The 72,089-nt window shown below is 47.6% G+C and overlaps 1 pseudogene; it reads right to left on the reverse strand.

Annotated features, from left to right (window-relative positions):
* Nucleotides 1–28,238: 28,238 nt before the first annotated feature.
* LOC144177851 (uncharacterized) lies at nucleotides 28,239–58,099 on the reverse strand (annotated as a pseudogene).
* Between the last annotated feature and the right edge of the window lie 13,990 nt (nucleotides 58,100–72,089).

The following is a 72,089-nucleotide window of genomic DNA, read 5'->3' on the forward strand; positions in this document are numbered from 1 at the left end:
ACGAATTCTATTTAGTGAGAGCAAAATTCAGCACAATATGGAAAAGTGATCCTTTTATTTCCGGGTGTAAACTGTACAGCATTGGATTTATTTGCATTTATTTAAAATTGCTTTGGTACTCACAAACATTGAATAGACTGCAAGGAAGCGTTAGTTTCTTTTCCAATTTGTTCTGACGAGTCAAATGGAAGACATATGGTCATTTTATTGGCATACACTATGCACTTTGCTCTTCGAGATATTTTTAAAATATTAACAATATATTGATGCGTCCAGTTTCCTGTGGGACGACAAATATTATACCCTTGAAAGACGATTTGTTTGTGTGAATATAAACATACTGTGTATGACTAGCTAAATAAGAGGCGAAGAAGGAGTTAACAGAACCACGAAACTCGTATGAATACGTAAAGTTTAGGTGAAAGTATACTGTGATTAACGCAATCGAACGCCCGAGAAAAATTTATGAGCACACCTAAAACAACGTTTCTTCAAAAGAGCGTAACAGGTGTTCGTTTTGTTGAAGTTGCTCTAATTCCTTAGGTTTTCGCGTAATCAACCAAATTCGTCAACAGCGACTAATTTTAGAGCTTTACAAGATGATAATATAGGAATATAAATGATCATTTCCAGCCCCTCAAAGCATACTGGCAACATCAACGGGGTCCGATAGTTTGACACACACTTCCTGTGTGCCTTTTCAGGGAGGGCTGACACTCAGACCTGTCACTTTATGGTGGCAAAAACGTATGAATTAGGGCAGAAAAGAAATGTGTGTGTGTGTGTAAGCTTTCGCATCAATATAAAAAGAACGTACTTCACCGGCATTACCTGACGTCATCTTCATCTCGGCTCTAACTTAATTTCGTGGCCATAAAAGAGAATAAACTTCAGAGCATGATAAGTGGGTTCCTAAACATACAATTACTGTTATAAAAGTAGGAATGGAAAGCTGCCATTGCAGCACGCTCAGTCTTTTGTCCTACAAATGAATCATTGACGGCATTACACATGCGTTCTCCCGCCACCTAGTTCGATCAACGGTTATCTCGACGAGAGATATCAAATTATTCAAATTCAAAACTACTGTATTTTAGTCTCCATATATTTTCACTTCGTGAGAGGTTTCAAGCATTGTGTAATAGTCCGCACCTCTTGCTTCTTTTACTTTCTGTATTTATTTCGGTACAAAGTGTTTTGTAAAAATATTTCTAGATTATGGTGTTCGCAAATTTTTAAGTATTTATTTTTTTCTTATTGTTTAGGGTAAGATCAAAGAATTTACCCTTTGCTATTTTAGAGCGTGGCTCAAAAAATAAGTATAGCAAATTTCACAATTTGAAAACAATGGTTGTACGATACGTTTGCCTCTCTCATGACGACGGCATGAGAAGAAATCACGCGTGCAATGGCCTCCCTAAAGGCCTGAGGCCATTTCCGAAAATTTCTTGCAGTAGACGCCGCCTGGATAGCACCTTCTTGTATTGTTTTTTTTTTTTCTGGTGCACATAGAACCTAAAGTGGTGTTAATGTCATATCCGAAGACTGAACTTAAATAACGGTCGTTATCAAAGGTTGCAAAAAATAGTCGATCAGAGCCTGAGTGGTAGGTGTAATTTGATGTTTCGCATAAAATTAGTAAGGTCTTGTGGGGAAATAACTAAAACACACGTGTCTGGAAACTTCAATATCAGAAAGCTGATTTATGTTAAAAACACCTCCTAACAGGATGCAATTTTTTTAAAGACACATAGTTTTGAAATTCGTCTAGTTGTGACAGGAAATCTCTGGTACGACTCTCAAGGCGACGGTAACAAACTGAATTGACTGTGCTGCAAGGTAATGCAGAAAAAAATCATAGACAGGTGTAAGTTTACAAAATTCAGGTAACTGGTCAACTGCTATTGATTTATTAATCTGTACACAAATCAAAAACCGGAACCTGCTGCTCTATTTGAAAATCAGAAAGTAATAATTCGGCAGCGGAATAACATCTTCGGGACATGTATACCAAGGTTCAATTATCGCAAAAACATCACTGATGTCAATGTCCCTAAACAGTTTTGCGAAAGTTGCTTTCTTAACAGCAGACAGAATATTCAGATAGAAACAGGGGAAAATGTGCCACATAACATTGGTTGATTTTTAAAGTCATTAATTGTTTTGTACGTACCTGTGCTCATTGTGGTTGAGATCTTCCATTACCCGCACAAACGTTTATAGTAATTTGCGCGTGAATGTCGGCTCGTCGTGGTGCTTTATCATACGTACTTAGTACAGGAACCTGACGACACATCCTACAGGAATATATTAATAGATGTGCAAAAAATTGAAAAGGTATTTGTTTTCTTTATTATATTCAAAGTTCTTTTAGGTACGTCCCCGAAGCTGTATTACGCATTTTTCTCCGTTGTGACGTCATCAGAATGCACCCAAGGGGAATTTGTAGCGCACTCCACTCAGACATTCCCATTCTTAGGAAAGCAAAATCCCGTCAAAATTTCTTATCAGAAAAGTGAATCTTTGAAAAGGGTATGCGAGTTCGATGAGAACACACATTATATATTATGTGCAAGTCGATGTGCCATCCTGCGAGGCACAAAAAGCTGTACATGCGCTCGCGAAATCACGTTAGATTGGCCGTGATAATGTTATTACAACAGTTGAAGTCTGGATAGTTGATTCCGCTGCTCCAAGGACGAAATCTTATCTCCGAGCAGACGGGATGATGGTAAATTTGTTTCTATCCAGCCTATCCATAAAGCGAACTGCCTGTTTTTACCATCTGAATTCTATGCACATTTTTTTTTGTTTTCGGTAATATGCTCATTCAAATAAATGTAGCACACTTACAGTTACTCTAATGCAGTCGTCTCTCTGAAGATGGCAAGAAAAAAGGGGTGGTGGAGTCCCAGAAACCCTTCTGTTGGTCGGGGGTCTTCCAAGACAGAGGCCTGTGCCTCTAAGGGGCTGACTTCTCACTGATTCTAGTGAAGGACTAACCCATAATAGATGATCCCCATCACCTTGTTTGGCGGGAGCTGAGCAGATGGGGCAGGTGTCATCGAATGGAACCTTGTACCGTCCGTGGCCCCGCCCGGGTCACAGCATATGAAAGAGCCTCTGCAATGCTAAGTCTGCGCAGCAATTCCACTTCCGGGGGGAGCCAGTCTACTGGAGAGGTCCGCTTTATACGACAGGATGAGGGCACGTGTGGCGCGGTGCAGATATTTTATTGGAAAAAAGATGGGGCCATGTAAGGCAGCCAAGTGAAGGCGCGGCTCTGTTACCCGCCTCAAGTGCGAAAATCTAGTTTATATGATGTACCTGCGCTCGGTAAACGTCGAGTCTGAACTTACCAAAAGATGGGCTATCTTCGAGCAAGAGCCACCAGACTTCCACGAGATAAGACCGATCAGATTGAGCATTTCACCAGTGCTCATCGTTTTAATGTTTGGAATCCAGAACCATGCTCGCAGGATAAAATTTGAAAAAAACATTAACCAACTGTCTGTAAGGTTTGCAATAAATGGCGCGTTATTCGCTTTATGTCTACGGAAACCGAGTTTACAATTAGTCGGTGCCGACAGGCTTTCATTGTGCGAAGATCATGCATTTGTACATGTTTATTGCGGCTTTTATTGCGGTATTGTTACTAGTTTTATAAGTGAATATTATGAGTTGTTCTTAAAAGTAGGAGGGCACTCGGGGACATTGAACATATTGAGCACCACTCATGTATTTGTGCTAGATTAGACGTTAATAAAAGTTATTTGCTATTGCTGTCACCTTTCATGAAATGAACTACAACTCCGTAAACAGCCTTTTTCAAACATAGCGGCATAGATCTCCTGCTGTGTTATTTACACAAATTTCTAGAGTATTTGTATTCTTTGTGTAGAGAAGGGCAGTAAAAGAGTATGTGAAATATTGAATAAGATGCCTTCAGCGCTTATAACGGGCAGGCCAACAATGATACCACAAAAGACACTCTTACATCTGGACGGCGCCTTTGCGGCATTACATCTTAGCGCAGGATGCTGAATTTTTTTGTATTTAAACCTTACCCACACTCTCTTTTTTACTAAAAATTGAAGGAAGTGAAAGTGCATTCCTTTATTATGCAGCAGGTAGGCCAGCGTTCGTTGCTTGCATGATGTTGCTGTGGACACCCTGTAGGAATGCGTTTTCCTGTTTGTCAGGCGAGTCGGCTCAAAATAAGTCGCTTGTTTGGTAACAAACGTATAACAAAAGCTATTGTGCGCAGCAGAAAAATTCGCCTGCCACATAATAGAAAAAACGACTGCACAGTCGTTAATCACTGTGATTTACTTGAACCTAATTCCATTGTGTTAGCTTTATGTACCTGCAACAGGAAAATTACAAATACATCAGCAGTTGCAAGTGTATTTTTGTTTTTGTTTGGGAGGACTCCCACAAAGCCATGCATATAATTTACTGTGGGCAATCGGAAAATTTTTAACATTATTTTTGTTGGTTTTAATATATCTCTCTTAGACTGGTGGACTTCAGATTTTATTCTAGGAGGTACCACAACAATTTTTGGCATATTAGTGTCTCCACACTGCAAAGAGAAAAAACATGCCAAAATGTTAGTTACTCACTTTGCATCAAAGGAGAAGAGAAAACAGCAACGATAACTAGTCTGGAAAACACGAGAAATGACGACAAGACATGACTTATTCCGAACTACAGTCCTCATGCACGGCATGTAAAATAAACATGAAACGTAGAAGATTTAAAAGAATGACAATAAACATCTAAAGCAAACTTTCTCATTGCAAAGATTCATTCGTTATAAACGACCATGCTCCCTTGCGGAGTCAATGTTAGAAGCACTACATGGCGTTTGCATAACAACTGCCGTATTTGCAGACAAAAGTTTGTCTTCATAAGGCCTTCCACACCACAAATATAAAATTACTACGTTCTCTAATTATTGTGGGCATTTTTTTACCTCAATGCCAAGCTTCCTAAAAGGAGAAAATTTGAGCAAGGCGTATATTTTGGAGTTCTCTTGAGTCCTATATCGTTCACTGCTATGCTTATTTATCTACGTAGTGCCCTCTCTTCTTGCTTCAATGTCACACTTTGTTATCATGGAATGGCTGTTTGGGGTCTGCCGAGGTCCCATTTAATAAACAAGCTGAGGCTGCAGATAGCTTTGAAGATACATCTGGCTGCATATTTGCCAAAGAACTCTGCTTTTTCTGCGATAAGGGCAGATGATGCTGAATCAGATTACTCGGAAAGAGATGACCTTAACAGTTGCCCCTAAAAAGTCCTTGCCTGAACTCAGTCTGCATCAAAAATTGCATACATGAATCCCTCCTAGGCCACCTCATTCGATTAGATAAAGTAGCTCTTTTCATTCAGCCAACGAAAACTATTCAATACCTTACTGAAACCCTATGGAGCAGCCAATGAATATCCACGGTCCATTTCTGCAACAGCAATGTAATGGCTCGATCTGTTACATACCTCATGTTCTGCAGCGGCTGTCATCAAAACGTTAAAACGTAACCTGCGTGATACCGCTACAACTTGCAGACCCCGTAGATGCCACGTCTTGACTAACAGTTATTCGTGTTCGAGCGCAGGTACTGTTGCTCAGGGAGGTTGGGTTCTATGTGATGTTCTCTGTCTGCAGAAAAGATTTCGAGGATAGTTAGGGCATAGAATAAACAAAAATTATTTTGGGAGTATTGCAAACACACAGTAGATTCCAACCTTACCTCGCCGAAGCTAGACATCTGTTAACAAATCAGTGCCTTCCCAACCGCGGCCAACAACACCGTCTTATTGCCGCCTTTAATATACCGCAATTTCCAAACAAATCTAACATACCTGGAATCAGCTAACCAAACTACGCTTCGGATTTTCCTCATCAAGTGGACACTTTGCCACATGACCAGCCGATACTGTCACATCGCTCATATTTTACAGACGGTGAATCAGCCTGTAACAACAATGCTCTCATATGACCCCTATTTTTACTGACGGTGCCTCAGCTACTCATCACGATTCTTCTTATATCTCTATTTTAAGAACTGCGCAAGCGGTGTCGTCTAGTATTCTGCCCTAAAGTCGTATCTGCTGGGGGCATAGCATTACCAGGCGTTCCGCCGTATTCTGCCTCACATACCAGTGCAGGGGGCTGGTCTTCAAGGAATTGGAGCGAGCGCTACAAACACCACGAAAGCTCCAAATGCTTCAGTGTTGACAATACTTTTAAGTGCGAATGCACTTCTTAAGCGAGCCTGAATGCAGCGAGCTGAATTGTCCGCCGTCGTTGTCCGCATAGCAACAGCTGCGGGTGCGCGCGCTCCTCGTCTTCCCTAGCAACGGGGGGAGATGGGCGCATACCCACTTTAGAGGATTGGCCAACCACCTCGCGGGGAGATGGGCGCATACCCACTTAGGGGGACTGGCCAAGAGCTGTGGTAGAAAAGAAAATGATGGTTAGGAATATAAAGCGGGTATCGGCGCTCTCTCGTCAGCAGTGTGGTTAGGGCTTCCTAAGGCGCGCCTCACTCTCGACCGTTCGCTGGCTGGGCGCCTCTCAAGGCGATGGCAGAATTACTACGCCGTGTACTCTCGGCGCAAGAAATGCATTCGCGCTTCCTCACGATTCCCTTCGGGGAGGTGGGGGCAATTTTTTAAAGTGCGAATGCACTTCTTAAGCGAGCCTGAATCCGCCGTCGTTGTCCGCATAGCAACAGCTGCGGGTGCGCGCGCTCCTCGTCTTCCCTAGCAACGGGGGGAGATTGGCGCATACCCACTTTAGAGGATTGGCCAACCACCTCGCAGGGAGATGGGCGCATACCCACTTAGGGGGATTGGCAACCACCTAGCGGGGAGATGGGCGCATACCCACTTAGGGGGATTGGCCAAGAGCTGTGGTAGAAAAGAAAATGATGGTTAGGAATATAAAGCGGGTATCGGCGCTCTCTCGTCAGCAGTGTGATTAGGGCTTCCTAAGGCGCGCCTCACTCTCGACCGTTCGCTGGCTGGGCGCCTCTCAAGGCGATGGCAGAATTACTACGCCGTGTACTCTCGGCGCAAGAAATGCATTCGCACTTCCTCACGATTCCCTTCGGGGAGGTGGGGGCAATTTTGTTTCGTCCAGTTGTCTTCCGGAACCGCTTGGCAAACTTCCCAAGGCACTGTGTATCACTACCAGTAGAAGAGCCAGATATATTCTGCTGGGGTGTTGTATACCACTGGTACAAACATAACAAATAATGGCCGCGCCTGAACAATAGTAAGTCATTCGCAATTTCACAGTAGCCATTTATATCTTCGTTTTTTCTTCTGGAATAATCGATCAGGTGTGTAGGCAGCATGGGCGAAAAAATGCGGTAAGACGGTAGGCGTGCATGCTGCGCTGTAAACTTTTCGGGGGATGTTCTGACAGCTGAACCCCTCCCTGTTTCTAAGCCCAGAATCACTGCAGTGGATCCCTTAGACCGTGGCACTACGGAAAGCGAAATGCGCACGTGGTTGTTAGAAGATGACTATTTCTGCCGATTGAATGCAAAATTTTTTTCACACAGGACGATGCCTCAGCAGTAGTGAAAGAACGTCTTCTTGGAGAAAAAAATTGCCCCCACCTCCCGGAAGGGAATCATGAGGAAGTGCGAATGCATTTCTTGCGCCGAGAGTACACGGCGTAGTAATTCTGCCATCGCCTTGAGAGGCGCCCAGCCAGCGAACGGTCGAGAGTGAGGCGCGCCTTAGGAAGCCCTAACCACACTGCTGACGAGAGAGCGCCGATACCCGCTTTATATTCCTAACCATCATTTTCTTTTCTACCACAGCTCTTGGCCAATCCCCCTAAGTGGGTATGCGCCCATCTCTCCGCGAGGTGGTTGGCCAATCCTCCTAAGTGGGTATGCTCCCATCTCCCCGCGAGGTGGTTGGCCAATCCTCTAAAGTGGGTATGCGCCCATCTCCCCCCGTTGCTAGGGAAGACGAGGAGCGCGCGCACCCGCAGCTGTTGCTATGCGGACAACGACGGCGGATTCAGGCTCGCTTAAGAAGTGAATTCGCACCTAAAACGAACTTATCTCATGTATATCCAACCTCAGATGATGCCGGAACGAATTCCACGTCAAATAGAAACACTCCCTTCTGCCATCTTTCAGTCTCAGCGCAGCTGTTGAATCTTCCTAGCAACGTCGCCTTAGGCAAACTGCATGTTTTTTCTTGGACTACTTTGGGTCACCCGAAACACTTGATTACATCGTGCTCGAGTGTCGGGCACATATCCAGGTGAAATACCACCTCGCACCGAAGCAACGTGCGTGAAGTAACGTGTCACTTCTTTAAACGCACTACTGAAAACGCGGACATCTCACTTATTTCTGTGGCAAGTTTTGAAACCACTTTTTATGTACGTACACTATATCGGCGTTTAGTTTGAGTGGCTATTCAGGGGTAAATCATTTACATGCTTTCAGCGACAGGCTGTCTGAATATAAAACTACCCTTTCAAGGCTACGTGCTGGCTGCTTTTTGCCGCTCCTCTCTCTACATGGTCTAACTTTTTGTAGGGCCTTTACCGCCTCCTCTCAATACCGCCAGGGCAGCATGGTTGGGAATAATGCTGCCATGCTACTTTGGTGGAGACTCCCCTCCGCTTCCTTCCTCCACATTGGGTTGTATGTACGTAAACTCCCCGTCTAGCTCGAAGATATCGCCAGTGCACTCTCCTTTGCTTTCGCTTCCCAACAAACAAACAACGATAACGACAGACTCCCTGACTTTTGAGGAATAAAGATATCGCTCTCTCTAATAACAATTGTAATGCTTTGCCTGATGGCTCCATGACGTATTTGTAGCAGGCATTTTAAAGTCAAAGGCAACAATTGGCTTATTGCCCTAATCTTCATTGAAGTAGAATTACCGATCTCCTGTGGCCGGGAAAAACTAGCAGAAAGAGCTTTTGAATACTTGGCATTCCGTTCCTGTCACGCATTCCGGAGTGTTGCGGATTTAATTCTAATGAGAGTCCGGATTTTTAACTTTCTTTCACACTAATGTTGTATTCGGTTTTCGCTTCCCAGCTCTCTGAAGCGTTTTTAAAATCGGGCGCGCGTTCGGGAGGTCGAATACGAGCATTCAAAACCCGTTCCGGTTGGTGATCTAGGAGCGTCAACTTCTGACTCGGAGCGCCTCCAACCGCTATGATCCTGAAGTGGGAGCGCTGCCTGGATGTGGAGGCCTGGGAGTCACGTGACACTGGTCATCGCGTCGGTCACCCCAATATAGCCGAGCTTGACGATTCCTGCAACTTTTCACCATCGAATCGACGCCCATCAAGCTGTTTGCGGGCGGACTAATCCGTCGGACTCGATGTTTTTGTTTTTCACTGGAAAAAGCACGAAACACACGACAGACGCGGTGACGCAGCCGCGGATTCCACCCGCGTGGTATTGCCTGCGGCGGCAACATAATGTAGATTTCAAGCGTTCTAGGCAGCACTCAACGTTGTAGTTACCGCTACAACATTAACTTCAAGCCTTAAGAGGCAGGCCAAAGCGTCCCCAGGGCTCTCTCCTAAAGCACCCAGGAATATCTGGCATGGCGGTAAGCACAAACGTCGCGAGTAGACTCAGCCAACTGTTTCGAACGATTTTAGGCGCTGAGTACCTTAGAACCTCCTAATGTCCGCCTGCGTTCGTCCGTGCGCACACCACCATCAACCGAAAATAAAGCAAAATTTGATTTGAGCTGTGAGTTGAAGTTTTATTTATGGATTAATACAGCTGCTGCTCACGGCTCAAATCGAATGACGGTCGGGGCGCAAATCGGATGTCACTCACGGCGCAACTTGGAGGTCATTTCGAGACATCGTACTCCGCACCCTCGCCATCATACAGAGAATGGAGATGCTACCATTTTAAGTGCGAATGCACTTCTTAAGCGAGCCTGAATCCGCCGTCGTTGTCCGCATAGCAACAGCTGCGGGTGCGCGCGCTCTGCGGGTTCGCGCGCTCCTCGTCTTCCCTAGCAACGGGGGGAGATGGGCGCATACCCACTTTAGAGGATTGGCCAACCACCTCGCGGGGAGATGGGCGCATACCCACTTTAGGGGATTGGCCAACCACCTCGCGGGGAGGTGGGCGCATACCCACTTAGGGGGATTGGCCAAGAAAAGATCTGGTCAAAAAGAAAATGATGGTTACGAATATAAAGCGGGTATCGGCGCTCTCTCGTCAGCAGTGTGGTTAGGGCTTTTAAGGCACGCCTCACTCTCGACCGTTCGCTGGCTGGGCGCCTCTCAAGGCGATGGCAGAATTACTACGCCGTGTACTCTCGGCGCAAGAAATGCATTCGCACTTCCTCACGATTCCCTTCGGGGAGGTGGGGGCAATTTTTTAAGCTTTAGAATACCCACTGGCAAATAAATTTCGGGGGCTTCATTTTATTAATTACAAAACAAATTTGAATAAAGTTTTACAGTAATGTTGTTGCTTTTGTCTAGTCAAAAGCAACTTAGCCTGTCCATGAGCCATGCCAAGGACAAGTGTAACGTCCCAACCCGGTGCATGACGGAACGCTCGCTGAAGCGTGACTCCCCTCGACGGTGACGCCAGATTTCCGTCTAGTTTATAAGTATGAAACACTGCATCCTGGACAGCCACACCCGGGCATAATCGGAGGTCTCAGTGCCGCAGGGTTCGACGGAACGGTTCGGCCGCAGCGGCCGCTGTGCTGGAGGAGGCCACCAGGCAGGGCCGGTTACACTACACGGATTTTTCCGCAACGGCCAAGATTGAGGGCGTCAGCACGGGGCTGGAACTGCTACAGGGCCTTGAGCCTTCCCCCTGTATTTATTTATGTTCTTTATTGCCTGGCGCAAGGGCTACAAAGGCCAAAAAACGCCAACACAGTCGTCGTGTCGTGTCTGGTGAAGCTTTTTATGGAAAAACAGTTGGAGGTGTGGTGTGTTAGGGTGGTCTGTAAAGAGCGCCTAATGTAAAACACAAACATTTGGGTTAGCTAAATGATTATGATGGTAGCGTAACTAATTAGGTTCAATCAAAGGTCCCATCTTATGTGAGGGCAATGCTATTATGTGCGGTGTAAGTTGCCTTTTAAAAATCCGACCTCTCTAAGGCAAACAAAAATATTTTACTTAGAATGTATCGTTTATGGCCTAAATATAATGACGGGTGAAGTGGAATCATGCCAGTGTACCATTCCTTGAATCTATTTTTTTCTTCCGCACAGTAGAAGCACGGACATTCAATTAGAAGATGCATCGCTCAAAGCCGATTTCCACAATTCTTGCGTAGTGTCGGCAGTGCTTCATTTTGAAGATGTGTTTGATAGCATATGTACGGCCTATAGGTAAACTGCACATGTAGGCTTCTGTTGTTCGGTTAGGTGTTTTGTGCAACAGCTTCCTAGTTGGGATTTTCTAGTTTGCAGTTTGTTGTCTTTCTGTGTGTGCGAATGTTTGAGGCAGCGTTTTTATAGTTCCTTACGAATGAGCGGTTATATTTCAAGATAGGAAAGCTGTGTCACATCAACTTGAGAGTGGAGTGCTGAAGCCGGCGCTCACTTCAGCAAGTTTATTGCCAGGAATTACGCTGCGCCCACGCATACCACACACAAATATGGCCTGTTTTAGAGCATACGACGGCGTTATCTCCCGAACGATGTTGTTCAATACCGCAGTTTTACTTTTTCGGCCTAGATGTCACGCTGTTACAACGCTTAGGGTATCTGTATATATAAAATTTAATTTGTGTTCTGTCGTTTTCTGTGCAATAATGTATTTACAATACCATGGGTCTCCTCAAAATACAGTAGAACCTCGCTCCTGTGTTGCTCAGTGCAGTGTTTTCCCGGCTGCTGAGTTGCTTTTGTCTAGCACCGGCGCCGCTCCCATAGAGTAAACGTATTAAAACTCTGGCTCTTACGCCGTGGCTCAGAGTATATTCCCGGATCATTCGTCGCAATCCGACACTCCGACCGTCCCCGGGCAACCTGCGTGGATCGCCATTTTGACATTTGACCAGCCTTGGCCAGGCTTGGCTACGGAACTCGCCGCACAAAGCCGCATGGGGGTGCGATTCGTCAACCTATGTTACTCGGTTTTATCACCATCATCTCTAAGCTTAGAACGCAAGTTTCACTTCGGAAGGCCAAAAGTGCGTGTTTGCCATAAATACCCCACCGCCAGAATTGTACGCGCCATCGTCGTCAACGTGCGCTTCAAGCTTTGAGAACGCCGTTGAACTTACAATCGCGAATGTGCGTTGATGGCGTTGAGAAAACGGGAGGCGCTTTCCCATCAGGAAAAGCTTGACGTACTAAACATAGTAGACAAACAGCCAGCTACGGAAGGGAGTCGATATCACTAGTGTCCTTGCATTGCCACTCGTGGTTTCCCGCGATCGCACACTCCTACATTCTCGAGATTTTTCAGGTTCGAAAACAAAGTTGCAGGAATACAAGTTTGCACGTCAAAGCCACACTTTTTTAAATGCAGAACATTTCAGTAACTCACGATGTGACCCGCGTTGACTAGCGTCGTCCGCAGCCAGGCCACTACACTATAAAAAAATAACAGTTACCAGCGCCCGGTTTCGATCCCATGACCCTGCGGGCGGAACGCAATGTACATGGTGCTCTACCCACTGAGCCACAAACCCGACACACATTCCACTGCTACGAACGCGCCTTATATCCTTGACTCGTTCAAACTGCGTCGTCAGCGGCATGCGTTGGCGATTCAGCGGCGTGCTAGCAGCGTGATAGCTGCGTGGTGTACACGTGATAGCACACACCTCCATACACTAAACATTAACGGAATACACCAACCCCCTATGCGACGCATTTGCTCGAGTCCCCCTCGCGGGGAGATGGGCGCATACCCACTTAGGGGGATTGGCCAAGAAGACCTATGGTACAAAAGAAAATGATGGTTAGGAAAATAAAGCGGGTATCGGCGCGGGCTCACTCCAGCTCTGCATTTACACGTGTCCCTCGCCAGGGGCATGCGACGACTTTTTCGTTCATTTTAGGTTTCCTCACGGCTGCCGTTTCCTGAATGTTTACCTTTTTTTCAAATGCAGAGCATTTCTTGAACTCACGATGTCACCCGTTCTAGGCGTCCGTAGTAGTCCGCAGCCAGGCCACTACACTATAAAAAAAATAACAGTTACCAGCGCCCGGTTTCAATCCCATGACCCTGCCGGCGGAACGCAAGGTACATGGTGCTCTACCCCCTGAGCCAAAAAACCGACCCAAAATCTAATGCTACGAACGCGCCTTATATATTTGACTCATTCAAACTACGTCAAGAAGCTGCTGATACAACGCATTCACTACCTCTGGGCGGAACGCGAGGTACATGGTGCTCTTCCCACTGCGCCACAAAACGTTAACGCAATACAACCACCCCCTATGCGACGCATTTACTCAAGTCCCCCTCGCGGGGAGATGGGCGCATACCCACTTAGGGGGATTGGTCAACCCCCTCGCGTGGAGATCGGCGCACACCCACTTTGGGGGATTGGCCAAGAAGAGCTCTGGTACAAGAGAAAATGATGGTTAGGAATATATAGCTGGTATAGGCGCAGGCTCACTCCAGCTATGCATTTACACGTGTCCCTCGGAATATACTTAATGAGAGTGCTAACAAATGATACCACGTGACCTACTTAATTACGCTTTACCTCTCCTCATTAAAAGCACCACCACCACCAACAACAACCAACAGGAACAACTACAACAAAACCAACAGCAATTCAACCGACTTAACGCCGGGTAACCCCGTAAATGCTCTGCATTTGCTCGTGCCCCTCGCGCGGGGGCACGCGAACGAATTTTTCCCAGTCCACTGAGAAATTTATTAACGGGGTTCCACTGCATATACTGGTGGTCCTGTTTAGCGTTCTTGTGCGGGTAAACTGGGGACGGTGTTCATCACATGACACAGCAGCGGCAGACTTGGAGGAATTTCTTTGAAAAGCAGTGCATGGCTATTTGTATGTTAGGTTTTTGTTTTTAATTATTAGTTTATTTTTCGGAAGAAATATTACACATGTAATAAAATCTTGGAGCAGTTTGACGTGACCTGACGTGAAGCAAGCGTGGTAGAATAAGTTCCTCGGGTGCGTGTCTTTTCACCTTTTGCTTGAGAGACATGTCCGAGATGACACGGAGCATATGCCAAGGTTTATTACGCTCAGTGAGTTTAGTTTTATGGGTATCAGTTAGGGTGACACCCATGTCCCGTGGCTGTGCTCTCTTTGGGAAAGAAAAGGGCAGAGGGAGCGACCAAGAGCTTAAAAAACGTCTTTTAGATGATGTATTTTTGGTATTAGCAATGGAAGGCTGATTTCTTATCGATGTCGCCTCAAGCCATACTTAACGCCATGTACGGACGCTGGTTCTCTAAACACCACTGATCGGCTTCAACGACAAGTTTTAATAGAATTTTTCTGCGAATCCCCAGATGCGAGCCAGAGCGCTAGATGGAACACCCGGACAAGCATTTCTATAGCAGTTTATGATTCCAAACAATACACTACATTCCCGTAGTCTCTGGCCAGCGCACTAAATATCAGAAAAAAGAGCAGGCTGTCTTATCTGCACCATATGATTGGTTCTTTGAGTTTTTTTTAATTGTGTATTCTGGGGCATATGTTTGAGCAGCTCGTCCAGCCGAATTTCCAGAGAGCTATTTTATTTTGGAAGGGAATGATTACTTTAATAAATTGAACTTCAGGGTCAGGCCGGACTCCACGCTGCCTAGTAAACAAAACACATGTGCTAGTTTCAGGATTAATATTAAAACCACTTTCATCGGTCTAGTTTGCAAGGTTATTAGTACCCAGCTGTAACTGGCGAGGGCATATTGAGGGGTTACAGAATTTGAAGCTGAGTTTATATAATACAAAATACAAACTTCTAAAATTACGGGTTCCAGTGCCTTTTGAGGTGGGTGTATTTTAATGATAGATAGTGTGAATTCTTAAGTCCACTTGCGCAACTCGGTTTTTTTCAGAGTTGTGTTTTATAAAGGAATGGTTCGACCCTTACCCGTAAAGTTCGCTGAAATAAGTAGGTTTCTACAGTATTGCGCATGTTTCCAGATGCATCGTAGCTTTTAAGGTCCGGCAGGTTGCCATAGCGCCATAGACGAACATTCGCCTATTGACAGCAGAAGAAAATAGACTTACAGTGCTGCCTGTAGACAAAATCATAGTTAACATACGACTGCAATGCCACAAGCTGGTCGGATGTTGATCATCTCGGCCGGAAACCTGAGGGGCAGCTATCTAGAAAACCATTGTATTATAAAACGTCTATGAGATTCCCATGGCTGCGTTCTCGAACAGCTACGTAAAACTGGCAAGTGCTACAGGCCATTGGCCAGCAGGAGAGGAAGCATTTTTTTTTTGTTTTTGTAACGGTGCCGCGGTTGTCTTTTTACAAGCCCGTGGTAAACGTCTGGCGCCCCCGATCTGATGAAATGTAAAAGTAATATTTCAAGGGTGTACCTTCCTCTGAAGCGCTCTGAAATGGGTGTGGAAACAAACAAGGGTGTTATGTATATTGGCGAAACTATGTGTCGCGTCGTGTATGTCGTCTGAATATAGATGTGTATAGGTCTCTTGTGTTTTTTGTTTGTTACTATATTTCACTGCTGTAAGGAATCATGTATATATATGGGTGTACTTGTGTACTACACAGAGCAAGTAGTTACTGAGTGCGCATGCTTCATCCGATGCTTTCTCAATGTACTTAATCTAACTCCTTGCGGTTCCTTAGGGCAAGTATTGTACCTTTTGTATAGTCCAATGCCTGGAGTAGCCAGCTCTTGTTTGGGTTGGAGCTATACTCTCCAATAAATAATTATTTCTCTCTCTCAAGGGTGTCTGCGTAAAGGTGTTGAATTATTGTGTATGTAATGCGGTCTTCTCCTCGTGCGGATGTTTTGCAAGTAGCCAGAGCAGACTTAAGCTTGTGAATAGAAAATGGAGAGTTGTAAGAGTCTTGCGACGATTTCTTCACGTGCCTAGTGGTATTGCAGTCATCAGATGTTTTATATCTCATGAATGTGTCTGTGTAGTCAGAAGAGCTAGATACAAGTTCGAAGTGTTTACCCAGTAAATTTGCCTCGTCGTCCATTGCGGGGTAAGTGGCGCTAACAAATGGTAGGTTTGTTTTGCGTCCTTTCACCTGCTTTATTCAGTTCTATATACCTTGCTTGTGTCATTTAAACAATTAATCGATGATACGAAAGCTCTAACAGCTATTGGTTTTGCCTTGTCGGCAATTATACTTTCAAACATCCTTGGCGCGCTTGAAAGCAGTGAGATTCTGTGCTGTTGGACGACTTCGAAGGTAAGCCCAGGCTTTCTTTCGCTCCTAAGAATGCGTTTTGACAGTCCTTATTCCAACGAAGTCGTCTTAGGATTTTGCGGAGTACCGACGTTTTGAAGGATTTAGCTCTTGTCAGCATCGATAACGTTGGCGGTAACAATGGTACAACCTTAATTGATATGTACGTGTTTTATGGATGTGTATGGGAATTGTGACTTTTGCTTAAAAACCAGCCAGTCTGCGTGTGTTTTAAAACTAGTTATGATGCCTGGGACTGTCAGGGCTGTATCTAGGCACTTAGGAGTGACCGGGAGGTGGTCGCTTCCATAGACCTTGGAGTCCATGTAACCTCGAAGGAAGGGAATGCAACAGACGAACCAATTTCTAAATATATGTGTGAGTAGGTGTTCTGTGTTATGATGTAGTCTTTGTATTTTTGATTAAAAAGACAGGCTTTCGATGACGGTCGGAATCTCTCAATTTTACAGCCAGGGCTACCTTCCCGTTCAGTATCCCAAATATTACTGTGGGCATTAAACTCGGCCACTGGTACGAATGGATGGCGTAGAAAATTAGGGATTATAATTATGAACTATCAAGACGAACATTGAGGGAAACATATATTGAACCTCTCTTTTTTCACAAGTTTTAAGTACTATTTCTACACCAAATACTTCAAAGAGAGAGAGAGAGAGACAAACATTTATTTTAGTAATGAGCAGGAGGATGTTCTTAGGGCCTCCACCCAGTGAGAGGCATCCTTATTCCAAGATGCCTTGGAGCTGGCTGGCCGTCCGGGCCCGTTCCACCAGTCGGCGCTGGTCCGAGAGCTCGGAGCTGGTCAGCTGCTCCACCCACTGCTCATAGGTAGGGTTGGGATTTGGGGTTAGAGTGGGGGTCCGTTGGCACTCCCATACCACGTGGTATAGGGTGCCAGCAACAGGGCAAAAGTTACAGGTGGCAGGGTATTGGGTGGGGTACATAGCGTTCAGTAGGGTGTTATGGGGATACGAATTGGTTTGGAGGCGCCGGAAAGTGGTTTCTTCGTCGCGTGTTAGTTGTGTGTGAGGTGGTGGGAAGCGACGGCGGTCGTTTTTGTAGTGGGATAAGATTTCGGTGTATGTATGGATTGGTGCTGGCTTTGAGGCGCTTCCGTCGTTGTTTTCTCCCTCTGAGGTAACGGCCCGGTGTGTATGAGCACGGGCAGCGGCGTGTGCTTCAAAGACAGAAGTGAAAGGAACAAATTGACAAATTGACAAATCGAACAAATAGTTTGCCATACGACTATCGCTACACCGCCACAGTAGGGTAAACAGCTCTACCTATCTTTTTTCAACATATAAATTCGATTCCGTAAGTTTCTTTCGGACGCGTGTTTCCTGGAGACACTATTTGTGATTGCTATTTATGAAGAGTCTTGTATATGGCAAGTTTGTTTTTTAAGCCCGTGCACTTCCCGTGAGATAATGCAATGGGTTGCCATGAATGTTCAAAGAGAGAATGGAGCGTTTTTATTTGTATAGCACATGGGTAATGGTATCTATGTCAATGATTCTGCGTGGCGGCCACTTTTACATGGAGCTGGTTTTCCCCACCAGACGACGTTGTGACGCGGCGTGTTTGGCTGAAGAGCCGACCAACTGGCGTGCTTGGTGTGTCCGTCTATTCATCTAACGGAAACAACTATATACTACATCTGCCCTCTTTTGCAAGGATACGGGCGACGGCCAATCGCACCTACTGCGCTTGCTAATGGGCTGTGTTGACGTATTGCGAATGTACTTAGATGCAGCGATCCCCACGTCGCTTCTTACCGTACTTACGGGTGACACGGCAGCAAAAGCGGAAGGCACGCTATCTACACTCATAATGTTTGTTGCTACGGCAGCCGCCGCAGAATTCCCTGGCTGTGGGGCAACATTCTTGGCAACCGAAGACAGCCCAGGGGGGGGGGGGGGTGCGGAGAGAGCGGCGGGGGGGACCAGGCCAGTGTCGCTACGCTCTGCCGCCACCGAAACATGATGCTCATCCACCCCCGATAAGCACCATCAGATTATCTTTCTGTGGGCAGCATTGAACGTCTTTTCGGAGCTTCTGGGCATCACCGGTTTAGGGTCATTTGAGGTTGCTAATTTATTTCTGGTTTTTGAACTTTTTCCAACAACGTGAACATGCGGGGTCGGATTCATTGCTGTTACAACAGCGCAATTGTGTGGTGTTACACTCGTCTGTCCGGTGGTCGTGCTTTGAGAAATTCGCACATGTGTTTCGCCCTCGACAGTTCTGGATACTGTGCCCGTCACATTACACACTTGAAGCAGCTTCATGAATTTGGGATTTGTGCCCTTATCCCGTATGGCAGACACCCCGCTTAAACCTATTTTATGTGTGTACTATGATCAAACGTAAAGATGAGATCTTTCGTTTTGATTTTATTTCCTTCGCGTTATTGTGATGCGACTAACAGCAGTTACTTCTATCTCATAAAAGCCTTCAAGAATATCTGCCTCAGTTTCATTTACGAGTTCAGTTTTACAAAGAACACCTTGACAGCTTTTGAATGTCCGGTCCGGTGTTACAGTTATTTGTAGGTCTCCTGTGCCTGTTTATTTTAAAAAGGTAGCTCACTGCTCTTTACTTCTTGCCAAATTAGCCATGCCACCAGATTGAACGTTGATCGCGTCGTAATTTTTTTCGATCACACCGTCAATGAACTTGGCGAACAGGAACACGGAATTTGAAGCTTTAGGCGCTTCTTTAGCGACAGTCTGCATGACTAGGAAGCGAGGAAATTGGTCAGGGTTGGTTAAAACAACGTTGGAAAGGGTTTTAGATTGCTTCCGTGCGGGCCCTCTAATGGGCCCTATGATTTGAAATAAGGGGTCTATATATCACTATGCGCCATAGTATAGAGCAAGGGTCGGGGGTAGTCTCTTGTCGTTTATTACCCTTAAAGCTACACAGGTCCCGGAGCTCCTTTACTGGTAAATAGACAGGCAGCCCGTAGGCCAGCGCTTGACCAAGACACTGACGGTTCCTAATTGTGGTTTCTCACCCTCCACCTATAAACACCTCGACAGAGTTAGTTACAGCTTAAGTTTCGTGACTGGGGGTCCTCCGTTTCACCGGTCGCCGTCAACATGAATAGCCAAGCATGAATACTGGAGGTGCCACGTGCGGGGGGAGCCTCTCCCGAGCACTGCTCCCTGCCGGGCGACTCACAGGGATCTTTGCTGCGGATACAAGAAGGCGACCTTTCCTGAATTCTTGGGCGGGCCATGTGAGACTAGGGGGGAAGACAGGCTGAACTGGGCGCTGCCCTGTAGGTGCAGTGGGTTTCAAGCCAAACAGGCCTGTAGGGCAACGAGCGGGTACGCGAGATGTCTTCTCGCCTACGGCGATGGAGGCAGCTGCATACGACACCTGCATCCTGATACAGTACCACGTGCGGGTCCAGCACCAAGATACGCTGTTGGTGGGTTGCGATTCCCTACCACCGTGGGGGCCGCAAGGCTGCCACGTCAGCAGTGCTCGGCTCTGCTGTGCCTCCGTGTTGGGGGAGTTAGGGGGGGTGGACAGCAGAGTGAAAACACATCTGGAGCAAGTCTCCAACTCGTCTTGCCACCGAAACGCGACCGTTCAGACAGGACGCACTCCGTGCTCGAATTCCCACCTTTTGCAGCAAGGAGGGCACAACTGTTGGCCCTCTTAGGAGACGGTACCAGCCTTTTAAGCAATCTTGCAGCCGCGGGCACTGCCTGGGAGCAGGACAGAGTTTATAAGGCCCTAGGTGCTTTCCTAGAGGGCTTCGTCCTCCTACCGGCGTTCTTTTGCTCTGGGGTAGTGAATTACACTCAGACCTTGTGTGTGTGTGTGTGTAAGTGTCAGCGTAAGAGAGGGTGTGCGCGTGTGTGTGAGTGTGCAAGCGCGTGTGCGGGAATGTGTTTTCTCCCATTGTGTATTGCTTTCTACCTATGTATGTATGTTTCCTTTCCCACTTACGCTTCTTTCTTTCCTGCATATCTGTTTTAGGCACCCCACATCCACATACCATGGCACATCACGCGTGAACATTACCTGACAAAATTTAAGATCTTTTTAGAAGAATTTTAGCATTGACGATTCAAACACGTGTTAGCAAAAACTCACGTGATGAAGTTTGTGAACCTAACGCTTCACGTATTCTAGAGCTCTGGTAAACCACTTGTTTCCCACTATATTAAGCATGCAATCTTAGTACCTCTCCATAAATAAGGTGGCACTTCAATGGTTTCTCGGTAAGCACCTCATAAACCATTCCACAAAAATGAGTTGAGTTTTTTTATGCTTGGCATTGCATCCGGGACTTAAATTAGGCCGTCCCTTTAAATATTCTAGAACCCAGCAACTTACGAAATATTTAGGCTTGCGCAAGGCAGCAAATACAAATGCATTCGTGTATTGCCTCCGGAAGTGCGAACATGGTTGAGGGAGCCGAAATAGCTATCTGAAGGAAATTACGAAACCATCCCACTTTCAGCCTTTCTCAGGTCTTTAAGGGTTGAATCCCATTAGGTGAGCTTCAAAACTCGGTTGTCTCGATTTATGTTTCCTTTGTACATTGTGCTGTTGTAATCAACTTCCCTTCCAGGGCCTTTAAATACAGTGTGGAATCTTTGCTAAAGTACAGTAGCGCCACAGAGCAGCCGATAACGGTACGGCAAAATGCTCATTTCAGTTTTCGTCCTTCTGATCTTTCGCTTTACTGCTTGCTACTGCGACGAAAGAGAAATATATATTTCCCGATGTACATACGGTGAGTAATGCATTACTTACGTTAGGGAATATCCGAGCGACGGGTTTCACACCACCAAACGCTAAATCCAGAATTATACTGATTGGTGACAGGTGTCCATAAAGTGCTCATTTTAATCCTCTTGTTTGTAATACAGCATAACTGGGCAAACGTGAAGTAAAAAACAGGGGCTAATTTCTTGGCAAAGTATACCCCCATAAACATCCCTAGTATTGAAGTATGCCAAATAATTACATTCATTCCCTTATGCTATCATGCAATGATAGTGACCACCACATGACATAAATAACATTGCCTGAACTAGAAAATCATGCTCAGCAAATCCCAATGCCTGACTTTCGGCAGCGCGAGAAAGTTGAAAGGTATTTTACTGACATGATTAACGACTATCTTGATAAAGCACAAACTAACCACTCTATAAAACCGATTATTGTTTTTGTACAGTTAGCGAAATATTTTACAGCGATACTCAAAAACCTGCGATAAAACACCAAACAAATGCACTAAGTGCTGAAGTTGTTCTAAAAAATCATTGATGAGCTTTATCAGAGATAAAACTGGAATGCAAAAGCTCCCACGTCATGATTATGTCTGAGGTAGCATACTACGACCACAAAACAACCTGTTTATATAAGCACGTACGTGAGTGACTTCAGGGCGGCGGATAGCAAAATCCTTGGCCAGATAATAGTTGAGACTTAGTAAAGCCTTTACGGATATCTTTTCGAAGATGGAAAAACCGAGGTAATAGACAGTTAAGGGGACCTAAATCTGCCTCATAGAAATTGTGTACAAGGATTCTGCCCGAAGAAATAGCTTTAAAAAACTTGGTCAGATTCTTTACGAAGGGGGGCCGACAAGGCTAGAACGTTTGACAGAATAATTTTTGTCGGGCGAAACTACAAAGAACCAACCACGCTAGAAAGAACTCCTTCAATAGGACATGATATGCCACCCTTGTGTAGTTGTTGGCCCGACTTCCCACGACTGGCCAACTCCACTCTTAGCCCGCAGTCTCCAGCAGTAGTAGAGGGCTCCATCAAGAAGGCGCTCATTCTGAGATACAGGAGGGGTGCTAAGAAAACCTCGGTCAGCAGGGGCTGCCTTCGGAACCTATTATTTTATATCATTACATATGGTGACACTGTGTTGTTTTCGGTTAAGGTCGTATCGAGTACTTCACACGCACAAATATTCCTGTAAATAAATGACAACACTTCACTTGAGCTTTCACTTTGTTAGCTAGCAAATTTGATACAAAGTATTGTCGAATAAATTTATCGATTCCCTTAGGCTGAAGCGTGGGCGACCGCTAAACGGTGTAGGTACCCAATGTATTTTGTTTCTTTGTATAGAAAGTGTGTAATGTGTGCTGCCCAGGAATCTGTAGGCCTAAAATAGGAGAAATATACGTTGTTTTAGGAGACCCACTTCTAAGGTCCTGTTTTGTGGAATTTTTCTCTTTGCTATGCCACGCAGACGATAGACTCATAGACCTAAAGGATGCCAGAATTACCTTCGTGAACGTCACTGGACATCCAGAAGCGAACATTTCCTTGGAATTTGTGACAAGAACGGATTTTAAAAACCCAGAACTTGAAATCGCGTACGGAACCGTTAACCTCGGCCTTCGTGGAGAGTGAGTGTCTTATTTCTTGGAGAATGTGCAGCTCTCCAAACTTGTGCGTAGATCTGTTTGGGCTAATTGTGTTAGCAACCCACAGCTTGATTTACATGTTTGACACTGCTTAGAACAAGCTTGTGCATTAGTGCCACACCTTATCTGGGAGGGATGACTTTATTGTATAAAAAATGTTTATACGCGTTTCCGGGTAATGCCCATGACTTCGTCTTTTATTATAATTGGACGCAATTTTTTTGCATCATTGTTTTAGCTCCCGTCAATTAAAAATATAGGCGTACACCCGTGCTGCAACACGTGCATGTTTCCAGAAATTTTATACCACTTTTGCATAATCACACTCTCCAACTCTTTTGAAAGAAAACCCTCCTGAAAGGTATCCCATCGCTCCCTTTATCTTGACAACCGAACGCTTCTTTGCTTAACCTCCTGCACACAAGACAACCTTACCACTTCACCAATCACATAGGTCATGCTGTATACCTCAGTGAAATGCTTGGTTTTCATGACCATTTTACATTAAAAAAGACACTCCATGTTTGGCATAACTTTTTGATACACAAGCATTAAGAGGTCTGCACCGAAGTTGCGATTTAACAACGTTGTCTTTGCTGCCCTTCGCCTACAGAGGAGTTTTTGTTCAATTTTTTTGTCATGCGGCATAAAGAAGATGTAGGGATTGGAAGAGGAGAGAGGAAAGAAAGTATGAAAGCAGGAGAAAAGAGGAAAGTAGGAAATAGAGAGGAGAGGAGTTCAGAAAGTACCGATATGCAAAGAATTGGAAACAGTGGTACATTCTACCCGTATGTATGTATAACTTCGGGCAGGGGGATCTTCTTGCACCGGCGGTTGAAGTCGTCCAGTTTATCCCACTGAAGAGCGCGTTGTCCAAAGCCATCCTTGTTCACGTGGACATCCAAGGGAGATGTTTGCATCAGCCTCAGCCGCCGGAGCGGGACACTTGGAGCAAGTTCCCCATCGTCCAGGGATTGTACCTAAGTCCAGAATACTGAGGATCTGAGAGGCACCACAGCCTGAAGCCTCCTCAGAGCAATTCTTTCCACCCCGGGAAGTTTCTCACCCAGGAACACATGGGATTATTAGGGCCTTGGTGTGCCATCTCACAAGAGATTCCTTGGCTAAAAGACGGGAGCGCGGTCACACGGAAGAGGGCTATGGTTATTCAGATGGGAAGAAAACTGGAAAGAGGGTCAACTGACTGGGTCACACTAGCCTGACAGTGCCTCTAACCACAATGTACACCCATTATTGGCTGTGCTATCTTGTGGAGGCTACGAGTCCGCTGACCGGTCAGACGTGTATTTTTCACTTACTCTAGATGTTCACAGCGCTGACCGAGTCTGTATATATGAGGGCATCCATGATGCCAGGACGACCGCAAGCAGTCTTTATAGCGTCCTCTACAGCCTTGCGGTGTAGTAGCAGCGGGCCTGTCGTGTAGGTATTACACCAGGGCAAGCGCTTACCTTCTGTGTGTGGGGCACTAAAGAAAGCGGTCCGTCTTCCGGGCCGTAGAAAATATGTTTTTTGGAGCGAAATCGATTTTAGGTAAGAAACACTCTTCTCGTTTTGAATCTAAAACCGCGCTTTACGTTTCGAACACTATGTTTTCTTAACGTTTTCTAACGCGTGAAAAGCTCTTCTCTCCATAAAGCCCTCTTGTTTCTCGCTTTTACTGGCTTTTATGAAATAAAGTTTTTTGTCTCTCTGTCTCTTTCTTTCGCTTTCTATTTCCATATCTGCGCGGTTTCGCTCTTACGACTTCCCTTTCTTTCATTTTTCTACCGTATGTTAATGTCTCCACCTTAACACCGACCAGACGACAATCTCATTCGGTGAGTTGTTATACTAATGTTCACGCCATTATGCAGGTCCATTGACTACAGGTACTTTCTTTTTGGGTTTGTGCAAATCAACTCAGGTTACCGTTTGATAGCGCCGAGACGCTCTAACGACTGATACTCAGATATTGTATCTCTGAGCCGGGGCATGTGTCTAACAAGAAGTGAGTGCTAGGTTAGCAGAAGAGGTTCGCACCGTCAATGCCTTCGTCATACCAGATTTACGTTTCCCCTACCGCGGTGCCGTATCTGCAGAAAAAACACAGCCCGTTGACATTTCTGTCGATGGAGTCCATAACAGGCTCTACTTATTCTGTCAACTGCTTCCACTAGACGTAATCTTTCCAACTCTCCCTTCATTTTCTCCCAGAACTCGGGTGGCTTGCCAAATCTTGCCAAACAGGGTGGTAATTCAAGACGTCCTTTACTTTGTGGAATTTTTGGGGCAGCCCTCCACTTCACACGTTATCATATTTGCTGGGACGTTTTGCGGCGTCACGAAGTCGTCATTCATTGTGCCCGCGAGGAAGTCGAACTGTTTCCCCTCTGTACAGCGCCATTGGCCGATGCGGCACCTGTTCCTTCTTGCAAGCTTGTCGCGGCTACATATACTGATATTACCTCTTTGTTTCATTTCATTTCATTTATTGGTACCCTCAGGACCGGGAGGTATTACAGAGGGGAGTGGTATTTGCACATGGAGAAAAAAATACAGGCATGCAGCAATTGATATGCAGTTATTACAGTGGTGCGGCTCCTACTCATACAGTCTTAGCTAATGGCGTTTTTAAACAATTCATGATCTTGGATAGTTGCTATTGATGCGGGAAGGTGATTTCATTCGATGCTCGTGCGTGGTAGGAATGATGTGTAGCAGCCATTTGTTCTGCATAATGGAACTCCGACCTTGGGACGATGATCTAGACGAGGTGATATATGATCTGGTAGTGATATAAGTTCATTATGTAATTGGGGATGGTGATATAATATGTGAAAAAAACACAAACGAAGAATCTCACGGCGAGATGCTAAAGATGGTAGATTCAAGCTAGATTTCATTGCTGATATGCTGGCGGTGCGATTATAGTTAAAAAAAATAAAGCGGATAGAATTATTTTGAACCATTTCGACTGAGTGTATTAAATTGGCATATACAGCATACCAAACCGAGGCAGCATATTCTAATTTAGGGCGAATCAGTGTTTTGTAGAGGGTGAGTTTTAAGGAAGAAGGAGCTTTAGCAAAGTTGCGACGTAGGTACCCAAGCATTCTGTTTGCTTTTGCAATTATGTGTTCAGTGTGGATTGCCCAATTGGAAGTGCTGGTTATGTGTAAGCCTAGATATTTATAGCTAGAAACGGTATCCAATGCAAGATTATTGAGATAGTTGGTAGGAGGCGGATTAGTTGTTCTAGACACTCTCATAACTTTGCACTTGTTGCGTTGAGTTGCATTAACCATTTTTGACACCAGTAAGGTCAGTTTGAAGAGCAGTTACGTCGGCATCGGAGGTTAATTCACGGAAGATTACACAGTCATCAGCAAATAGGTGTACATGAGAGGAAAGACACGTAGGTAAATCATTAACATTATTAAGAAAAAGAAGCGGACCAAGCACTGACAATTGCGGTACTCCAGATTGAATAGCGGTGTGGCGACTATTCACCCTGTTAGCAGCAACATACTGAGAGCGAATGTTAAGAAAGAATTCAATCCAAGTTAGTAATTTCCTGTCAAGGTTTAGTTGAAGTAATTTGTGCATTAATACACTGTGGAAAACTTTGTCGAACGTTTTAGAAAAATCTAAAAATATGCAGTCGGCCTGAGAAGAGTGATCCAGTATAACGTTCAGTTTATGTGTGGAAGATGCCAGTTGGGTGTCGCAGGAGTATGTTTTTCGGAAAGCATGTTGTGCTAGGGTAAAAAATGAATTAGATTCGAGGAAGTTTACAAGGTTCGAAAATAAGATGTGTTCTAATATTTTGCACGGTATACTGGTAAGTGATATAGGTCGGTAATTAAGTGGGGAATGGCGGTTACCAGCTTTACCAGCTTTATGAAATGGAGTCACCTTCCCGATCTTTCATTCAGCGGGCAGGCAACCTTGGTCGAGTGACTGCTGAAAGATCATTGTTAGTATAACCGATGAAGAAGCACACGTACTCTTTGAGAACTTCGGGTCAATTTGGTCACAACCAGGAGCGGAAGACGATTTTAAGGACCTAATCATCGCTTCAACACCACTAGAATCAATAAATATTGGAGGCATAACGGGATGGGGAAAGGGTTCTGCATTAGGTAAAACACCATTTGCATCAACGGAAAAGTGAGAGGAAAAAACATCGTTTAGAACGTTCGCACATAAGTCGAAAGGAATTTGATTTCCACTAGCGTCTTCTAGGGTGATTGCGTCGTCGGGTTTAGGGTTTGTTGTGAGCCAGAGTTTTTTAATATCGTTCGTTAGCATGAATGGTAACACGTTTTCTAAGTAATACCTTTTGGCCTTTTTAGTGCTGTTACCTAATTTTTAAACGCGAGCTTGTAGGCATTCCAGCGATCTTCATTCCCACATTTCTTGGCAGACCTGTATAATCGCTTTTTTTGTTCGATAGGCCCTTTAGGTGTGCGTTTAACCATGGGGAATCTTGGGTCATTGTTATTGCGCGAACAGGAATGTATTTGTTTGCCAAGTTGGGAACGGCAGCTGAATACATGTCCCAATTTTCGTGCACACTGCGTTCGTGAAAGTTTTCCAAAAAAGTACTAAGAAATGAACCAAGTTCAATTTTAGTGGCTTCAAAGTTTGCTTTTGAATAGTTTTTAATGATTTTTATTTTTTAGGCTTCTTGGGACGCTGAATATTAAGCTGGAATGATAATAATGAATGATCACTTAAGCCAGGTGACAGTGTAATATCCGAGACGAGTTCTGGCCTCGACGTTAATACGAGATCTAGGGTGTTCGAAGCAAGTTCGGTTAATCGTGTTGGCTGAGTAATAAGTTGGGTGAGGGAGAAGACAGTGCATAAGTCCAGGAACTCTTGGCTAATAGTCGAGTAAGGCGGCCTAATCGGTGGCTCTGAAGTCCATGATATGTTCGGCAGGTTAAAATCGCCAAGCAAAATCTGAGGTAAATCGGGATATCTTGATGAGACCAGATTAATTATGTCATGTAGTTCATTCGGGAAGTTGCAGGAAAAATTGGGTGGCCTGTAATAAACGCCGAAAATGATTTTTTGAAAACTAAGTTCGGTTTGCGCCCATGTGATCTCTAACTCGCTGTTAATATGAATGCACTGGGAAGGAAAATCTTTGTTAATCGCCAAGAGGACGGCACCACCTTTACGGGCAGTGCGGTCGCATCGGAAAATAGAAAATATATCCGCGGGCAGAAAAAGTTCGTGGTCGTGAATTTGTGTGTGTAGCCAGGTTTCTGTGAGAGAAAGAATGTCAGCGTTACAAGTATCTATAGCAGAAGTTATTTGGTCTCGCTTGTTGATAACGCTTCGAATGTTAGTGAAGAGGATTGTGACGTGTGATAGTGGATGACCACTTCCCCTCGCGTCTACCTATGTAGCAGCGCGTGGCGATGCTGTGGCCCGATTGTTAGCAGTGGCGTGGTGTGGCGCATGCTCCTTGATAGCTGCGCGTGGCGATTCTGTTCCCTGATCGTTAGCAGTGACGTAGTGTGGCGCAATCTCCTTGACGCTATCTGTTGCCGAGTCGTAGACGAATTGCGTTTTGTTAATCGTAAGTTTGTTGTAGCGTACTTTATATGCGGGGGCGTTAGGCTGGTTTTTTGCAAATTCAAGTAGCTTTTCGCGAGCGTATCGGGTAGCTGGGGAAAAAATCTTCGCTTATTGTGATGTTCTTTTCTTTTAACTTTTTGTGGACAGCGACTACGGAGTCTTTCAATTTGTAACTTGAGAACTTGACGATAATAGAGCGGCACTTATTTGGATGGTACGCTCCCAACCGATGAGCTCGCTCAATGGCATTTTGTGGGAGAGGGTCAACCACGCCGCTGAAGGCCCCAGCTATACTGGTTTCGGATTGCTCCCAGCTTTCTTGAGCGTCCGAAATGCCCTAAAAAAGTAGGTTTTCGCGCCGCGACCTATCCTCTAGTTCGTCTATTCACGACTGCAGAGTGTCCTGCTTTCCAGTTAGGAAATCAATCGATTCTTGCATGCTGGCCATTCTTTCCCCGTTCAGATCGAGTGGCCTGGTTTTCTCTTCTAGTTCATCAAGTCGTTTCTGAATATTGCCAATTTTGGTCTCGATTTGCACTTGGCCTGCTTTAGTTGATTTTATGTCAGCAGCTAATTTAGTCTGGCTTTCGGCGGATTCCACAGAACGGGACTGAAGGTCTTTGAGCAGCTGAAAAATCACGTTCATTTGCTGTGATGGTTCTTCCGGTAATGTTTCTATTTCTAGTGCTGTTGCAGAGCCAGTTGTTGGCCCTGGGTTTAACTCTACATCACCCGAGCATAGCAACAAAAAAAACCATCGAAAAACATTCATCAGCAATTTCACAGAGCACTTGTGGGCACGGGGACAGGAGCAGACAGCGATTATCGCTTTTTTTCGAAAAAAGTGAGGTACACACCTGGGAAACGCAAAAGTACGGCATGTTACCCTTTCTGCAGGCGCTGCTCCCATGCCCACTGAAAGCTTGCTCCAGATGAGGGCTGTATATGTAGTCGCAGGGGTCCGATAAGGCCAGCAAATGGGTTGACGTAGTTGCGCAGAAGACGGCAGTCTGCACGCTGGGCATCTCGATGAAGGCAAGGTTCATGGCTTGATGCTGACTGCTCAATTGGTCGAAATCAGTTACTGTGTCCGAGAAATTCGTAGCGTAGCAGGGGGGCGACGACCAAATCAGCAAAGCCAGCAGTGCCTGGGAAACGCAAAAGTACGGCATGTTAGCCTTTCAGCAGGCGCTGCTCCCATGTAGATGCGCAGAAGACCGCAGTCTGCACGCTGGGCATCTCGATGAAGGCAAGGTTCGTGGCTTTATGCTGACGGCTGAACTGGTAGAAATCATTCACTGTGTCCGAGAAATTCGCAGCGTAGTAGGGAGGCCACGACCAAATCAGCAAAGCCAACAGTGCATGGGAAACGCAAAAGTACGGCATGTTAGCCTATCTGCAGGCGCTGCTCCCGTGCCCACTCCGTTCTGGTTCCCGTATCGTGTGCGTCTGTCCCCGACTGAACTACCCGCTTCACTCCTTCCGAACTGTACTAAAGACTCAAGAGCCTTGCACTTCCTACTGCTGTCTTCACCTCAATAATGGTTTCTCCACATTTCCCGTCTGCAAAACTTCCGTATCGCCACTGACGGTGACTGCAGGGGAGTGCCTTGGATGCGTCGAAATTATAGACCTCACTTTCATCGTGGACGTGTCTGCCGATACCCCTCGGTCTGAAGTCAGCGCTCTCACTCCTACAACCTCCGCGTCGACATCAAGTGTTTTTGTACCTTCCATCGAACGTGTTCTCTCCTTCTCGCTGCGCAATCGCCTCATCACGCTTTTGAGCCAGTTCCTTGGCTCATTTGACCATGAACAAACTTCTTTGAGCCATTCTCTGAATGTTGGTTACTACTTTGACACCGGAACCCATGCTCCTTTACGTCCGCGACCATAGCGCGTGTCCGCTACCGAGCCCCATGTCTTCACCCTGTCTCCAGATCACCGGAAATTTATACTGTGGCAGTGGAAAGATGGTCTAACTTTTTGAATGTACCATATGCCACGAGCGGTATGTTGGTCAGCCAGAGAATTTGTTATAAAATTGAATTACCTATTACAGTGCAGAGCACACATGAAGTCACTACCACCCCTTCCGCGCTCTAAACATGTAAATGATGTCGGCCGCTCCTATGCATTCATTGACATTGTGCTTGAGTTTAATGTAAAAGCACATTATGACCGTGAAGCGTGTGAATCATATCTGATCTACAAGTTTAACACTGTCTTGAGTCGCATAAATATAAACACAGCATGATTATCTCGCTCGCCCAGTCATGCACACCATAAGGCTGATACCGCGAGCAACTGAGTAAATTTGTTCTGAAACAAGTGCGTTTTGAATATAATTGCTGCCCATTAGAGGTGCAAATATGCATATTATACACCAATGTTTCCTTTTCATCTTGTTTAAGTGAATAATTGCGGTGACATTACGTTGCGCATGTAACGAAAGCCGCTTGGCACCGCCTCTCAAGCGGCTCCCACTGACGGGGACTTTGCCTTTTATTCCTGTCTTCTGCCAACTTGTCCACAGTCCGCCTTTGTGAAAGACGCGAACTGGCGACGCCGCCGCCAGCTTACTTCGGAGGTCATCCCCCCACCTTCTTCAACGGTCGCCTTTCGGGGAACAACGTGTTGTCTGGCCGACTCCTGGGATAGTCCTGGCGCTGTTGCCATCTGCTCGCTTTGGGGGCCCTTTTACTCTCTCGCTTAGAAGAACGCGGGAGTTCCCCTTCTTTCCCTCGTCGGGGAAACTTCTCGGCATACGCATCTTTTGAAAAATATATCGCCTCGTCTTGAAACTGTAAACTAGCCCTATGTCTGCTTTCTCGCCTCCGTCAGCAACCGATATTTCGGGGTGCTGCAAAATTGGTGACCCAAACAACGCTCTTACGAACCCAGTGTGGTGAGCTGCGACAACAACACTGCAGGCTCCACGCCTGCAGTCATTGCCACAGAACTGAAGCTACGAAATTTTTGGCCTAAAATTCGAAGCGTTTGGTTCAGCGAAGTGGAGGCCCATTTTCAGCTCCGGGTTATAACCTCGCAGTCGACAAAGTACCTTCACGTCGTCCCAGCCCTGCCCCCAGAAATCGCCTACGCTATCGACGACATTTTGGGTTCACGCACCACACAGGGAAAAAACGACACCATCAAAAAGATGGTGCTGGGACACTTAGAGGCGCCAGAGAAAAGCAGACTTCATCAGCTCTTATGTCGGGTAGAGCTGGGCGACCAACGACCTTCCGAACTGCTGCACTGGATGCGGAACTACTCGGTGTGTACGCGGGTAAGGATGACCAGCTCACACTTCTTTGTCAACTTTTTCTGCAACGGTGCATGTGGTTCGGTGCGCGTGGTTCTCGCGGGATCAGATGAGACGTCCCTTCATCGACTGCCGCAACTTGGCAATCGCATGACGGAATACTCTACTCCAAACATCGCACCCATAGGTGCTGCAAGAACGCCCGAACAACCAGATGGACTTTTGCGCCTTGTACCGAAAGTTCAGCAACTTACCGAGACCATCCAGCAACATTTGCTGTCGGGTGCTCCCACGGACGGGCAACGATGTAAGCAATCCCCTTCAAGAGAGCCAAGCTATTCCAAGAGAAGCCAGTCACGAGAAAGGCAGGACGGTGTTTGCTGGTACCACAGCCGTTTTGGGTGCTAGCCACTGCACTGAACCTTGCTCGCTTCCGGGAAACGCTCCGGCCAGTCGTTAACGGCGGCTACGGAATCGGCCCTTCACACAGCCGCCTGTTCTTCGTAGTCGACCGCGGAAGCAACTCGCGCCTGCTAGTCGACACAGGAGCGGAAATTTTTATTGTCCCGCAAACCCTCGAGAATCGCCGAGGCAGCAAGAACATATTCTTGCGGGAGGCGGTGAACAACATTGCTATCGCTACGTACGGCTTCCGCTCGCTGGCAATAGACATCGGGCTGAGGCGCCCATTTCCCTGGGTCTTCATGGTGGGGATGTTAATTTCGCCATACTCGAAGCGGACTTACTGAACCACTTCAACCTGGATGTGAGCGTACGTGACCGCTGCTTCAAGGATCACAACACAACCCTCATAGTATGTGGGTTGGAGTCAAACATCTGCTCATCCGGAATCTTCGCCCTCCATCAAGTATCTGCCTACAACGACGTCCTGGCCGAATTGCCTTCTCTCACCGGGCCCCGCAACACGGAAAAGCTGGTGAAACTTAATGTGATACCCCACATAGTCCCCACCGGGCCGCCAGTCACCGCCCGGCCATGACGGCTGTCTAGCAACATGCTTCAAACTGCACACAGTGAGTTTGAACATACGCTGCAGCTGGAAGTTATTCGCCCTTCGTCTAGCGACCATTAATCGCCGCTGCACATGGTGCCTAAAGACGGCGGGGACAACTGGCGCCCGTGCGCTGACTACAGAGCCTTGAACGCATGAAGAACGCCAGACCAGTATCCTCTGCCACACATTCGCGATTTTAGTGGGTGGCGGGCAGGTACAAACATATACAGCAAGATTTCACCCGGCGTGGACGGGAAGTCGCCCCTGTGGAAAGGGGCGCCTGCAAAAACGCAGGAACTTTTTTTTGCAGCATACTAATAACTCCCCGTCGAACCGGACAATATACAAAAACAGCTATTACAACTTCATTCGGCCTATTCGAGTTTGTTCGTATGGCCTAGCGCTTGAAAAATTCCGCACAGACCTTTTAAAGGTTAGGTTCATAAATGAGATCAGCCAAGGTCGTCCTTTCGTCTTTTACTGCCTGGATGACATTTTTGTGGCCAGCCGAACTCATAGCGAGCACGAACAGCACCTCTGCCAGTTTTTCAGCGTCTGGATAAGCACTGTCAGGTGTTCAACCTCCAAAGTGCGTGTTTGGTATCAAGGGTATCAACTTCCTCGGCCGCCACATCACTTCTGAAGGCATTGTGCCATTGGAATCGAGGGTAAAATCTATCACAAAGTTTCCTGCTCCAATATCTTTCCGCTAGCTGAGAGGGTTACTCGGGCTCTAAAACTTCTACCGGCAGTTCATTCCGTCTTGTTCTCAAGTACTCCAGCCAATAACTTACCTGCTGCACCAACACGACCAAAAGGCAACAATATTTGTTGGGCTGACGAACACCAGAACGCTTTCCGGCATGCTGAGGATGAGTTGGCTGCAGCTACTCTTCTCATTTATCGACTGCGTGACGCTCCTACACGCCTCATGGTGGACGCCTCATCCACATCGGTCGGTGCAGTCAGGGCCGGATTAAGTGGGGTGGTGGCTAAGGGGCCTGCAGCCCGGGGCCCCCCGTGGTCAGTGGCCCCACTCGATCATATGAAAAAAGATATCTTGAGTGTGCTCGCTGCCCGCATTGAAAGTTGAAGGTATAAGCTTTACGTCACCTTCACACCGAAGCTGAATAACTCATGATAGTTCGGGAGGAGTGGGGGGCCACTCCCATTATGGTTGACAACCTTCAAGCCCATTTCAATTTATTGTAGCTATTTCTACTCCTCTTACTTGTTTTTTCTGAGGTTAAGGAGAAGATGCCTTGTACCAAACGTCGTGGGTACACGACTTGTCCGGGAATAAGAAGCTAAAAAAGTGCCGAACTCGGCTCTAGTCTTTTTGGCACAGTCGTTTCGGTAGTATTTTCGTTGCAGGGACGTCTAAGTAGGCGGATGTTTTTGCACGATCCCGTTTCAATATAGGTAAGGGTCAGGCATCAAAATAATGAAATAATGTCTGAAGAACATTGTAAATTGTTTAGGCCTGAGGGCCGTTATATAAAATTATTGACAACTGGAGCACTGCCTTACAGGCTCATACATAGTTTATTTCAGAAATTTCAATATATAGCGCTTGTCAAGGAACTTCATTTCGATGACAACCCCTTTAATAAAGCTAGTGAATTAGTTTAACCGCATAAGCGTGATTGATACCGACTCAATATTTCTCGCTGAATTGTCATCGCATATATGGTTGTTTAAACGTTCACAGGTTGTGTAGGCCGCTCATAGGGCCATGCAGTTTCAGCCGCGCCTCTGTGCTGTAGCCTCTGCAGACTGACTGAGCAACAAGCGTTGCGGACGCTACATGTTCGCGCGACTCCATTCATAGCGTAATTCTCTAGGCACCACTCCGTGTGGACGCAGGGGCCGCCGGGCCAGCATGAAGCGGCTCCCTTCGAGCAGGAGAATTAGCAGGCCTAGGCGGTGTGAAGAGATCAAGCATGGACGCCAGGCAGGGCAACAACAACGTCTGTTTCCTTTCGGTATGGCGAAAGCTGTGTCGACTTAAAAACGCATTCTGCGTGCAGCACCTTCGATGCTGTCTTAAAAACGGACAGTCGCCGTGACTCCCGGACGGTAAGGTGTTTGTGCCCGTGGGCGCTTTTCGCTTTGGAATGAGCCGGTGGCCGGCGCTGACAAAGGGCGGCGCACAGATCTGGTCCCGCTTGGTCGCGGCGGAGGAGGAGAGGAACCCCCGAAGGAACGTGGGAAAACATTGGATGCGGCAGACGTGTTGAGGACTCGAGAACTAGAGGTTTACCCATAGTCGCCTCCATCGTAGACCGCAAATCTTGACGAGAAACTTGAGCGTGTTTCCACTGCCACTTACTACCATACAACGACCCGACCGATAGACGACAAACTACTGTCTGCTGGAACTGATGCGCGGCCCCGACGGGAGCAGCAGCGCGGGGGTGAGCAGAGACAATCTATTCCGGTCAAACTGTAGTCTGATGCCATCTATCGTGCTCAACTGTCGCTCAACAACACAAAAGAGACGGGTTAATGTGTAACGGCTTGCCGAATAGCAAAAGAATCAGGCCTGGGCAGCAGGAGGTCCTCACCACTGAAAGGTCGACAGCCATGCACAAACGCACGATTGAAGCGGGCAACTCTCCAGCTCAAAAAGCGACAATTTTCAGCTGCGATAGGACGGTTTCTTTTTGCGACGCGCCTAAGCCCGCCCCCCTTCCCCAACTTATTTCAAAGGCGGCGCCTGTTATAACCGCCGCTTTCGTCTGCGCGGGTAACCTACAGCAGTTTGGCACGTAAGTTATGGTGGCTGTCTGGCAGATGTCTTTGAGAGACAGCTGTCGGCGCATAATTTGAGCCCTCCAATATGTGCAGGTGGAGGACTTTACAATACCAATAAAACCTTATAGTCCTAATAAAATATGCTTCCCTCTTCTGTACCAGGCCGACACGTTGCTTCGAATATTTGTGAATCTGTGATGGAGCGGCAATCAAACCCTACTAACTTCTACGCCTGATAAAATTCGTTATATAATACTACACATCAAGCCAAGAAATGGGTTTCCGGAAAGCGAAAATTGCATAATTTATCACTAATCAGATGCATAACATGGGCTACGCAAGTTTTCGCATATTAAAGCGGAATCATTATCATCGTCGTCATAATCATCATCATTAGTGCCCCAATACCGCAGTAGCCCCGGGCCCCAAAGGTTCCTAATCTGGCACTGGGAGCACTGCTGCAACAGGAGGGTGCACAGCGGAAGCCATTGGGCTTCTTTTCAAAACGCCTGAATCCTGCAGAAGTACTGTTCAGCACGTTGGAAGGCAGATGTTCGCTATCTTTTATTCTATAAGCATTTCCGCCACTTCCTGAAAGGTCGTAAATTCTGCGTGTTGACAGATCACAAAACCTCACCTACGTGTTGAACAAGAACAGTTCCTCGTACGTGGAACGGTAGACCGTCAGCTCTCATTTATCGTTGAGTTTTCTACATCCGCCACGTTCCCAGGGTTGAAAACAAAGCAGCCGATGCCTTGTCTCGCGTCAATGCTTCCGGCAAAAATCTTGGACTTCTAGGCGATGGCTGCGGCTCAGCGGGAGGACACTCAGTGGGGGAGACTAAGAGGTGGGGCATCTACACTGGTGCTTTTGGTGGTTGCACTTTCCTACGTCCAGGGCACGATAACCTGCGATACCTCCCAAACAACCCCACTCCCTTTCGTCCCACTTGATTTCCGCCTAGTAGTATTGAACACACTCCACTCCATCAACCCCCAGGTTTCCGCGCCACAGAGCGGCTGATAACAGAACGCTTCGTTTGGCCCAGTGTCAAGGCGGACGTGGGATGTTGGGCTCGGACTCCGGACTTGTCGTTTGTCCACGTTCACCTCGACCTTGTGGGGCCGCTACCGCCCTGCCAAGGTTTCAGGTACCTGCTCGCATCCATCGACAGATATAGCCGATGGCCGGAAGCTATACCAATTGCAGACATATCTGCTGAGACCGTCGTGCAAGCTTTAAATGCAGAGCATTTCTTTAACTCACGATGTCACCCGTTCTAGGTGTCCGTAGTGGTACGCAGCCAGGCCACTGCACTATAAAAAATAACAGTTACCGGCGCCCGGTTTCGATCCCATGACCCTGCCGGCGGAACGCAAGGTACATGGTGCTCTACCCACTGAGCCACAAAACCGACACAGAATCTAATGCTACGAACACGCCTTATATTCTTGACTCATTCAAACTACGTCAAGAAGCGGCTGATACAACGCATTCACTAGCTGCGGGCAAAACGCCAGGTACATGGTGCTCTTCTCACTGCACCACAAAACGTTAACGCAATACACCCACCCCTATGCGACGCATTTACTCAAGTCCCCCTCGCGGGGAGATGGGCGCATACCCACTTAGGGGATTGGCCAAGAACAGCTCCGGTACAAAAGAAAATGATGGTTAGGAATACAAAGCGGGTATCGGCGCGGGCTCACTCCAGCTATGCATTTACACGTGTCCCTCGCAATAATCCTAATGAGAGTGTTAATAAATGATACCACGTGACTACTTATTACGCTTCACCTCTCCTCATTACCAACACCAACAACAACAACCAACAGCAACAACTACAACAACACCAACAGCAATTAAACCAACTTAACGCCGCGTAACCCCGTAAATGCTCTGCATTTGCTCGTGCCACTCGCGCGGGGGCACGCGAATGAATTTAGCGTTTAGCGTATGCAAAGGCAACAAACGCTGTACGAAAACTCTCTTTTTTCAGAAATGGGTGTCCCGCTTTGGCTGCCCCACCCGCAAAACGGACCGGGGACGGCAGTTCCAGAGCAACCTCTTTTCCGCACTTTCGACCCTGCTCGCCACGTGGCTGCAGCATGCAACCGCCTACCAGCCCGCCAGAAACGGAATGGTGCCGCGCTTGCACAGGCAATTCAAAGGTGCACTTACAGCGAAACTTGATTGCCAGCACTGGGCGGAAAAACTCCCGCTCGTTCTTTTTGACCTACGCTCAACAGTGAAGGAAGACCTCGGCTTCAGCGCAGCGGAAATTATGTACGGCTCAGCAGTGCGCCGTCAGGGAGAATTCTTCTCCTAGCAGACACTTTCCGCTCCAGCAGTCTCCGAGCACATCGAAAAGCTGCGTGCATGGCTTGCGCAACAGCAACTCGCGTCGCCCGCAACAGGAAGGTTTTCACTTTTACAGACATGGACTCAGCTACACATGTGTTCGTGCGAAACCCCGCAACGAAGCCGCCACTCACTCCTCTGTACGACGGCTCTTTCGTGGTTTTTTGCCGTAATAACAAGATCATCGCAAACGACGTGTGGGGCAAACGAGAAGTCGTCGCTGTCGACCGCGAGAATCGTTATCATATTCATATCTGTTCATGCAGCCTCTCACGTACGTTTTCATAGATAACCAGTGGACTCTGGCATTTCTTCATTCAGCCGGTAACTGCTGCTTTTCTTTAGAAGCTATGCAATTTATAGAGGAGCCTCTGTAGCGGAAGACACTTGGCACCGTCGCGCAAGCGGCATCAGACCTTTCGTTTCTCTGCAGTCTGCCGCCAGCCTGTCGACAATTGGCCGTTGTGAAAGACGCGTATTGGCAACGCCGCCACCCGCTTACTACGGTGGTCATTTCCTCGCCCTCTTCAACGGTCACCTCTAGGGGAACAACTTGTTGTCTGGCCGAATGCTGGGATTATTCTTGGCGCCGTTACCGTCTTCTCGCTTGGGTTCCTTTTCCTCTTTCTCTTAAAAGAACGCGGGGATTCCCCTTCCCCTCGTCGGGGGAAACTCTCGGCATACGCGTCTTTTGAAAATCAACAGTCCTGCCTTGCAACTGCAATCCAGCTTTACGTCTGCTTTCTCGCCTCCTTCTGCAGCCGACATTCCGGGCTACTACATGCAACAACTAGGTTCATTTTTCGTGATAAAAGAGTCATCCGAGGTTTTCATCTAAGTAGAATAGCGCTAATCCCGTCGTCTTTGTGTGTCCTTGTTTCAATTAATGCTGTAGCTTTTTTTACAATGGACTGCCAATTCGCCCAACATAGTTTTGTCATTCTATCGACCGCATTATTAGACACTCTGCACTCGCTGCATGCCAAGCGTATCAAGCCTTATTGCATGGTTTCGCCGGTAGGTACTTTCGTGGCACAAAAGGACAGCAACGCGATTTGAGCCGGTGCAAGTACTGCGAAACTTTGAACATCAAATAATACTCGGGAAATAATACTCGGGAAGTTAGAAATAATACACGAAAAAAAAAAAACGTTTGTTTACAAACCCGCTGCTTCGTGAAGCACAAAACGCTCTATTGTAGTCCTTGAATTCTGTGTAGAGCTGCACCGAAAGCTACTGCGGAACTGGCGGGAGAACTACCCGACATAACAGACTTAAGAAAGAGCACAGCGCCGGCTGGCCTATGTCATTTGTGTTGAAATGAGACACTTTGATCTTAACCAGAACTTGTTGAAGAAAGAATTCTAGAGCGTTAGAGAGAAACATAGGGGTCTGCTTCATGAGTCCTCCTCCTGCTCGTTTTCTGGCTTATAAAGGGCCTCTAGTGAAATAAGAAACAAAGTCAACGAGATTATTTATGCTCTAAAATTGATGGACACAAGAGAGGCCAAAGGAACTTTGCTCTGAACAAGTACATGTTGCAGGGTGTCAGGTTTTGACAATAATAAAAAATGTAATAAATGTGGAAACGAGACTTCGTAATGTAACCCTAAACCCAAACAAATACACACAACAAACAGAGATAAAGTAAAGATAACAAGGAACGATGATGCGGTATATAAAACGGTGATCAGTTCAGACGAGCGAAAGAAGTCACAGTTCGGGAATGAAATTTTAGGACGCAGAACGTGGTGGTTACCAGCGCTGATCGAAGTAGCCTTGAAATGTCTAGGTAGTGCATCGTGGCCAGGGTAGTACAGCGCGGTCAGAGCTCCGTCACTGTCGTGGAGAACACAGCTCTCTGGAAGCGCCACAGTCGTTCACCGATGACCGGCGGGACGACGTTTTTACGGAGAACATGCCCTGGAAGCTGCGCCTGTGGAGTATGCCTGTCACGTATGCCTGTCGCGCACCACACTTCACAGTCTCTGATGTCCCTAAGTGTTCTTCATGGGATCTCCTCCTTCGCCGGTCGCTGTCGCTGGCAGCTTTCGACTGGCTCGGCTCGTGTGGGGGGGGGGGGGCGCTCAATTACTCCGCCAGACGCTGATGCTGAGGGTGCCCTAGGCGTGTTAGGAGCTGACCTCAAGCCGCACGCGTCTTGGTTATCGTAGGCGCCCTCTTTTTATGTGTGCGTGTTTTCGTCCTTGCGATTTCGTCGCATGACACCACCTCCCCTGAAGTGGTGTTTTTTTTATAAAAAATGTTTAGGGAAAATAAGAAGTAAAAAATTCCTGATTGTTCGCCACTTATAGTAATAAATGGGCCCAGGATGAACGTAAAATGCCGAGTCAGTCACCAGTGCGTGCACGGTAAAACGTTGCTTTACTCCGCACGGGGCACCTTGAGTAATCTTGGTGACGGTACTGGCGATCCCGGGGACCCCGAGCCCCCAAACATAAGCTGCGACCTACCGTGATGTATTTTTAAGGTGAAGGATAGAAACCTCCAACGGTGGCCGTCGGAGCCCAGGTCAAGCTCCAGCAGATGGGCTCCCATTCTGTTTACCAGGCAGGCCGCTCCGGGACCTCTCTCGGTATCAGGGTAACCCGAGCGAAGGAAGTACCCCCCTCTCCTGCTTTTTCCTATGCCATATGTATAATTCCAAACCCGCTTTAAATCGTGATCGGACCCCGAAAAATTGTCACACCGAAGCATCTTTCCCGCCTCTTCCTGTCATCAACTCGCCGAAACCCGACAACTACCCACGCTTTTTGATAGTTGAATCTGTTGACAAATCCAAGCCTCTTTCCTCACAATCCGTATTCCTTGTATCGAAGTTTCTTGAAGCCATCCTTGGCAAGAGGTATAACGCCAAAAAACTAAGAACTGGTGAGGTCTTAGTTGAGGTCAGCAGGGAGCAGAAAGCCACAACTCTCATCAGCCAAACCCGCATGGCAGACCTAGATATCAGAGTCACACCTCACCGCAGCCTCAACAGCTCCCAGGGTGTGATATCTGCGTCAGATCTCCTAACCGAGACAGATACCGATTTGCTCGAAGGCCTAAAAGACCAAGGCGTTACAGCAGTAAGGCGCACCGTCATTAGGGGAGACAACAAAGAAATAGCCACCAAACATGTGATTCTGACTTTCGACCGCTACCCACTTCCCGAGCATGTCAACGCAGGTTTTATTCGCTGTCCTATGCGGCCGTATATCCCGAAGCCGCGGTGCTGTTTCAAGTACCAGCGGTTCGGGCATGGTACTAACTCCTGTCGCGGCAGACCAACATGTGCCAAATGCGCCCAGCATGATCACCCATCCGACAACTGCACTGCAACCAACTGCACTGCACTGCCCGAATGGCCAGGGTCCACATGCAGCATACTCTCGCGCTTCCGAAAAGTTTCAACTAGAGAAAAAAATCATTAACATGAAGGTAACCCAAAAAATTCCCTTCCCAGAAGCACGAAAGAAGTACGCCTCTTTCCCTGTGTGGAGGTACGCCGACGCAGCTCGCCAGTGGACGGAGCGCTGTCTGGTCTCGGCGGGTACCCAGTACCGCGAGTCGGAATTGGTCCCGCCTACGCCCCCCCCCCCCCCCCCCCGTGGAGTGCCTCAGGCAGCCCAATCAGTCGCCACACCTCTCGCTGAGTCAGCAGCGGCTGTGGTGGCACCCACGTCCACTGGGGATGCTCCTGCATCTACTGTTTCCTCCTCTCCACCGGCCCGCAGCACACGCGACGGCCCGGAGGAGATGGAGACGCAGGAAACCGCAGTATTTCCAACCCTTGCCACACCGCCTGTGCCACCTGGGGCGCTCCTGACGTCCTGAACAAATTTAAATTTTAATCAATCAAATTTTTTAAATAGCTATATCGTGTTCAGAAAGGATAGGATTGGCTGCACACACTCCTCGGGCGGTGTAGCCATAACAGCCCGGAAATCCCTAGCATGCACACTATCACTCTCAACACCGTTCTTGAGGCTGTAACAATACGCGCAATAATTTTTAATGGGATGATAACGGTATACTCCATTCACATTCGTCCTGATTATGTACTTTCGAGCTCGGACTTCGAGGCACTGGTCGACCAGCTGCCCGAACCGTACCTTCTAACAGGCGACCTTAATGCAAACAACTGTCTTTGGGGCTCCTCCAGAACGGATGCCCGAGGTCGCCTGATAGCGAAATTTCTTACATCTTCACGAGCATGCCTCTTCAACAAAAATAAGCCCACATACCATAACTTAGGACACAACACACACGCATATCTTCACCTGGCTATTGGCTCCACAGGTCTCTTTCCTCTTCTTGAGTGGAATGTGGGCATTGAACCATAAGGTAGTGACCACTTCCTCACCTCACTAACATATTAGGTAAGGGCCCAAGCAGTCTATCTACCCAAAGCAGGTTCAATAAAGCAAGAGCTAACTGTAATACATTTACAGAAACATCCAAACTACACCACACATCCATAACACACCTACATATTGAAGGAGCTGCCCAACTCCTCATGGCGCACATACTCGACGCCGCTAAAACGTCCATTCCCCACGCCTCTGGTGCCCCGTGCAACCAGAGGAGGCCGTGGTGGAATGAGGACTGTAGGCAGGCGCGAGAGGCCCAGAACAAGGCGTGGGGTACCCTTCGTCGGTACCCTATGTCGGGTAACCTTTTAAATGCAGAGCATTTCTGTAACTCACAATGTCACCCGGCGTTTGGCGTGTCTAGTTGTAGTCCGCATCGCTCCGTCGGCCCCAAGAGCGCGCTTTCCTCCTTTCACCCCTTGCCTGCTCTACGCTCTCAACACCCTCTCTCGGCGCGCTCGGTTCGCGCTCAACAACAGATGGCGCCGTTTGCGCGCGCTCTCTCGCCGCGGTCGGTGCGCGCGGAACAGATGGGGTCGCGTTGGGTTCGCGTGCAACAACAGATGAGGGCGCTCGCGTCGCGCTCTCTCTCCGCCGTCGGTTCGCGCTTAAACCACATACGTCGTTCGCGTCCTCATTAATTACAATAATTAGCAACAACAATAACAACAATAACAACCAATACGTAATCCATACGACTTGCTGGCGCGCCCCATCAGAAATGCTCTGCATTTGATCGTGCCCCTCGGGAGGGGGATGTTTCATGCTTTTTGTTCAAACGGGTCAAGGGGTTCGGAAAACGTGTGCGCCGTGAGGCAAAACGAGAGAGTTGGCACACCTTCTTGACATCCATAAACTCTTACGCCGACACACACCAAGTCTGGGCACGATACGAAAACTAAAAGGGCAACAGACCCACAGCCTGACCCTGGTTAGTACAACAGGGGACACACTGGAAGACCAGGCTAACACACTTACACAATAGTTCGAACGCGTTTCCAGTTCAGCATAATACACAAACATTTTCGTGAAACACAAAACATCTGCAGAAAAAAAGCCCTTACAAGACAAACACAAATCAAAAACTTTTTACAACTCTGACTTCACTCTCTATGAGTTGAGGGCTTCCCTGAGCACGTGCAAACCTTCAGCTCCATGCGCAGATGAGATTACATACACCATGATACAGCACCTACACTCACATACTTTTAATACTCTCACACCTGTACATTAAATATGGTTTTCGAGGCAAATTTCACGCTCTTGGAGGCAGGCTATAGTAGTGGCTTTCCTAAAGGAAGGGAAGGACCCTTCCTCTCCCGCCACTTATAGTCCGATTGCGCTGTCAAGCTGCCTGTGTAAGCTCTTCGAAAAGATGATAAAAAGGAGACTCGTGTACTTCTTAGAGTACAACGCTCTTCTCGAGAGCTGCCAGACAGGCTTTAAGGCGGGGCGATCTACGAACGATCAACTCGTTGCGTTAGAGTCATATATTAAAGATGCCTTCCTCCATAAACAGTACTGTATGACAGTATTCTTTGATCTTGAAAAGGCGTACGACACTGCTTGGTGGTATGGCATCCTCAGCGATTTGAAGCCCTTTGGAATGTCGGATAACATGCTGTATACACTTGCCAGAGTACATGTCAGAAAGAATGTTTCGCCTGCGAGTTGGAACTGCACTCTCTAGTTTTTATGTGCAGGAAAATGGAGTCCCGCAAGGTAGAGTTTTGAGTTGCACCATTTTTATTGTGAAAAAGAATTCTCTGAGGATGCATTGCAACCGTCGATTTCCTGCTCAATTTATGTAGACGACGTACAATAATCCTTTAAGTCTTGTAACCTCTCTATCTGCAAGCGCCAAGTTCACCTTGTGGTTAGACCATCGTTTTTCGCGCCCTTCTCTTACAGAGTTAGAGAGGAAGCGTCAGAGCTTGCTGTCTCCTTTTTAGATAGAATCAAAAGTTTTCTAACAGATTTTCTAGCACCATGGCATATCCGGCCGGTATTATGCGACACATCGTTCACACATGTAGATAAATACTGAGCCCCCACATCTGCAATTCTGCAGCATTTCTTGTATTTGCAGTAGAAGTACCAATGTTCTTAATTTTACACAGACGCCTCTAAAACTTCCACCTCGGCGTCCTGCGTGGTGCATGTGCCCATCCTTCGTGTCACTAGAATTCGTAACAATAATAGAAGTATCTTTACAGCAGAGGCCTATGGTGTACTTCTGGTAGTTAATCATATCCTTTAAAGCCACATCCCACAATCCATTATATATACAGATTCCCTCAGTGTTGTGCGGGCGCTGTCATCAACAGCCTTCAAAAAATCACATTGTAAACCTAATAGTCAAGGGTATTATGTCTGTGTACGTCAACAAATTTGAACTAGTCCTTTGCTGGGTCTCTGGCCACTGTGGTTTAGCCGGGAACGAAGCAGCGGATCGAATGGCTGCTGCTGCTACACTCTTGAATACAGTAGACATAACCCCCTTATCCTACACCGACGTCAAACCACACATCAGACAACAACTTCGCAAAACATGGCAAACACGCTGGAGTAAACAAACAGATAACAAGTTACACTTAATAAAACCACACTTGGGACCATACACCACCGACACACGCAATAGATACACTGCAGTCGCCTTGGCTAGATTACGGATAGGGTACACTCATGCGACACACTCGCACCTTCTCACTGGATCTCCAAGACCTCTGTGCCGCAGGTGCGGAGATGCCCTTTCCGTGATCCACATCCTCATACAATGTAAGCCACTAGACATTACACGACGCATACACTTCACTCAACTACACACACGACATATTCCAACACACCCGTCATACTTCTTAGGAGACGATGCCATGTTTTCTGTTCAGCACACCCTTAAGTTCTCATCAGAAGTTCACTTCTTACAACTCATCTCATACCACCCATAGTTTACCCCTGGTCCTATACACCAACCACCTTATTTATCTTTTAACCTCTCTTGTTCTTCACCCTGGCCTTTTACACCAGCCGTGCTCATAGACTTTAACGGATTTTATTTGTGTTCCCTGCTCATCAAATAACTTTGTGCTTGTCGCTGTTCGCCATTGTCGGCCTTGCGCCATTAAAATCAAACCATCATCACCATCATCGTAAAGGTGGCTTTATAGATAATTGGCAAGCAGAAGCAGAAGATCCATAGCGGCAGGACGCAAGAACACGCAACTAAAGTTACACGCGTTTAAGATGCACAGGCTAACGTGAAACTGTTCCCGATAGAGGGAAAAACGTCCTACTGGGTTTAGCCGCAGCCCCCCAGGTGTTTATGTCACAACGCGTGCAGGGTCGACGGAGACGTCACGGTGCGTCTGAGTCGATTCCCGGTTGTACGCCACGTCGGAACCAGGTAGAGGATAAGGGCAGGTATTGTCGTAGCATCGGCAGCGCAACAACGGGTGCGCACCGATGGCTCCACCTCCGAAGGAACACGGACCCGTACTCTCTCGCCCAGCACGTCGCCAGTATCAAGAACAACATCAGCGGCGGACGGCTCTCGGGAACAGAAGCGGTTGCCCTCCGGGCTTTCCCTGAAACGTTCAGAAGGCCGCGCTCTCAAGCCCAGCGCATCACAGGCTCCAACAAGAGATTAGCGGCAGACGGTTCTCGGGAACAGCAGCGGTTGCGAACCAGGTTTTCACCCGAACGCGATCACAGGGCGACGCTCTCAAGCCCGGTGCCTCGCAGCCGTACCCTGATCACTGCCCAATTCTATTTTTCTGCACGCTCTGTCTGCACTAGTACAAACACGGACGCATTTCTAGCATCGTTTTTATACCGCCTAAAACATGTCGCTATCTTCGGCCTGTTTCTTAGTGTATTTACGAAAAATACACGTATGTTTGTCTGTAACACTCCGTGTTGCACATTTTCTCTGAATGTGAAGCTTTATATACTACCAAGCGTCGTAATATGCCCAAGCAAACTAGTTCTATAAACCACAGTTGAGGCATAAATATTTCGACATCATATTTTTCGGTGTAAATAAAAAAGACTGAATTTTGTTACACCGCTGTTTAGATCTTTAGAAGATAGGTTGGTGTTAATAGCGTTGCGCAATCTTGGAAATACGGAACAGCAGCTGGCATCAAACAGCTCCATCTACACAACGCTCGTGGAACTCGTGCAAAACCTATAAGCTGCTCTGACTGGTACTGGCATTAGGTACACCAACATAGTCGCCTACTTTCTTACACCCTATCTGCGTTTGAGCTCCCCATGGTTGCCATGTCTATTGCTGATTGCACATACTGGTAGGATCTGCTACAGCCTTCACACTTTCTAATAGCCTTGCTTGCACCCGCGTGGACTATTTCTGGTTCTCCGCGTATTACTTCTTATCAAGCACTAGGAGTAATATTGAATGGTAAGCGATTTCTCGAAATTCACTGTTATCTCCTCTAAAACTAAGAATTTAACGCGGCGCTGCTTTTTTGGGGCCATTGACAGCCGAGAATATGCCGCTACCCAACCTAGAAATCCCTAACGAGTTTTACTCACTTTACCCATCTCCATATTATTCCATTTAAAAACTGGGAGGTATTACTAATTGTAGTAACGCAGCAAAGTTACTCTACAACCAGGGAGTAATAAGTATACATTGCCAACTTCAAATGTAGAAGGCAGTGGGCCCGCATAAAGAGATGTTTTCCTCTCTGCTGTATCATTGACGCGACCACCACATTGGGTAGGAGGGCTAAAGCAATGCAGGGTCGTTAAGGAAAGTTTCGGTGCGTGGGACACTGAGGCTAAATTTGACAGCAGGGAGAAGATACACTGTTAGGGTAAGGCAGAGTTATTTATCTCCCACACAATTTTGCTAATACCTGTAGAGATATTTATTGCAGTCAGGTTATTGTGTGGGCTTATCACTAACAAACCAGGAAGCAGGCTGCACCAGTTTCTATAAATGAACAAAACTGGATTTGAAGCAGTGAAAACAGTTATCCATTATAATGGGAAGTCATAAATGTGCAAATTTCGATAATACAGTCGAACACGGATATATCGAACACGGGTATATCAAATTATTGTCTATATCGAACTCATAAATTATCCCCTTGAAAATTCTGTGTAAAAGTATAGGAATTCGTACGTTTATATCGAACGGTATTTTTCCCGACATTGGGTATATCGAACGCAGCGCGAGCTGGAAGGTGCTCTTCGGCGGTCGCTGCACCCCCCCTTTCCGCGGTCACTTAGTGCTTTCGCCGAAACCCGACAGGGACAGAAGCCGGGGCGTCGGGGAGTCACGCTTTCCTTCTCATGGATAACTGCTCGGCCGATCACACCGCCTGCGAGCTCGACAACATCGAGCTCAAGTTTCTGTTTCCGAACACAACAGCCATGCTGCAGCCACTCGACCAGGGCATTACTAAGTCGTTGAAGGTCAGGTACAGGAGGCGACTCCTCGATAGGCTTTTGATGAACCTCCGCATGTGCACCGAGCTTAAACTTGACCTGCTGGGGGCCCTACACATGATGAGGGGCGCCTGGAACGGCGTGAAGCAGCAGACCATTCTACCGGAAGGCAGGCTTTGTGACGGCCGAACTTTCCGAAGCTTGCGAAGACGGCGACAACGATGAAGAGGGCATGGACGACCCGTTTCGCGAGCTGTCCTCCCTTTTCCCGGCTGCTGTTCCAGGCGGAGTGTCTGCCGACGACTTCGTGAACGCTGACAGCAATGTTTAGGCGGTTGCGAGCTTCGGTGACTAGGATATCGTAGCTGCGATCTCAGGAACCCAGGCTCGAGTGGCGAAGGTCGTCGGGATGAGGATACGGCTACACGATCGTACTCCGCCGGTGAAGTGGCGGCTGCGTTCAGCTTGATTCGCCGTAGTTGCGGCGTCATGGAAGGTACTGGGCTATCGCACCTGGGCAGCCCCGAGAAGATCGAGACCAGCGTCTTTATGATTTCATTTCCGGAACGAAGAAGCAGGCCAAGATCAGCGATTTCTTTTCACCCGAATAAAGCATCCTGTTGCACCGGTAGTGCGGAATTAGTCGTCATTCTTGAATGCGCCGATCGGTAAGTGATCGTCCGCCATAGGTGAGGACTCAGAGCCCATATTTTGTATATCGAATTTTTTCATATATCGAACTATTTCGCGATCCCCTTGGAGTTCGATATATCCGTGTTCGACTGTATGCGGTTTTGTGTTCAACAAATTGCCAAAAATGTGTGGCCAGGTCACTGAAATAGGAGCTAAAGCTGGTAACGGATTCCTCACTGTATATGGGAGTTTTCGTAATAAAGGCAAAAACATCCGCAGAAAAAAAGAATTGTTTTTGTTGCGTGATGCGCCCCTGTTTCGTGTTTGTTCTGGTGACTGAAAAGATTTCTCAAGCTGCCAATGCATCGCGTCAATTATTGCTCGCCACTGCTGCATTTTACGTTGTTGCGAATCTTGCGCTGAATGGTTGGTGTTTGTTTCACTGTTTGCGCGTCTTGAGGCTTTTCTTCGTCCTCATGATCGGCTGCACCGTCCACAGCTCTCTCAACTATGTGGGTGTCGGACAGCATTCGGGTAAACGCAACACCAGCCTCCTACAGCGTACATTTGCCGTTGGCGACCGCGCTTGGCGGGTTCTGGGTGCTAAACATTAGAACGGTGACCTAATACGTAAACTAATACTCTAACCGTATTCCGTGCAGTGTAGGTTTCTGCTGTTGTTACATAATTGCACTGCCACACTCATTCTTCTCCTTTCTAAAACCTACAGGAGATTCAATCTGCGTGGCTATCTCGGCATCACCGGACCGTTGAAGAAGGGCACATACCGTGTTGCGCGCGTGTTGAATTATTTTCCGAAAGAAGAGTGTTGCACCACACAGGTAAGCACTGATCTATTTTTAAGGACAGACACGAATTGTAGGGCTAATCTTTATATTCCTTGCAAAAAAATTATTGCGTTATTTATAATACAATTTTACACCGTGACACCGACAAATGTATAAATACGAATTGTGGCCTTGATGCCTGGGCCTTGTTTCTACGTTACATACGAAACAAGCTGCATCTAATCTCACGGAAACCGTGAGATATACCTCCTAGAAATTATCACGGTACTTTCTATTAACGTTGGCTGGCCTAAAATTTGTTGAACAATATTACCGTTCAACATTACCTAACAAAATCTGATTTAACGTGACATAACCTGACGTATCATACCCTACCTAAATCGAGTCCAACTGCAACGATCCTAACCTAGTCCACCCCAATGACCCAGAATACAGTCTATATTAAAACTATTCCAGAAACCCTGTCCGTCTGTCTCCTGATATAATAACCAGAATAAAAAGCATTAACAAAGGTACCATAAGCGAACACTTCAAAAACTTCCAAAAATAACAAAAAAATCTTCCGCCATGCCGGACTCGAACATGAGCCTTCGCGTTTAATAGCAAGTGCTTTAAGGCAGCGCCAAAGGAGCAGCTGTCGGAACGAGATTACCCAGAAATATTTGCCTCATAAAACCTCCCGAAGCTGTGCTTAGCCAATCAGAGGCGACTGCGTTCAAAAATTATTGACGGTAATTCTCACGGTTCTCGCGAACCGTGAGAATTCTCACGGTTCTCGCGAACATTGCCTACAAATGCGACATTCGTACCATTTCGGTACCGCGATTACACTTGATCAGTAAACATTTTTTATTGTTGCAAATAAAGGCAACATCACAAGTCGCCAGTTTTCAATTTAACTACATTCATCTAATTATTATTATCTAATTGTAGAAGTAATGCCTCGACGGCTGATATATCAATATTGTATTAGTAGGAGCCAACCAGCGACGTCTCACTGGGGTATTGTTTCAGCGACGAACTAATTGCGTACTAATTAATTCTGATTTCTGAAGGAACCATACTAAATATCAAAGATACGACGCTGCGTTCCTCCCACACGTATCATAAAAAATCTACTTTAAGATGCTCAAGCTACTTCTTTACTTGTCACAGTCCCGAAGATACAGCGCATCATCTTCATAATGGCACAATGAACTAGCTCCCTGTAATTATGGCATAGAAGAAGCAGCCCCAGCAAGCTTTTGCGGCCGCGGGTTGCAGATAAGACACAATCTCCATCGCAGTTACTTCCTTCTCTCTGTTCTTTATTTGATTCTCCCTAATTCAGAGGGAGCGTACTCGGGGGTAGTGCTTTTTCGGGGGTAGTGGCGGCTTTACGTGGTAATAATATATTTCACGGAGTTTTTAAAGACGATGTTTTTTCTTAGGCTACATAAACGCAGAAATTTTGTTCTGTCTGTCTGCTTGTCGGTGACTCGAATCATCCACCCGGCCAAACTGAAACGAAAGCTAGGCAATGGTTTTATGTACTCACAGCCAAATCAAAACGTCTAAGTCTTGGGTCAGTATTCATACTTCTCAACATTGTTTAACAAGAACAAGATATTACACCAATGTAAGGCTGCAAATCAATGCATAAGAGATATCTTCAGCGTTTCTTTATTAAAAAAAATTCGGGATGCTTGGCTCTTGCCACCAACAGCAGAAAAAAATTACACCCATTTCCCCGAAGGGAACCATGAGTAGCATGCGGAGAGTCACGGGGGTTCCATTTGCGTTTCCGTTATGTTGGTTAGCCAAATTTGGTGGAAATGTAGTGAACCCCGTAATGCTTATATATCCTAGTCACGGTTCCCTGCGGGGAGATGGGTGTAATTTTCCTTGTTGCATGGGGATATACGCGAGTGAAACGAGATTAATGTGGTATCTGAAGGTCTCTTAGTGTTGGCGCTGATGCTCTCACATAGTTGCGTCAGCACACTCACTGACGGTGCTGTTGCTTCCACCCTACTTTAAAGAATCGCGGAGTCAAGCGCAAGCACAACCGGAGTCAAGCGAAGCATGCGGCCAATTCCTAGGCCTATCCCTAGGGGCATGCTGCCAAAATCAGCAGCAGAAGCTCTGCGAACGGGGCGATAGCAACGTACACGCCCTTGTCTTCGCAGCTTTGTCTTCTTCTGCTTCTTCGTCTTCAGCGGTACCCCAGTGGTATCTAAAGGCCTGTTAGTGTTTGCGCTGATGCTCTCACTTAACTGCGTCAGCACACTCAGTGACGGGGCTGTTGCTTCTATCCTAGGTCATCTGAAGTATCACAGAATCTAGCCCAAGCACAACCAGAGTTAGGCGAAGCATGCGGCCAATCCCTAGGGGCCGAGGGGCATACTGCCGAAATTATCATCAGAAGGAGGAGCGCTTCCGCAGGTTGTCTGCGGACGCCGGACCACCGCCTACGCCGCGGGACATACCCCCGAGCATAAGACGCTAATCTAAAACCGTCACCTGCTGTTTCGAGCGCTACATGATGGTGGTACTTAAGGAAACAAACGGCAATGGCAACGAAACGTTCTACTATATGGGATCCACATTCTACGTTGAACGTTCGTAGAGTAGGGCAGCATTGTTTAGTAAACGCTTTATTATGGTGCCTCAATGCACACGCGCCTCTTCCGTACAGCAGGCCTGGAATCGAGACACTCGTTACTGGTGCTGTTAACTCGTGCTGTTGCCAGGTCGCCTGCGCATTGATTAGGGAGGTGCTGCCCAATTGCCGACTGTCTTGATTGTTGCCACGGCCGTTCCTGCACGTAGTGCCTTTCCAAACTTCGCAGATGTACCCACGCTGGCATCATGAGGGATAACACAAGTTGTAGCCGCAGCTTCACCAATAAACCATATAAACTACCGGGATTGTCAGTGGGGTTCCACTGGCAGCAGTGATAGCTCACGGAGCAACTGACAAACAAAATTATTTTCCGTATTGCTGCAGTTATTTCGTCCTGTTGCCAGGTCGATGTGCATGTACCAGCGACGTACTGCTCAATCAAACACTGTCCTGATTGTTGCCACTTCCTTCCCTGCACGTTGTTCCTTTCCAGGCTGCGTAGATGTCCCCACGCCGTCATCATTGGGGATAACACCGCTGGGTGGCCACAGCTTCACCGAGCAACTATATAAACTACATGGATTGTCAGTCCGGTAGCACTCGAAGCAGCGACAGCACAAGAAGCAAGTGACAACAAAAACTATTTTTCGTATCACTGCAGTTAACTCCTCCTGTTACCAGGTCACCTGTGCACTTACCTGAGAGGTGCTCTTCGATCACCGTCATTCCTGAATTTTGCCACGGCCTTCCCTGCACGTGGGGCCTTTCCAGACTACGCCGATGTACCCACGCCTGCATCATCGGGGATAACACCGCTGCGTGGCCACATCTCCACCGAGCAACTGTATTGCCAAGAAGCCAAAGATCAGGAAGTCGTCTTGAAGGAAAAGCACGTTTATGGAGCGAACTTGTGCTCCCCTAACAACTCAAAAGTACACAGGTGGCGAAGCAGAAGTCAACAAACTGCCGTGCGTCAGCAAGCGTCGCAGAATCGAATGCCGCAGCGTGTAGCTGTGCAGACTTTTATCTTTCGGCACGAGAGTTTCTGGAACCGTCGATTCACATCGAGAACATTGTTGGCCACAGAAGAATATTCTGGGCTAGCGGCGTAATGGCGAAACGCTCTGCTTATCTGAATGAGATAACCGGTGTGGCATAAAAATAAAGAATGGAACGCGCGCTTCGCATGGGACACAGATAACAGAGCCGGCCGTGGCCGGGCATTAAACAAAACAATAAATAAACAAACCCGTACATGGTTCGCAGCATTACCCCTCCTCTAAGAGTGCATCGACCCGATGCTAAAATAAAACGAGAGTCCGAACAAACAGCAACAACTAAAAAATAAAAAAAATCGGTCATCGTGCGAAGTACGGTTTGAGGCGAACCACCTGGATGACTTCGGTTCGCGTGCGTGGTCGTGATGTGCCGGAATCACCATTGGGGATCACTTCGTAGGTTAATTGGGCAACGCGTCATAGAATCTGGTAGGGTACGAAATATCGTCGCAGAAGCTTCTCACTGAATCCGCGTCGTCAAATGGGAGTACAAACACACACACGATCTCCTGGTTGGTACTCGACGTCTCGGCGTCGGAGGTTGTAGCGGCCGGCATCCACTTGCTGCTGGTCCGTTATACGAACTCGAGCGAGCTGGCGGGCCTCCTCCGCACGTTGAAGGTATCCTTCGACGTCGGCGTTGAGGTCGTCGTCTTCTACATGCGGAAGCATTGCGTCGAGCATCGTAGTCGGCCGTCTTCCGTAGAGAAGCTCGAACGGTATCATCTGCGTAGTTTCCTGCGTCGCTGTATTGTACGCAAGGGTAACATACGGGAGCACTTCATCCCAAGTCTTATGTTCAAGGTCGACGTACGTAAACAGCATATCCACAATCATCTTGTTCAGACGTTCCGTTAGTCCGTTCGTTTGGGGGTAGTATGCCGTCGTTCTTCGGTGATCCGTGTTGCTGTAGCGTAAGATTCCTTGCATCAACGCCGCGGTAAAGGCCGTTCCGCGGCCCGTGATAAGGACTTCAGGGGCTCCATGTCGCAGCACAACTTGGTTTATAAAGAACATGGTGACTTCTTGTGCATTCCCCCTCGGAAGAGCGGCGGTCTTTGTGTAGCGCGTCATGAAGTCTGTCGCTACGACAATCCACTTGTTCTCCGATCGTGACGTAGGCCTGGAACGGGCCTTGAAGGTCCATTCCAATCTGTTCATGATGATGATGATTTGTGTTTCATGGCGCAAGAACAACGAGGGTAAAGAGCGCCAGAAAAGAAGTTATTTAATGAAGTGAAGTGATTACCACAAAAAGGTAGGTATAAAAACGTGTGCGCCGGACATAGTAAAATCAAATAAAGGTAATAGTGATGGCCGGTGTATAGGGCCAGATTTGATTATGCGTAATAAAAAATGAGGTTTGAAAACTTAACGTCTGACAAATACTCAAACACACGCTTCAGGGAAACCATGGCATCGTCACCAAGAAACAGCGATGGATGTAGGGGGATATGTTGTCTGTAGAGTTCTCTGAAGTGTTTGTGTCGTGTTGTGTGAAGTGCCTTGCAGGTTCTTAGTATGTCTACTATGAAGAGGGCCTCTCCGCACCTGCCGCACAGGGGTCTAGGAGATCCCGTCAGCAGATACGAGTGAGTTGCATGCGTGTGCCCTATCCGTAGCCTAGCCAATGCGACTTCTGTGTTTCTGTTGTGTAAGTTAGCTGTGTACCGTCCCAAGTGTGGCTTTATTACATGTAGCTTGTTATCTGTCTGCTCACTTCAGTGTGTTTGCCATGTTCTACGCAAGTGTTGTCTTATGTGTGGCTTGAGGTCTGTATATGGTACGGTTGTTATATCTGCAGTGTTCCTGAGTGCAGCAGCACTGGACCTCTCATCTGCCAACTCGTTCCCAGCAATCCCAGCATGTCCTGGGACGCAGCAGAGGAGCAGCCGATGCATCTGCGCATACACAGACATGATAGTGTTGAATACAAGATTAACTATGTGATTTTTGGGGTGCGTATGAGATGATAGTGCGGGAACAACACTCAAAGAATCTGTGTAGATGATGTAGTTGAGAATTTGATTTTCAAGATTATGTCGTACAATCAGTAAAATTCCGTATGCTTCTGCTGAAACAATTGTTGCGTGCACACTCATAGTTCTGGCTGCATTGAAATTTGGACCATGAGCAGCGCACGACACCATAGTAGAGGTTTTAGAAGCGTCACTATAAAATTCTGCACATGTGTATTTAAAGTGCGAAGACAGAAAGTGCTGCAGTATTGCAACTTGCGGTACCCAATTTTTGTCAAGTGTTATTAAAGAACGGTCACAGGACACAGGGCGAACTTGCCAAAACGGTAAATTGTTTAAAAAGGATGACCTGTATACATCTAAAAACGAAGCGCTGAGATCCGAGGCTCGCTCGCTCAGTCGAAGTGAAAAGGGCAGAGCTACGAACGGGCGATTTACAAACAGCACAGATGTGGATGTATCGTTAAAGACAGGATAAAAAGGGTTGTTATTCTGCGATCAAATTTTAAAAGCATAAAGTAAGTCCATGTAGGTTCGATGGTTCTCAAGGCTTCACTTAATACATTCAACATACAGACTCTCGACAGGGCTAGTGCGAAAAGCACCCGACGCAAGCCGTAGTCCCAAGTGCTGCACTGGGTCAAGCATTCGCAACGCTGTTTTACTCGCCGACCCATATATACACTGCCATAGTCCTTACGAGACCCAACCAATGCAGTATGCAGCCGTAGTAGGAGTTCTTTGTAGGAACCATACGACTGTTGGGAGAGAACCTTCAGGATATTTATTGTTTTACGACAGTTATGTTTAGATTTCTTGATGTGTGGAATGAATGTGATTTTCTGGACAAACACAACCCCTAAAAACTTGTGCTCCTTGTTCAAAGGAAGCGACACGCCGTTAAGAATAATGTCTGAGTCCAGATGGACCCCACGCTTCCTGGAGAAAACCGCGCAGGAACTTTTTGCAGGATTCAGTTTAAAACCATTCTTGTCTGCCCAGCCGGCAGGTTTGTTGACACCCAGCTGGACTTGACGTTCGCATATGGACATATTACATGATTTATAGGATATCTGGACGTCATCTACATACATGGAAAAATAGATTGTAGGTGGCAATGCCTTCCCAAGGGAGTTTATCTGAACTATGAAGACAGTGCAGCTCAACACACCACCTTGTGGCACGCCATTTTCTTGCACGTGAACCCTTGAGAGTGCACCACCGACTCTTACTCGAAACGTTCTTTCTGACAAGTAACTAACAAGAGTGTTTAACATGTTACCCGAGACACCGAATGACTTAAGGTCACTGAGGATCCCGTACCGCAAAGCGGTGTCGTAGGCCTTCTCGAGGTCGAAAAATACAGTTACACAATACTGTTTTAATCGAAGGCATCCTTTATATACGATTCAAGACCTACGAGTTGATCGTTCGTGGATCGCCCAGCCCTGAAGCCTGCCTGGCAGCTCTCGAGAAGACCGTTGTACTCAAGGAAGTACACGAGCCTGGGATTTATCATCTTCTCGAGTAGCTTGCGCAGGCAGCTTGTCAGGGCTATAGAACTGTAGCTTAAGGGGGATGACGAGTCCTTTGCCTCTTTCAAGAAAGCCACTACTATGGCCTCCCTCCAAGAGTGTGGAATGTGCCCAGAAAGCCATATTTTATTATATACATGTAGAAGTGTTACAAGTGTGTCTGCGTGTAGGTGTTGTATCATTGTATATGTGATGTTGTCTGGGCCTGGAGCTGCAGGTTTACGCGTGCTCAGAGCAACCCCCAGCTCATGCAGTGAAAACTCTGAGTTATAAGAAGATGTTGACCTATTGTTATCTAGTATAGGCTTCTTTTCGGCCAATTGTTTGTGTTTTATGAAAGTGTTTGTGTAGTCTGCTGAACTGGACACGTGTTGGAAGGGTTGTGCTAGTGTGTCAGCCTGGTCTTCGAGTGTGTCCCCTGTTGTGCTGACCAGAGTCAGGCTGTGTGTTTGTTGTCCCTTGAGTTTGCGTATACGTGTCCATACCTTACGTGTGTCTGTGTATGAGTTTATAGATGTCATGAATAAGCGCCAACTATCTTTTTTTCCCTCATGTCGCACATGTTTTCCTAACGCCTTGGCCCGTTTGAACAAAATGAGGTTACCCGACGTGGGGTACCGACGAAGGATACCCCACGCCTTGTTCTGGGCCTCTCGTTCCCGCCTACAGTCCTCATTCTACCACGGCCTCTGCTGGTTGCGCGGGGCACCAGAGGCGTGCGGAATGGACTTTTCGGCGGCGTCGAGGATGCGCGCCGTGAGCAGTTGGGTAGCTTCTTCAACGTGTAGGTGTGCTATGAATGTGTGGTGTAGTTTGGATGTCTCTGTAAATGTATTCCAGTTAGCTCTTGCTTCAATAAACCTTTTATGGAAAGATGGACTGCACGGGCCTGTACCTATATACGCTAGTGAGGTGGGGAAATGGTCACTACTATATGGGTCCATGCCCGCACCCCACTCAAGATATGAGGAGAATTGCAGAGCGAATAGCCAAGTCAAGATGTGAGTACATGTTGTGACCTATGTTATGATATGTAGGCTGTTTATTGTTGAAAAGGCATGCTCCTGAAGATGTAAGCAATTTTTCTATCAGGCGACCTCGGGCATCAGTTCGAGAAGAGCCCCATGGAGAGTTGTGAGCATTAAGGTCGCCTGTAAGGATGTATGGTTCGGGAAGCTGGTCAACCAGCACCTCGAAGTCAGAGCTTGTAAGTGCAACATCAGGAGGAATGTATATGGAGCATACCGTTATCAACCTATTAAATAATATTGTGCAGATGGCTACAGCCTCAAGGATGGTGTTCAAGGTGACAGGATGGCATGCTAAGTATTTGCGGGCGATTATGGCCACCCCGCCAAAAGAGTGTGTGCAGCCATCCCTGTCTTTTCTGTATACCAGGTAACGATTCAAGAAATTTGTGTGTTTGGAATACAGATGTGTTTCCTGGACACACAATAGACTTGGCTGATTGGAATGCAAAATCTCAAACACGTCATCAAGATTATTCAGAATGCCTCTGCAGTTACATTGAACGATATTTTGTCTTCCCATTTTGATGTGTTAGAGCTACTGGAACGTGACTGTTTATGTAGGGTCTTTCGGGGGTTGCACTCTTGGAAGGGGTTTTTTTACCTTCTCCTTAGGTTTCGATCGAGGGACCCGCTCCTTCCGCTGCGAGGCAGACAGGAAAGGTGCCACATCCGCCTCCTCATCAGATTTGGAAAGGGTACCCGGCAGACTGGACCCCTTGGACTTGGCACCCTTCCCGGTGCCCTTGGTTGCAGACGCGACCGCCGAGGTCGTCAGGAGCGCCCAGGGTGGCACAGGCGGTGGCGCGAGGGTGGGAAATACTGCGGTTTCCTCCGTCTCCATCTCCTCCAGGCCCTCGCGTGTGCTTTGGGCAGGTGGAGAGGAGGAAACAGTGGGTGCAGCAGCATCCCCACCGGACGTGGATGCCATCACAGCAGCTGCTGGCTCAGCGAGCGGTGCGGGGGCGGGTTGGGCTGCAAGATGCAACCCAGGGGGGCGGGGGCGGGACCAAATCCGACTCTCGGAACTGGGTCTCCGCCGAAACAAGACGTCGCTCCGCCCCCCGGCGAGCTGCGTCGGCGTACCTCCCCAGAGGGAAAGAGGCGGACCTCTTTCGCGCCTCCGGGAAGGGGATGTTCTCTGTGACCTTGATGTTTATTATTTTCTTTTCCAGCTGGAACTTCTCGCATTTTCTGGAGTACGCCGCGTGTGGGCCCTGGCAGTTAATGCAGAGGAGTTGTTCCGAACTACAATTATCAGAGGGATGACCTTGTTGCGAACACTTGGCGCATGTTAGTTGGCCCGACACGAGTTGGTACCATGCCCGAATCGCTGGCACTTAAAACAGCGCCGCGGGTTCGGGATCTACGGCCGGACTGAACATCAGATGTAACCTGTATTGATGTGTTCTGGAAGGGTCGATTTGTCGAAAGTTAAGATGAGGTGCTTTGTCGCTATTTGCTTGTCGTCTCTGCGGATGGTTATGCGCCCGACCGCTGTTATGCCCTGGCTACGAAGGCCCTCTAGCAGAAGGCCTTCAAGCCTTCCTCAGTTTCATTCAAGAGGTCATGTTCGGAAATCACCCCCTGGGAGCTGTTTAGGCTGCGGTGGGGCGTGACTCGGATGGCGATATCGGCGATGCGGGTTTGTGCAAGAAGTTTATGAGCCTAATCTTGGCTACTGACTTCAACAAGAATTTCACCGGTTCCCTGTTTTTTGGATTTATATGATTCGCCGATGATACCTTGAAGAAATTTGGAGACTAGAAATACTGATTTGGAAGCAAGAGGGTTCGATTGGTCAATTCATTCTATTACTAAGAAGATAGAATAGTTGCTCGTTTTCGGAATACTCCATTCAGGAAGTGGTGGAAAAGAAACTTCCGTGCGGCCCCTTTTCGGGGGCCGATCACGTTTGGGGGGGGAGTTTGGAATATGCCATATGATACATTGGAAAGCAGGGAGATGGGGGTACTTTCTCCTTTGACCTTACCCTGGTAGACAAAGAGGTCCCGGAGCTCTCTGTCTGGTAGACGGGCAGGGAGCCCATCGCCCGGAGCTTGACCAAGGCTCCGACGGCCAACGTTTACGACTTGTACCCTTCACCTTTAAACACCTCGCCACGGTTGGACACGGCTTATGTATGGGACTCGGAACATTGCTGGCGCTAGGCGGGACAACGACGACGATTAACACACAAATGAAGCGCACACTACCAACTGATTTATTAATCACAACAAACGCAACCTGTAAAGGGAAAAAATTCAGATGATGTGAAAGAAGGAGTTAATTAATCTCGCTGAAAATGTATACAATATTTGTCATGCGCATGCGCTTGCCTACGAACTGTGAAGTAGTGCCATCTCAGTTGTCGACAGTGCAATCGATGGCGAACTGATACAGTCTTTTTCTTTTCGGATGGCGTAGGCTTCCCATATCTCGCGGGTGATCGTGTCTGAAGATTTAAAGAGAACCGTGGTGTGTTCGAATTTCACAGAGCACCCATGTTTGGTGCAGTGGGCTGCCAAGTGCCCTGAGGCTGAGACTTGCTTGCACATATTATTGTGTTCTCTGAGTCGTTCGTTACACAGCGTCCAGTTTGGCCTATGTAAGCCTTCCCGCATGACATAGGTATCTTATAGACAACCCCGGAGCAGCATGCGACAAACTTACTTGTGTGCTTAATGCCACATCCTGTTTGTTTATCATGTCTGGTTTTGTTAGTCATCGTGCACAGCACTTTTAGATTTTTGAGAGCAGAAAAACAACCGGGACATCGTGCCTCGTGCCAACCTACTTTAACCTATGGGAAAATTTGTGGATGTATTGCAGAACGATCGGCCGCTTCTTTGGTTTTTTGCTGTCTTTCTTTTTGTTAATCTCCTTTACCACTGTTCTTAACACTTTTTCTGCAACAGAGACAAGTACTTGATTTGTGAACCCGCTTTTTGTTAGACGGTCGATTTGAAAAGACAGACTTTCAGTGACTCTATGTTCGCAGGATTTTTAATGGCTTCCCAGTGTGTGACAGATGTATTACCAGATTTGAATGTGTAGAAATGCTTCCGGTATTCGGATGATTTTTTGGTTTGCCCAAAGCCAGGCACTGACATTGAAAGTAGCATCACAACAATCATTGCAGCATTCGAGTCTGCGCACCAGGGCATTGATTTCACATATGAAAAACCTGTTAATGATGCCATTCAATTAATTGACATTCACCTGAAGACGGGACTGTCACACACGTGTTGGTGCTATCGCACGAGAGGAGAGAAGACGCTGCTTCCATACGATTCGGCACACTCAAAGTTGAATAAGAGAGCCATAGCCAATTCTTGCATGTCGCAAGCCATTAAAAAAATCCTGGGAACACAGAGTCACTCAAAGTCTGTCTTTTCAAATGAAATGTCTAACAAAAAGCGGGTTCACAAATTAAGTACTTGTCTGTGTTGTAGAAAAAGTGTTAAGAACAGTTGTAAAGGAGAATAACAAAAAGAAAGAAAGCAAAAAACCAAAGAAGCGGCCGATCCTTCTGCAGTACATCTACAAAGTTTCCCACAGGTTAAAGAAGGTTGGCGCGATGCGTGATGTCCCGGTTGTTTTTTCTGCTCCAAAAAACTAAAAATGCTGTGCAAGATGACTAACTAAACCAGACATTATAAACAAACAGGATGTGGCATTAAGCACACAAGTAGTTTGTCGCATGCTGCTCCGGGGTTGTCTATAAGATGATGATTGTAGGGGTTTAACGCGCCGACGCAACGCAGGCGATGAGGCGCGCCGTAGTGGAAGGCTCCGGATTAATTTTGGCCACCTGGGGATCTTTAACGTGCGCCGAAATCTCGTACACACGGGCGTTTTTGCTTTTCGCCTCCATCAGAAAAGCGGCCGCCGCGGCCGGGAATCGAACCCGCGACCTCGTGCTCAGTGTCTATAAGATACCTATGTCGTGCGGGAAGGCTTACATAGGCCAAACTGGACGCTGCGTTAACGAACGACTCAGAGAACACAATAATATGTGCAAGCAAGTCTCAGCCTCAGGGCACTTGGCTGCCCACTGCGCCAAACATGGGTGCTCTGCGAAATTCGAACACACCACGGTTCTCTTTATATCTTCAGACACGATCACCCGCGAGATATGGGAAGCCTACGCCATCCGAAAAGAAAAAGACTGTATCAATTCGCCATCGATTGCACTGTCGACAACTGAGATGGCTCTACTTGACAGCTCGTAGGCAAGCGCATGCGCGTGACAAATATTGTATACATTTTCAGCCAGATTGATTAACTCCTCCTTTCCCGTCATCTGAATTTTTTCCCTTTATAAGTTCTGTTTGTTGTGATTAATAAATCAGTCGGTAGTGTGCGTCTCATTTCTGTGTTAATCATCGTCCTTGTCCCGCCTAGCGCCAGCAATGTTCCGAGTGAAAAACCAACTAGCCCCTTTTCAAGCCCTGGTTATGAATGGGAGCTCGGGGTCCGCGGTGTCGCTGCTCACCGTCACTATGAATACTGAAGGTGCCCCGTGCGGGGCATTCCAATCTTTTGGAAGGGCCCCGACGGGACGGCGATTGGTTGCAGAAGTCTGGCGGGTCTTGTCGGCTGCGTATTTAAATGCACACCATTTCAGTAACTCACAATGTCACCCGGCGTTTGGCGCGTCTAGTTGTAGTCCGCAGCCAAGCCACTACACTATAAAAAAATAACAGTTACCGGCGCCAGGTTTACATCCCATGACCCTGCGGCCGGAACACAAGGTACACGGTGCTCTACCCACTGAGCCACAAAACCGCCACAGAATCCAATGCTACGAACGCGCCTTATATCCTTCACTGATTCAAACTACGTGAAGAAGCTGCTGATACAACGCATTCACTACCTGTGGGCGGAACGCGAGGTACATGGTGCTCTTCCCACTGCGCCACAAAACGTTAACGCAATACACCCACCCCGTATGCGACGCATTTATTCAAGTCCCCCTCGCAGAGAGATGGGCGAATACCCACTTAGGGGGATTGGCCAACCCCATCGTGGGGAGATTGGCGCAGACCAACTTAGGGGGATTGGCCAAGAAGAGCTGTGGTACAAAAGATAATGATGGTTAGGAATATCTGGACTTAGCTTAGTTTTTGAACTTCCGCTAGTGAAACCGCGGGCGACCGCCGCTTTTGTATGTTTCTGGATGGACCCTTTATTAAAGAAAACATACGCGCTATTTTTATAAAGGAAAAACGGTAATGCCACACATTGGTTAATGTCCTGCCCCAGATAAGCTTAATATTTTGTTTTCGTCACTGGTAGTCACGGCAACCCCGAACGTAGTGGGTGACGTCGAATGTAAGGCGGGGCCAGAAGTAGTTCACCTTATTTTTTGCAATAGTGCGAGCTGTGCCGAGATGTCCGGAAGACGGGTCGTCGTTGGACGCTTCCAAAATTTTGTCACGAAGGTCTGCGGGGATGACAAGCAGATAATTCGTTCTTGTTCCGGGGCTGAAATTCTTGTTCGCAAGGACGGAGTTTTTGAGGGTGAATGCTGGTAAGTTCCACTTGAACGCTCTACTCACGGCGACGTTTCGTCCTTCGAGGTAGTTGATCATTACACGCAAGTGGGGGTACGCACGCTGCTGGGTGGCTAGGTCGCTCTCCGTAACAACTCCGAAGAATGAGCTGCCTTCATCGGAGCCTTGTGGTGGTGGGTCGACAGGGACGCGGGACAGGCAGTAGGCGTCGGACTGTTTCCTGTCGGATTTGTAGACGATTGTAACGTCGAACTCTTACGGGAGCAAACTCCACCCCCTAAGACGGCCATAGGGGTCATTCAAACTGGCGAGCCAACACAGCGCATGGTGCTCTGTCACAACCTTGAACGGTCTACCATACACGTATGGGCGAAATTTTGACATGGCCCATATGATTGCCAAGCACTCTTTTTCGGAGGCACAGTAGTTTTTCTCCTCCTTCGACAGACCACGGCTTGTATAGGCGATTTCCTTTTCGCACCCGCTTTGCTTTTGCACGAGGACGGCCCCCAAACATATACCCCTGGCATCTGTGTGCATTTCCGTTTCGGCGTTTTCGTCGAAATGAGCGAGCACGGGCGCGTTTTGCAGGCGTTGTTTCAGCTCGCAGAATTCTTTTTCTCGAGCGTTTTCCCAGGGGAAAGAGGTACTATCTTTTTAGAGGTGCGTCAGTGGCTCTGCGATGCGTGCGCAGCTTACGACGAAGCGCCGGTAGTATGCGACCAGTCCGAGTAATCTTCAGAGGCTCTTTTTGTCTTTCGGTGTTGGGAAGTTCGCTATGGCTAATGTTTTCGCCGGCTAAAGCAGGGCTCCCGCGGCGTTGACGACGTGTCCCAAAAACTTTAGTTCCTCTTAAGCAAAGGGGCACTTTTTGGGCTTCAACGTTAACCCCGACGAGCGAATAGCCTCGAGTACAGACTCCAACCTTGCAACGCGTTCATCGAAAGTCCGGGGGAATACCACAACGTCGTCGAGGTAGACGAGGCAGGTGTGCCACTTCAGGCCAGCTAGCAGTGTCCATGACTCTTTGAAACGTTGCTGGCGCCGTGAACACCCCAAACGGCCTTACCTTGAACTCGTACAGACCGTCTGGGGTTATAAATGCAGTCTTCTCTCGGTCTCTCTTGTCCACTTCAATTTGCCAGTAGCCGGTCTTCAGATCCATCGATGCGAAGAACTTTGCGTGGCAGAAGTGGCCGAGGGCATCGTTGATTCGTGGCAGGGGGTACACGTCCTTTTTTGGTGATTTTTTTGAGTCTCCGGTGGTCAACGCAGAACCTTAAAATGCCGTCCTTTTTCTTCACGTGTACGACCGGCGCAGCCCACGGACTTTTTGATGGCTGTATTTTGTCGTCGCTGAGCATGTCGTCGACTTCAGTCCGGATGGCTTCCCGCTCGTGTGAAGAGGCGCGGTACTGTTACCGTCGGGTAGGCCGGCGTCCATCTTCGTTTATTATTTGGTGCTTCGCTCGAGGTGTCTGGCGTAGTTTCGAGTTCGACGAAAAACACCCGCTGCAGCGATGCAGCAAAGCCAAGAGTTTGTTCCGTTGTTTTTGCGGTAGCGCCGGATTCACGTCGAAGGGATGCGGAAACTTGAGGGCATCTTCTCGTGCGCGTTCAAAGTCAGCGACTGCGATCACGTCACTTGCTTGTTGCGTTTCTTCGAGGGATGCAATTGCAGCACCCTTGTTTAAATGCTGTCACTCGTCGGTGAAATTGGTGACCAAAACGTGGTATTTGCGTTGCTTAAACCGCACAATGCCTCATGCGACAGACACACCCCGGTCGAGAAGCAACCTTTGGGCACCCTCCACGATAGCGTCGTTGTGAGAAGTAGCATCCTCACAGTAGACGGTGATGATCAAGCTTGCGTGGGGCGGCAGGGTGACATGATCATCGGTGATCCTTACAGCTGCACGGTATTCGTGGTTCGGTTCCTGCGTCATAGGGTGATCGGAGGAAAACGTTATCGACTTAGTCTGCAGATCAATTAGTGCGCCGTTGTCTCTCAAAAACTCCAGTCCAAGAATTACGTCGCGGGAGTAGTTGGGCAAAACGACGAACAGCGCAGGGTACGTCATGCCGTCTATGGTGACGCGCGATATGCACGTTCCACTTGGCATCACGAGGTGACCCACTGCTGTGCGTATGTGTGGACCGTCCCGTCTGGTCTTAACTTTCTTCAGCTTATACGCAAATGGTCCGCTCATTACAGAGTAGTCGGCTCCGGTGTCTACGAGGGCGACTATATCAAAGCCATCGATGGACATCTCGACTTCGAATGCCACCTTCCTCGAGTTCCGGGTGCGTCGGGGCATCGCATCTCGGCTTTTGCGTGTTGACGGTCTGGCAGTGTGCTTCGTCGTTGTCGTCGTCTTCTCAGCGTCGTCTCGGTCAGGTTGGGTACGCGTCGCGCCGTGTAGTTGTCGTCGTGGTCGGGATTCTCGTTAGGGTTACGTCGGGTTGTCGGATGAGGGCATGTCGTTAATCGCTGTTTTCGGCGCGTCCTTGCGTCGTTGGAGGGCTTCCGCTTTTTCGTCGTAGAACAACTTCACCTACAGAAGTTACTTCGTTTAGTTTCCCCCGCGTGGGCTGGGGGACCTTCCACTGGCGAAGTCAGGGTTTCTACGGTGGTTCGGCAATTGGTATAGATAGGGCGACGGCGAGCGGTTGAAACGGGCTGGGCCACGGCTGGGTTCAGATATTTACTCGTCGATCTCACGCGGTCGTTGGCCAGGGAGAGGGCAAGAGCGTCGACGGAGAAACCACGCAGTCTGAGTCTCTTGTATGGGCAGCGATGGTAGGTGTCGTCGGCCTCTCCGCAGTAGTAGCACAGAGGACGATTATCGGGAGTTCGCCATACGTCTGTCTTCCTCGGCGTCTGGTTTCGGGCTACCGGTGGTCGGGCGGGGGACAGTGGGCGGCGTTATGGCGGGGCCTCTTTACGGCGTGTTGGAGCAGGGCGGGGAAAACGAACAGCCGCGGAGTAAGTCGTAGCTTGTGGCTCTCGGGGTACTTCGGATGGCGTACAAGTTCCCAACGCTTGCTGCACTTGTTCTCTAATCACGTCGGTAAGGGTAGCGACTTGGGGCTGCGGCGGCGTGGGGAGAAATTTCCTCAGCTCCTGTCTCACTACTGCGCGGATAGTCTCGCGTTGGCTTTCAGCCGGAATCCGCATGTTGTCAATGTAGTTCGCATTAGCCGCCGAAACAAAGTTCCGCTGGTACTGCTTAGCACGCATTGCGAGGGCCTTCTCAATTGTAGTTCATTCGGTCACGAACTCGGCCACGCTTTTGGGCGGGTTGCGGACAGGTCCAGCAAAAAGTTCCTCATTCACACCGCGCATTAGGAAGCGTAGCTTCTTTTCTTCCGTCATATCGGGGTCCGCGCGGCGATATAGTTGCTTCATGTCCTCAACGAAGATCAGAACCCCTTCGTTTGGGTGTGGCGTGCGCGTTTCCAAAAAAAAAGGCGGCTCATTCTTTCCGCACGACGGTAGCGAATGGTTTTAGGAATTCGCTTTAAATTGAGTCCACTCGGCTAGGGAGCTTTCATAGTTCTCAAACCACGTTCGGGCCGGATCTTCTAAATAGAAGAAAACATGGCGGAAGGTTTCGTCGTCATCCCACCTGTTAAAGATGCGGACGCGCTCCACTTTCTCCAACCAGTCCTCAGGGTCTTCTCCGGGGGATCCGCGGAACGATGGAGGTTCCCGGGTCTGTTGCAGGACGAGGGCAAGAATAGAGGCGTTGGTCATGGTGCCTGGGTTGATCATGGTGCTGGTGGCAGCGGTCGTCTGGCAGGAGACCAAACTCCGGTGGGAGATCATGCAGTCGGCGGCTGGCTCTAGTGGGACTCGCTTGGCGGGTTAAAGATGTCAGTGGGAGCATAGAGGGTGGGTACCCCGCACCTCCACCAGATATCACAGAGCCACAGATGAGGCAGTCGTCTTGAAGGAAAATCACGTTTATTGGAGGGAACTAGTGCTCCCCTAAACACTCCAAAGTACACACGCGGCGAAGCAGCAGTAAACAAAGTGACGTGCATCGGCGAGCGTCGCATAATCGAATGCCGCGGCGTCTGTGGTGCAGGCTTTTATCTTTCGATGCCAGAGTTTCTGGAACCGTCGATTCACATCGAGGGCATTGTAGATCACCAAAGAATATTCTGGGCTAGCGGCTTTAGGGCGAAACAGTCTGCTTATCTGAATGAGATAGCCCGTGCGGCATAAAAATAAAGAATGGAACACGCGCTTCACATAGGACACAGTTAACAGAGCCAGGCCCGGCCTGGCAATAGAAACAAACAATAAATAAACAAACCCGTACATGGTTCGTGGCAATATAAACTACCAAGATTGTCAGTGGGGTTCCTCTGGCAGCAGCGATAGCACATGGAGTAACTGACTGATATGAAACTATTTTTCGTATCACTGCAGTTAACGCGTCCTGTTGCCAGGTCGTCAGTGCATTGACCAGGGAGGCGCTGCTTCATCAATGCTTGTCTTCATTGTTGCCATGGCCTTTCCTGCACGTGGTGCCTTTCCAGGCTGTGTAGATGTACCCACAGCTGCATCATAGGGGATAACACCGGTGGGTGGCCAAAGCTTCACTGAGCAAAAAAATAGAGTACCGGGTTTGTCACTGGGTTCCACTGGCAGCAGCGACAACTGACAGAGCAACTGACTAAAACAAAACTATTTTCCGTATCACTGCAGTTAACTCATCCTGTTGCCAGGTTGCCAATGCTTTGACCAGGCAGGTGCTGCTCCATCACCGACTGTCCTGATTGCTTCCATGGCCTTTCCAGCACGTGGTGCCTTTCCAGACTGTCCAGATGTAGCCATGGCTGTGTCATCGGGTAAAACACCGCGGGGTGGCCACAGCTTCACCGAAAAACAATAATAAGTACCGGGATTTTCAGTGAGGGGCACTGGCTGCAGTTACAATACACAGATCAACTGACCGCAAATATTTTCCGTGTCACTGCAGTTAGTTCGTCCTGTTTCTAGGACCTCTGCGCATTGACGAAGGAGGTGTTGCTCCATCACCGATGGTGCTGACTGTTGCCAGAACCTATCCTTCATGTAGTGCCTTTCGAGACTGCCCAGATTTACCACGGCTGTGTCATTTGGAAAAACACCGCTTCGTGATCACAGCTTCACCGAAAAAAAGTATAAAGTACCGGGATTGTCGGTGGGCTTCCACTGGCAGCAATGACAATGCACAGAGCAACTGAAGAAAACTATTTCACGTATCACTGCGGTTAACTCGTCCTGTTGCCACGTCCCCTGTGGATTGACAAAGTAGGTGCGACTCGATCCCCGATTGTCCAGGTTGTTGCATTGCCTTCCCTGACGTGGTGCCTTTCCAGTCTGCCCAGTGGTACCCATGGCGGTGTCATCGCGGATAATACCGCGCGGTGGCCACAGCTTCGCCGAGCTTCATTGAGCCACAGCTTCACCGACCGACATCTTCACTGAGATACGGTGGCCAAAGCTTTACCGAGTACGGTGGCCAGAGCTTCACTGAGCGACGCTGCCGCTGCTACGATGATACGGGTCCGGTGTCGTCTGCCAGGATCTGACGTGGCGTACGGCCAGGCATGAAGTGAGCTCCGGGTGCGCACCGGTGGTTCCAACTCCGGGTGAACACGCCCCAGGGGTCTCTCGCCAAGCACGACACCAACACCAAGCACTGGAACAGTGGCGGACGGCTGTCTGGAATAGCAGCGGTTGCGCACCGGGTCACAGGCGTCCCCTGATAACCGGCCTGATTCGCTTTTTCTGCGGGCACTTTTTGCAGCTGCGCGATCGGTCTCTTTCACCTTGTCGCCCACCGGCACTTCATGACTTTGTTCTTGATTATGCATTGTCCAATATTATGACTGCACAGATACTGGAGTCCTGGAAATCGGTATCACCTGCCACTATCCTATTGTGTTGTGCTTCAATTATGTTGCGAAACTACATTTACCTTCAGTTATTACACGGATATTTAACAAAAAAATTGTAGATGCCGTTGTAAAGGGTAGATGTCTTGTACAGTGTCGATATTTGGGGTTCTTAGGGGTGTCTAGCAAGTGCTCTCGTGTAGCCCACCATGCTCGCTGCCGCCTTGTTAACCACACGGGCTCCCGCACCTACGCCAGCACAGCGAAGGTGGCCGATAGGAGAACACTGCGTATAGTTCTGCTGAAGCAGAGCCGTTTATTCGGGACCTCCCAAAGCATGTCAGCACAAGGCTCGATGGCGTTCACGAATCACGCCTTCCTGGTCGTGATTGCGAACGGAAGGGGCGCTCACGGCGCACGAGAAACAGAAGCTCCAACCTGAGATACATTTCCGCCGTCACCGCCGCGCTATTCCACCGATCCTATCAGCCCGGATCTCCAAACTGACCCTTTCCGTATTCAACGCGCACGTTGGCGCAGTCAGTGCGCCTATGGCGTTGCCACCTATCCGTGGCGCCGATGAACAAGCGGAGCGCAGGGCAGGTTTAAATGCATCGCTTCTATCCCCGCGCGCATCGGCTCCCGATGGCGGGTCGCGGATCTCCACGATTACAACAACAGACAATCAAAAATGCAAAAAAGTAATATCTTTGGAAGATAATAATGGCTTACTGACAGATTACCGACAAAATGCGCAAACGCGATAACCGCTCCAGAATAACCAAAAGGCAACCGTATAACACAAACTTGCTCACTCACTACAAGAAATTTCGCCATGAACTTAACTCCAAGTGAAAGGAGCTAACACAAAAAATTATGAGCAAAAAAATAACTGATGCCGGAAATAGCACTCGAAAGAAATGGAAAATTAACAATTCATCCTAAACAAAAACACACATCGGGGTACCATAAATAAAGGGCTCGAAAACGATGTTATCTATTGTGACCCAACTGACATCGCTAATCGGTTTGCGGAACTTTTTCTTCTACGTTGAACCGTCCCCCCTCCATTACATCAAGTAGACCAAGATCACCTACTCCTTTATTTTTCTTATTTCCTTTGCCGGCAAACGAAACTCTCATCGGAATATGCAGCCTTAAAGTAACGAGTGCTGGCCTCGGCAGTTCATATTCCACACATATAAAATTGGTAGCCCAGCTCATACAAAGTGTTCGCGGTTTTACTGTTAAGTTATTGTTTCAATCACGCGTGTTTCCGCAAGAGCTCAAACAGGGAACAATTGTTGGAGTACATAAAAAGCTGAGATACTTCATTGTTAATAACTACTTCCCCATTTGCCTATTACATTTTTGAGTACATTAATTGAAAAATTGGTATTATTGCAGCTAAATAATTACATAAAAAAGGTAACATACTGTCTTTATGTCAGTTTGGCTTCAATTCAGTTTACTCTAGTTACGTTGCCCTTATTTCTGTGACTGACCAACTTGCACAGTCTACCGGCTGCCCTCGTTATGCTGATGGTGTTTTTAGCGATCTAACAAAACCGTTTGATACGATCAATCATAAAATTCTTTTTAATAAACTTCAAGCTATTGGGATTACTCAAGCACTGATACTACTATTGAAAGCTATCTCCGTAACCGCAAACAAAATGTGTTAGATATTTATGTATTTTCAATAGGAAAAATAAATAACATTGGTTTAACTCAAGGTTCCATTCAGGCGCGGCCACTTTTGTTCCTATTTTACATAAATGATTTACCTACTTGAGTTTCTCCATATAAATACGTATCATATGAAGGTGACTGCACAGTTTTTAACTCCGCCAACATTATTACATTATTAACCGACAAATTCAACTTTCGTATCACTAGGTTGGCGTGTTGGTATACCAAAAATATGTTACACATCGGCACGTTCAAATCAAATATTGTCGTCTTCACCTCACCAAAAAATCTTTAACATCTATTCACGTCTGAAAATTTCTCAGATCAGTCATCCCGTAAGCAGTTGCTCTCGGTTTCTAAGAGTCGAACTCGAGTGTAACCTAAAATACCATAGTCACATTGCACTCATCAGAAAAAAGATGACGTACGGGAGAAGAGTAATAAATCAAGCTTGCCCTTATTTCGGCCAGTCAACGTTAACGTCAGAATATTGTTACGGGGAAGAGACTTGGTGGAGGGTGCGGGACGATCCTCTTCATCCTGGCGCCCCAGCATCGCGCCGTCTTGGCTCCTGAAACGACCTTCTCCAGGCTCTTGGACCACGTTGGCATGACCCAGACCTGGTGAGCCATCAAGACATCTGCACCCCAGCCTGTGCCGCCAGCCTATGACGAGCCGAAATCAGCCGAGACGTGAGAAGCCGCGACCAGACAAGATGACGACGCTGTCACCCTGCCCCGTTCGCCGGCGCGTCTTCTCAAGGGCTTTGTACGTTGCTTCATGGCGTCAGCAGGCATGGCTGTTCCGTGGCCAGTGTTCACCAAGCTCTTCATCCTCGTCCGTGGTGGAAACAACGTCTGCATTGTGTATTATTATTTCGTCGTTCCTACTCACTACTTTCGCTAACCTACTAAGGCCTCGACCGGGACGGTCTCCCTCGACGGTGGGGTTATTTTACAAGACGACGACGACAAAGCGAAGAACAAAGAAGAAGAAGCTGGGCAGTCGCGCTGCCAGCGCCGGATCTGTCTCAAGGCCCACATCCTGTAAAACTGCAAATACATCGTTCGCCCATCCCATCGTTCGTCTCATCTGGGTCCTGCCGCCACGTTACAATATTTTTCCTTCACTCATTCGCACATTTCTTATTGCAATGTTTTATGGGGTAGCACTTACAGCCCTTACCTTATGTCAATTCAGCCAATTCAAAACCAAGCAATACAAAATTCCGACATCTAGGTAATTTCTCCCTAAAGCTAAGTCATTGGTTCATGCAAATAACGTATTTACTGTTAAAAAACATATCAAATTTGGTCCAGATATTTATATGTATAACACAATAAACAATTAACTTCCACACTTATCGACTTCAATAACAATGCTTACAAACACTAATGTCATGACGTTCGCCCTTATCAATAATTTTATATTACCGAAAATTCGTTATAAAAACAGGCAAGCCTACCGCTTATTTTTCTGCGATCATATCTTGAAATACCTTACGCCTGCATATTAAGACACCACGTATACTGCATGAAATGAAAAAGAAGATAAAAAAATATGGTATAATAAATGAATAGCCAGTGTTTCTATTCCGCAATGTTTTCGTGGGTTGATATTATGCACCTGTTTATTGTTTTATCCATTCATAAGATATATTGCCTAGATTTTTAACTTTTCAATGATATTTCTTAAGTGTATGCATGTTTTATTTTCCTCGAGCCATTGATA

The sequence above is a fragment of the Haemaphysalis longicornis genome, unplaced genomic scaffold (assembly GCF_048455015.1).
Source record: "Haemaphysalis longicornis isolate Haplotype H1 unplaced genomic scaffold, Haemaphysalis longicornis Haplotype H1 scaffold_328, whole genome shotgun sequence".
Lineage (NCBI taxonomy): Eukaryota > Metazoa > Arthropoda > Arachnida > Ixodida > Ixodidae > Haemaphysalis > Haemaphysalis longicornis.